A 72,089-nucleotide genomic window follows, 5' to 3' on the forward strand; every position below is an offset into this window, starting at 1 on the left:
TGTTGTCCAAGTATGATCTGTTAAATGTTCCTCTTTACCTCAACTCCCCCATCTAAAATGCCAGCTTTCTTTTTATTCTTGGGTCTCAGATTTTCAATTTCATTAACCTATCTGGTTCTAGGTCTATGCCACTGTCTTTTAATCACTATAGCTTTGTAATGCTTTTTATTATCTGAAGTTTCTTTTCTGAAAACTCCCTAGCTATTCTTAAGTGTTTGTTTTTTCACATAAACTAAACAATGGAATTTGAAAAACAAACCAAAACAATTTTAAGATCATATCTAATTCATATATTTATTTAGGTAGAAAAAAGGTATGTTTTCACAGATAATATGCATATACACATTTTATATATTTTTATACGTGTCCCTAAGAGTGTTTCCTCTTACAGTTTAATACTTTTTTTTTTCACATCTGCACATGTGGCATCTGGAAGTTCCTGAGACAGAGGTCAAAGTGATGCTACAGCTGCAGCCTTACACCACAGCCATGGGGATGCTAGGTCCCCAATCCACTGGGCTAGAACAGGGATGGAATCCACATCCTCACAGGGATAACGCTGGGTCCTCTCCTGGGAACTTACATACGCTGTGGGTGCAGCTGTAAAAAGAAAAAAATACTGATTTATTTTCAAGTAAGTAGGAAGTCAACCTAGTACAAGTCTAGAAAGCATAAATTTTATTTTTTTTTTTTGCAAATGCACTTCGAAATAATTACATCCCCCAGCCTGAGTGCTAAAGTGAGAGATGAGTTCTCTCCTGTAACACCTGCCCTACTGCACAGTAGGCAAGTCAAGAAGCTATTACAAACCCTTTTACCTGCGAGTCAGCCTGGCCGGGGTCCCCAGAGCTGTGCAGAGGCAGCCCCTTCTGGCCAGAAGACGAGGGGAAGGGTTTTCCAGAGAGCGCTTCTGTAGGGGTGGAAAGGTCTCCCCTAGCACAGTCTCCCTCTCATGGGCATGGGCCCCAGACTTCAGATCCAGAGGGACCGAGCACCACCAAGCGTCGGAGATGGACACCTCCTGTGTTCTCCGAAACTTCGTGAACCACCTGAGTATGCTGCACGGGGTGGAGGTCAAGGGACCTCGCTCCCTGCCCGCCCGGGCCCCACTCAGCCCAGCTTGCCCGCCTCCGGCACTAGCGACGGCAGGGCTGGGGTCTGATTTTTTCCGTGGAGTAAAGAGAAAGGGAAGGGGCAGGGCGTAGACCGGGAGAAGGATGAGGATTTTTAAATTGAAACCAAAATAGAGCCGCGAGGTGTCAGGGGGCGTGGTCCCGCGGTCGGGGACCCTCACCGGGCACCGCCTCCCGGCCCCGCCCACTGCCTCCCGGCCCCGCCCGCATGCTGCGGGCTCGCCGCCGCCGTTTGTCCGCGGTCCTGGCAGGCGCACGCCATCGCTGGAGCAGCTTCCAAATGACAAACCTAGGGGACTGGAAATGAAGAAAAACAAGTTGTTAGTGCTTTCTTATGAGGTAAAGAGAAAGATAAGAGCAAGTTGGCCGTTGCCTCTAATCAGAGAGGCACTTTCTAGAGCCTCTGTGGCAGGCTGCGGATGGGAGAGATTAAGGAGCAGGGAAAGGAGCAGACACCACTCTTTAGAATCCTGTTAATTTGCACCTGTCCCACCTCTGCACCTGCTGCTCCTCAGACCCTTGGCTTGAATTGGCTCTGGTGTTGCCAAGCTGGCTGGAAACACTAGGGCTTAGGGCCCAGGCATTTGTTTTCCCTTTACACAGGATTGGAGGAGGCCAATTTGATGTTTGCAGTGAGGGAGGGAGTTAAGGGAGGGATGCCAGGAAGAGGGCTGGGGAAGCAGGGTTGCCCATGTTTTTGACATTGGGAGAAAATTCCACTTGTTAATTATTGTTGTTAGGCACAAGTATTGTTTTCAACCCTGTGGGGTTCAGGTCTGTAGTCCGTGGGGAAAAACACAATTCATCTGTTATCAAACCAAACTTGGGTCAGGTTGCCTACCAGCAGTAAAGCCAAAGTACTAACAAGGGGTTGTGTTAAAGGAGAGGGCAGCATTTCTTGGAGGGCATCAAGGAAGGAGTCTAGGCAGCTCAGGCTTAACAGACGTGACCTCCCCAATGGCTTTTAGGCAAAGCGTTTTAAAGACAGGGTCAGGGAGATAGGTTGTAGGGTGTGTGATCAGCTCCTTGACATTCTTCTGATTGGTTGGTTGTGAAGTATAACAGGAAGTCAACATCACTCTTCTGGTTCCAACTGGCCTGGGGTCTGCACTTGTGGGCAGCCTTTAGTTAACTTCTTCCATCTGGGGGGGGTTTCAGTAGCTGCAAAACAGTTCAGAGACTATGGCTCAGGATATTCTATGGCTGTTGAGAAGGAACTAAATGTACTTGGCTTTATTCAATTGACCGAACTATTATTATTTTGTCTTGCTTGATTGTTTTCCTTTCTGTATTTTCTCACTTGTGTAATAGAATTTATTCTTCGGAACTCGGTGAACACCTAGGAGGCCAAAATTTTTCTGTAGACAAGAGACAGGCGGAGGACAATGGCGGGGGTGAGAGTGGGGAGGTGGTGTCTGTCCTGGAAGGGCCCCATAGGGTTCTGCTTACTTGCATAGTGACAGGAACTGGGAGAATCTAGAGGTCCTTAACTTTATAGAGAATCAGAACTTTACAGAAATAAATCCGATTAATCTCTGAAGAGTGCCCCTGTGAGAGAAGTTTGAATAGAGGAAGATGGATAAGAATGGAGTTTTGGAGTTTTCCATTTTCCTTTGTATGCATGCTATTTGTCAGTATATACATAAAAATAAATTTTAAAAATCACATTGTATTTTTCCTTAGAAATTGCACAGGATATTTTTTAAATGTAGAAATAGTGTGTTAAAGAATAAAACAGGAAATAGGCACCAAAGCAATGCCGATCCAAACTTGCCGACTCGTCTTTCTTAAAGTCAGGGTCTGATGCTGTTCCAACTTGAATAGGTCAGGTGATATAGAGATTTTACCTTCCACCCTCACATACACACAGCCACCTTTGTGGGTTTGATCCCTGGCCTCACTCAGTGGGTTAAGGATCTGATGTTGCCGTGAGCTGTGGTATCTTGGGATTGGCATATACACACTGTGGTATATGGAATGACTAGCCAACCGGAACCTGTTGTATAGCACATGAAACTACCCAATGTTTTGTGATGGTCTATGTGAGAAAGAATCTGAAAAACAATGGATGTCTGTACCTGTATAACTCAGTCACTTTGTTGTACAGCAGAAATTATCACAACATTATAAATCAACTAACTTCAATAAAACAAAAAATGAAAAAAAATAAGTCAGGTTATAACAACCGCATCTTTTTTTAAGTATTTTTTACCTGCATCTTTTTATGTTTGTTATGCTTAACAGGTTGCTCTTATATTGTCACAGTGCCCTTAGAGTTAATACTATATCACTGAGTACAAAATTAAGACATTTGCAACAATGGGTTTCAGTTCCTAAGTTCTTTATGTCATTGATGTCACATATTTTATGTGGATATAAGGTATAAACTCCATATTCATTGTTATGATTTCAGCTTAGAATAGTTCTCTTTTATAGGTATTGAGGAAAAAAAGGTAGCTCTTATATTTACCCACTTATACACATTTCCATGTGCACTTACTTCTTGGACATTTGAGTTTTATAGTCACCTCTCCTTGGGCTGAAGAATTTCTCTTTGGAGATCTTCAAGTGCAGATCTGCTGGCAATGAGTTCTCTCGGCTTTTATTAATGTGAAAATATATTTATTTTGCTTTCATTTTTGAGAATCATCTTTTCTAAATATAAAATTGTGGATTGGCAATGCTCTATTTTATTTCCCCCAATTTTAAGACATCCCGAGACTTCCATTTTCATCTGATAGCAAGTAGGCTATCACTGATTTTAAGATATTGTTAGATCTTTGGCTTTCTTGCAGTTAGTCTGTAATATATGCTTTTCTCTCTCTCTCTCTCTCTCTCTTTTTTTTTTTTTTTTGTATTTGAGGTTCTCTGAGCTTCGTGGATATGCCACTTAACATTTTTCTCCAAATTTAATTACATTTCAGCCATTTTTCTTTTAAACTTCTGTTTCATTCTTTCTCTTATTTCTAGGAATCCAACTGAATATGTGAGAGAACTCTAGTTATTGTCCTACAGATCAATGAAACTTTGATGGTATTTTCATTCTTTCACTCTTTTCTTAGAACTGCATATTTTCTGAGTCTCTTTTCAAGTTATTAATCTTTATTTTGATCTGCTGTTAAGCCTCTCTAGTAAATTTTCCATTTCAGATATTACACTGTCCATTTCTATTATTTCTGTCTCATTCTTTATTACATCTTCCATGTCTTTGTTGACATTCTCCATATTTCTCTATTATAACCATCTTTTTAAGTTCTTGAACATATTTATGAAAACTTTTACAATCCTTATGTATTTATTTCATATTATATCTTGGGCCTGAAACTCAGACTCCTACTAAATGAATTCATTTATGTAGATTTTGCATATTCATATAAGTCTATATAGGTCTACAGGTCTTTCCTTTTTTTTTTTTTTTCTTAGGGCCGCACCTGTGGCATTTGGAAGTTCCCAGGCTAGGGGGTCAAACTGGAACTTCAGCTGCCAACCTATGCCACAATCATAGCAAAGCCAGATCCAAGCTGTATCCTTGACCTAAGCCGCAGCTTGTGGCAATGCTGGATCCTTAACCCACTGAGCAAGGGCCAGGGATGGAATCTGCATTCTCCTGGATACTAGTTGGGTTTTTAACCCATCACGGGAACTCCTTCCCTTGTTTTTTTAAAAAAATCCTCATCAAAAGAATCACACTATAGATATAGGACAAATATATTTTTGAACTAACTTATTAAAAATGTGACAGTGCATTAGAATGTTATATATTTTCTCTCTCTCTCTGCAGGACCATGATGTGTTCTAAAATTTTGGCAGAGAAATTATTATTAGATAAGAGTAATTTACTGGGCAGATACTAGGGTATCTTCTAAGCTCCACATAGGAGATGAACTGGAGCCTTGGCATCTGTCTAGAACCATGACTCACAATCCCATCTGCACCTGAGTCGGGAGAAATTTTTCTAAAATCCAGGCCCTACCTACAGAGACTCTGACTTAATTGTTCTGATAAGGGCTCAGAAATTAATTACTGCTTCTAGCAATAGTATATTGGAACCAATAAATGTATTTTCTCTATATCTTTTCCTCTTCATCTCTGTGTGTTACATTTGTTTTCTAATTATAGCCTAGCTTTTTCTGCTTCTGAGTTCACATGGTAGAGAATGGTCCTTGAACCAAGCAGCTATGGAGAGAGGTGGGTGATCATCTTATATAAAAGCTGGTTCCCTTTAAATGAAATGTAAATGGATGGTAGGTGTCCAATTCCCAAAAAAAAGGGGGCCCAGAGCAGGTAATAATGTCTAGTGATAGAGTGGTTACCAAGGATTTTTACCACTCTTTCCCATGCTGACATTTGAAATAGGACATTTCAACAAAATGCCTCTAACTACATCTTCTTAGAATATTTTTGATTGAATTGCTTTCACTTTGATAGGTAATGTGAAATTTTAAAAATTAAATTATATTTATTTTAAAGTGACTTGATTCAATGTTTACTAGTTTTCATGAACAGGCTTTTTTCCTCTACTGTGCAGATGTATTTGACACTCAGTGGCAGGAACCATGCTCTTGAACCTCTGTTTGTCAGTTGGAGAGGCTGGTAAGAGGTGGAGGAATAGGAAAGAAGAGATATGAGAGTGTCAGGTGGTGGTGAAGAGGCATGGTTTTCTTTTCTGACTACCTGGTAAGTGCTCTATAAGAGCAACAAAGCTTCTCTAAGTGTGGACCTGCTAATTTTTAAGGAAGAGCTTCATCACTTTTGTTATTGTTAATGACCCTCAGACTTCATGCATAGTCTCCTCCTACCTTCTCTTCTTGAAACGGGTCTTTTCATATCTTTTTCCACTCATCACAACATATATTCATGGTTGGCTTTCAAAGCTTCTGAACCTAAAAATTGTGCAGTTTAGGAAACAAATCTAATCTGAATTTATTTATTTGTATATTTTGCTACCATGGGTGCTTTGTCCTTGGTATCGCTTCATTTATCACTTGGGTAATGGGCTTTGTCAAAGGAAAGGATGCTTTTGTGTCACTTCCAAAAACATTGGAAAAGAGCTGGTCATTTTGACCTCAATTTGGTCTGTGCCAGCTCATAATAGAAATCATGATGTCACAGAAGTTTAGCACTCTCTACCAAGTCCCAGCTTCTCAAAACCACTGGGTTTTGCTGTGATAAACAATGCATGCTGGATAAAAAAACTGAAGCCCTTTAAAGACAATTTCAGTGCTTGGAAAACTTTTTGGAGTCTGGCATACTTCGATCTATAGGTCTAATTATCATAATTGGGATCAACTATTAAACTGAGAGAATTACCACCACCACTACCACCCCACTGACATTCATATTTCCTTATTTAAGAAGGATTAACTGTATTTGAAGCATTTCTGTTTAAAATATCAGGCATACATTTACCCCCCACAGTCTTCCTCTGTTAACTGAGAAAGTGACACAAGAATAACAGTGTCCAACCTATGAAATTCAGAGTGATGTTAATGCTGTGCCTGTGCAGTATCGTGTAGTTGATACCATACTACATAGGATGTACGACATACTTAGTATGTTATGGTGAGATGGTGCTGGGTTCAGATTTCAGCTCCATCACTCTGCAGCAATGGAAAAGTTACATAACATTTCTGAATCTCAGTTCTTACATCTATAAATGATATAAGCTGAGTTAACTGAATATGATCAGGAGGCAGCACTGGCCTTGAGGAGTTTTTTTATACAGAATTTCTCTGGAGGCAATCCTTATCTGATCTTAGAGCTACTGAGAGTAGTCTCTGCAAGAAATATTTACATGAATTATTTTAATTGAATTTTATTGAGATAATTTTGGAGTAGTCTCTGGAAAAAATATTTACATGAATCATTTTTAATTGAATTTTATTGAGATAATTGTGGATTCACATACAGTTGTTTAAATATAATACAGAGAAATCCCTTAAACACTTTACCTAGTTCTCCCTGCTAGTCACATTTTGTAAAACTAGTAGAGTATCACATTCAAGATATTGACATTGATATGATTGGGTTTATTTAGATCTCTCCAGCTTTATTTACACTGTGTGTATATACTTATGTGTATGGGAGGATTTAGTTGTGTGTAATTTTATCACAATTGCAGGTTTGTGTATCCAGCTCCACAGCATGATACTGAATAGTCCATATTACAAGGACCCATTAAGTTGCCCTTGGATAACCATGCCCACCTTTCTCCAGTTGCTCCACATGCCTTTTTCTCCTGTGCCATCTCTGGAAACCAGGAGTAGAACCTCCATTTCTAAAATTTTGTCATTTGAAAAATGTTGGATAAATAGAATCATACAGTATGTGACCTTCAGGGACTGGCTTTTTTCACTCAGTATAATTGTTTGGAGATCCACACAAGATGCATGTATCAATGGTTTGTTCTTTTTACTGCTGAGTAGTATTATATATTATGAATGTACCGTACTTAGTTTAACTACTTATCAATTGAAGGATATTGAGGATGTTTTCAGTTTTGGGCTGTAATGAATAAGCTGCTATGACTTTTGTGTGAAGATATATTTCTGTTTCTTGGAGATAAATGCCGAATTGGCAGTTTCTGGGTTCTATGATAGGTGCAGGTTTTGTTTTAGAAGAAACTGCCAAATATTTCCAAAGTGTCTAGTATATCATTTTATATTTCCACCAGTAGTGTATGAGTAATGTGTTTTCTCGGGATTCTTGCCCACATTTTGTGTGATAATCATTGTTATTTTAGCCATCTGTTAGCCAGATAGTGATATCTCTTGGTGATTTCACTTTATATTTCCCTAATGGCTAATTACATTGAACATCTTTTCACAAGCTTATTTGCTGTCTGCATATCTTCTTCAGTGAAATACCTGTTCATGTATTTTACCATGTTCTAATTGTATTTTTATTTTTTTACTGTTAAGTTTTGAGGATTTGTTATCTATTCTGTGGTTCTTTGTTGGTTATCTGGGTTTTGAATATTTTCTCCCTGTCAGTAGCTTTCTTTTTATCCCTTTTTTCCTTCTCCTTGCGTTGGGCTCTCTTGCTTCTTTTTATCTAATTTCCTGAGGTAGAAATTTAGTTTGTTGACTTGAGACCTTTCTTCTCTTGTAATGTAAAAATTTAATGCTATAGAATTTCCTCTCAGCCCTGTTTTTGCCACATCCCACATATTTTGATACATTGCATTTTCATCTCCATTCAGTTCTATGTGCCCTTTTTATGTCTTCTTACTGTATCTCTCAGCTAATTCCAAAAAGAATCTCAGAAATACAGAAAGTCCCTGGGATACAGGCATCTTTGGCTGGCCTGCACACCAACCTGAGCTTCTGTTCCCTTTCTTCAAGATGAACTGGTTGTGTGACCCAGGGACAAGCACAGTTGTGCAGCTTTCCCACCACTGGGAAAGGGTCCCTGAACCAACCTGTCATTTCAAATATAGCTTGAAAGTTAGAACATGGACCCTAGACCCAGGTCACATGGATTTGAACCCTAGTTTTGCCACTTACTAGTAGTAAGATGACTGAGGAAATCACCAAATTTCTTTTTTGCTCATTTTCCTCCATTGTAAAGAGAGGTAATAGTAGTACTTGTCCTGAAGGTTTGTTAGAAGATTGAATATGTCAGTAAATGTAAAGTGTTTGTGAGAGGATTTGGTATAGACTAATATGATAATTGTTTTAATTGGGAGCCTACATCACTGATGCTTTGTCTTGGAAATAGGAAGGTCAAATACCACATTGATTCTGATCAGTAGATTTTCACTTCATTCTTCTGACTTCATATTTCTCACCTGTAAGATGAATAGTCCCTGACCTTGTTGTCTTAGAATGACTTAAATAAGAGCTATCTTGCAAAGGCTCAGGTCACGCAGCAGCGAGTATCACAAAATGTAGGTGCAAATTCTCAGATGGAGTGTCAATAGCAACTTAAGTCCCTGTTTTTACAATTTCCTGGAAAGATGTGCTTGGATAATGGGGCTGGGTGGTGGTAGAGGCGTTCTCTGCTTTCACTTTTTAATGAAGAGAGCATTACAGTGATCTTACTCAGAAGTCAGGTAATTGAAGCTAACCTGAAGGTAAATTGAAGGTTCCAGTTTAATGATGTGCTAAAAAAGCCAGCTCTCTAAAACCTACCTAGAGACAGTAGAGACAGTTGCCTGGCCACCAAGAGAGAGAGAGGTCCACAGTTAAGAACCAGCAGTCCTGTTCTCTACACAATAATGAATGACAAAATATAAGTAAATAATTCATTTTAAAGTTTTTTTAGCTTTTTTTAAAAACTGAGGTATGTATAGTTGACATATAATATTATGTAAGTTTCAAATACCATTTTGATATTAGTATATACTGCAAAATTATCACCACAATAAGTCTAGTGAACATAATTCACTATACATAGTTACAATTTTTTTTTCTTGTGGTGAGAGCTTTTAAGATCTACTCTCTTAGCAATTTTTAAATATGCAATATAGTATTTACTATAGTCACTGTGCTATAATTATATCCCTGGGACTTATTTAATTACTGAAAGTTTATACCTCTTGACCCCCTTTACCCATTTCTCCCACCATCAGATCTCTTCTCTGTATCTATAAGTTTAGTTTATTTAGTTTTTTTCTTTTAGGTTCCGTATATAAATGAAATCATATGGTATTTGTCTTTCTCAGTCTGACTTATTTCATGTAGCATAATACCTCAGGGTTCATCCATGTTGTCACAAGTTGCAAAATTTCATTCTTTTTAATGACTGAGTGGTAGTCTGTTACTTACGTATACCACATCTTTTTATCCATTCATCCATCGATGGACGCTTAGGTTGTTTCCATATCTTGGCTATGGTAAATAATGTTGCAGTGAAGAGAGAGGTGCCTATATCTTTTTAAATTAGCGTTTTCCTGTTTTTTGGATAAATGCCCAGAAGTGGAATTGCTGGATGATATGGTAGTTATACTTTTAATTTTTTTGAAGAATCTCCATACTGTTTTCCATAGTGGCTGCATCAATTTGCATTCCCACCAACAGTGCACAAGAGTTCCCTTCTTCCACATCCTTTACAACACTTGCTATATCTTGTATTTCTTATAACACCCATTCTAACAGGTTTTAGGTGATATCTCATTGTGATCTTGATCATATTTTCCTGATGATTATTAGTGATGTTGAGCATTTTTTTTTCATTTGCTTATTAGCCATCTGTATGTTTTCTTTGGAAAAATGTCCATTCAGATCCTCTGACAATTTTTAAAATGGATTGCTTATTTTTTTAACTTTTACTATTGAGTAAAAATATTTTTTTTTTGGATATTAACCCTGTATTGGATGTATGGTTTGTGATTATTTTCTCCCATTCAATAGGTCACTTTTTCATTTTGTTGATGATTTTCTTTGCTGTACAGAAGCTTTTTAGTTTGGTATAGTCCCACTTGTTGATTTTTGGTTTTGTTGCCCTTGCTTTTTGATGTCAAATCCAAAAAATCCTCACCAGGATTGGTGACAAAGGGTTTACCTATGTTTTTTAAAGGAGTTTTACAGTGTCAGGTCTTACATTCAAGTCTTTAGTCCATCTTGTGTTAATTTTTGTGTGTGGTTCCAGATAGTGGTCTAGTTTCGTTCTTTTGCATGTAGCTGCTCAGTTTTCTCAGTTGCACTTGTTGAAGAAACTGTTCTTTCTCCATTGTATAGTCTTGTCTCCTTTGTAAATTATTGGTCATATATGCGTGGGTTTATTTTTGGGCTCCCTATTGTGTGCTGTTGATCTATGTGTCTGTTTTATGCTAATATGCTAACTGTTTTGGTAAAAAAAAATTTCAAATTGTTAAACACAGTGTAAATTAAACAGCTTTATCTATGAGTACCTCAAAGTAGTGATGAAATATTACAATGAAGAATACAAATATATATATAACTCATACAACTCAACAACAACAACAACAAATAAACAACCCAATCAAAAAATGGGCAGACCTAAGCACATTTCTCCAAAGAAGACATATGGATGGCCAGTAGGCACACAAAAAAATGCTCAGCATCACCAATCATTAGAGAAATGTGAATCAAAATTACAGTGAGGTACCACCTCATACCAGTCAGAAAGTCTATCACTAGGAAGACTACAAATAACAAATGCTAGAGAGGGTGTGTAGAAAAGGGTACTCTCATTCCCTGTTGGTGGGAATGTAAATTGGTATAACCACTATGGAAAACATTATGGAGGTAACTCAGAAAGCTAAATATGGAACTACCATATGATCTAGCATTCCCATTCCTGGGCATAGATATGGACAATATATTCAGTCAAAAGATACATTCACCTCAGTGTTCATCACAGTACTATTCATAATAGCTAAGACATGGAAACAACCTAAATGTCCATCAATGATGAATGGATTAGAGGATGTGGTACATATATACACCATGGAATACTACTCAGCCATAAAAAAGAAAAATAATGCCATTTGCAGCAACATGGATGGAATTAGAGATTCTCAAACTAAGTGAAGTAAGAAAGAGAAAGACAAATACAATATGATATCACTTATATGTAGAATCTAAAATATGGCACAAATGGTCCTCTCTTCAAAACAGAAACAGATCACGGCCATGGAGAGCAGATCTGTAGTTGCCAGGGGGAGGAGGGAGGGAGTGGGATGGATGGGGAGTTTTGGGTTAGTTGATGTAAACTGTTACATTTGGAATGGATAAGTAGTGGGGTCCTACTTTACAGTAGAGGGAACTGTGTCCAATCTCTTGGGTTGGAACATGATGGGAGATAGTACAAAAAAAAGGACATGTATATGTGACTGTGTCAACTTGCTGTATGACAGAAGTTGAAAGAAGCATTATAAATCAACTATACTTTAATAAAAATTTTAAAAAGAAAGTACAAACCAATAAACCCCAATATAATGAATCAAAAAATATGTAGAATATATAATGCACATGATATTATGTCCTAAAAGTGAAATATATAGCTTATTTAAATATTTAAAAAGCAGACCTTAAAATAATTTTTATGGTGAATTTATGTGATTGGTAGCTCAAAACTGAGATGGGGGATTTCATCAATGGAGAAGGTAATTTTTTAAGCAAATAATTAAATGATTGTTTCGATTTAGCATAATTACGTTTGTAAGACTAACAGTAATGTTGTAAAGCCACTACTTTGAAAAATTTTTTTGGTCTTTTTGTCTTTTTAGGGCCACACCCATGGCATATGGAGGTTTCCAGGCCTGGGGGTATAATCAGAGCTGTGGCTACTGGTCTATGCCAGAGCCTCATCAACACAAGATCTGAGCCACATCTGCAACCTACACCATAGCTCATGGCAACTCTGGATCCTTAACCCACTGAGCGAGGCCAGGGATTGAACCTGCATCCTTATGGATGCTAGTGGGGTTTGCTAACTACTGAGCCACAAGGGGAACTCCTACTTTGCACATTTTTAATAATTGTAAATTCACCAGATGAAAATTCACATGAGTATTCATATATGTTATTGGAATTTGCAATGGAAATTTTAATTCTTTATGGCCACATTTAAGTGAGGAAAATGGAAAATTTCATAACTTGTTCAACATTCAATAGGTAATATGTGATGGAGGTAGGATTCAGACTTGTATTTTCTTTCAAAGTTTATGACTTTCCATTGTAGAGCAAATGTAAAATATTTAGCTTGCTTCAGTCTGTAAAGTGACACTGCTCTCTGGTCGGGACTGGCTTCATGGGCCTGGGAGCTATGCAGTCATACAAGGCCCCATGCTTAGTTTAATGTGCTGTTACTGCTATCTTGAAACTTTTTTAGTATTTGAATGACTGGCATTGAATTTTTATGCAAGTTATGCAGCTGGTCCTGCTCTTCGAAAATATCTCAAAGGCTCTTTTAATAGTCTTCATGTTTAAAGATGTGACAAAAGCTAATTAACGAGCAAGGTGATTCCTGGATAGTTTTGTGATTGATTCATTTCTTTTCATCATTAGTAAAACTGCTTAACATCTCAGATATCAGATTTCCCTTTAATATGAGAATAGTACTTATTAACCCTAAATGTGCTCACTTTTGCTGAATGGCCCTCCACCCATGGTGATATTTTTGGGAGTGAATTCCTCTTCCTTTGGGTTGAGCAGATCTTTTAGCAAACCACAGGACTTAGAACAAAAGTGACTTCCTCTGATTTACTAAAGGGATATTTTGAGACTTTTTCAAATTTATCTTCAAAATACTAAATCTATGGGAGTGGGAAGGACAAGAGGAAGAGTAGAGTAAGAGAGAGACTGTAAGATTACCAATAGACTTTGCATCCCACCTAGAAGAAAATGTATTCTCTCATTGTTTCTATAGTAATTTATATAAATCTCTTTAATTGCCCTTATCACCTGGTAGAGTTATATTGGTTTAAATGTATTTGTACCCTACTAGTCTCTGTAAGTAGTGGAATACAGCTTTGTTCACCTTTTTATATTTAGACCCCTAAACTTTAGTCAAAATTTTGATGGAATGTTTGATGAAATAAATTGCCAAATTCCTCTTTTCTCAGATGTTGACAATTATATATCTCAAGTACTATTATGCATTTCTTATGTGAATTATGTAAAAACTACCCAAAACTAAAACTTAATGAGTCCCAAAAATGGACGTGTAAGTGTTCATTACCTAAAAGCACTGTTTCCAATTAGTTTCTGCCTTTGGGTTTTATTTTCCCAACGTGATTTAGCTAATGTTAGAGCTAATGAGAAGGACAGCCACTGATTAAACCAATGTCTTAGCATAAGACAAAGTGAACCATTATTAGCATAAATCTTTCTCCAGTAGCATTTGACAAAAATAACTGCTAATTAGTTAGCCAACTAAATTGTCAGGTAGCAGGATCCCAAGGTTCTTTTTGCTTCACTTACTTTTCTTCTCTTGAAAACTGTCCTTTTAGGGAGTTCCTGTAATGGCTCAGTAGAAACACATCTGACTAGCATCCATAAGGATGCAGGTTCAATTCCTGGCCTTGCTCAGTGGGTTAAGGATCCAGCATTGTTGTCAGCTGTGGTGTAAGTCACAGACGGAGCTCAAACCTGGCATTGCTTGGCTATGGTGTAGGCTGGTGGCTATAGCTCCAATTTGACCCCTAGACTGGGAAGCTCCATATGCTACAGGTACGACCCTTAAAAAAAAAAAAAAGAAGGAAAGAAAGTCACAGGGCAATTAAGGTCTTGCTCTTTGTAGAGGAAGGAAGTGTCTCGCATTAAGAAAAAAAAAAAGTTTATCTGTTTCAGGAATGATAAGCTCAATATTCAGCCTCACTAAAATCCTTCAAGTGCTCACAAAAATTTAAAGAGGAAGATGAAATACAAATATTACACCAATTCTTTCAGAGTGTAAAGTATGATACAACAAATTCCAAGCTTTTTTTTTTGGTCGTAATAGTTTTTTTTTTTTTTTTTAGGTCATAATAGTTGTATGCTGTAGGCAGCTTTCACAGGCCCACAAGAGTCAGCCGTGAGCCTCTCTTTCCACCTCTGTATTCAGTGACATCACATTGATGATTGAAATAGATATGATGGGAATATGTTGACCAAGGTAAGCATCAATCACTATAAATCAAAGGCTTTTATTCCCCAATGGAGAGCCAATGACTTAACATTTAGCAGCATAGTGCTGCATCAGATTAACCCTGATTCCATTAACTCAACAAGAATATTACGAGAGGGGAAAATCACAGACCAAAATCACTCATGAATGTAGATGTAAATATCTTTAATAGACTATCAACTAATGCACCCTAGCAAAAAACAAACAAAACATTATGACCAAGTGGATAATGATTGATATTATCTGGAAATATGATTGATATTTTAGGATTCCAAGATTAGCTAAATAATTCAAAATCAGTGTAGTTCACTTATCAGAATAAAGAGAAAAAACATGTGACCTAATCACCAGATGCATAAATATTATTTAATTAAACATAAGTTGGTAATGACCTCAGCAGTTTAGGAATAGAATTAAATTTCCTCAATCTGATTAATTGTATCTACTCAAAACCTAGAGCTAACAACTTATAAGGGTGAAATAGCAAAAGGTTTCCCCTTAAAGAAAGTTGGGAACAAAACAAAGATGTCTACTGCCAATATTTTTATTCATAATTATACTGGAGGTCCTGTCAAGTTCAAAAAAAAAAAAAAACAAGAAAAAGAAAGAAAATCCATTAAGAATGGAAACTGTAAAATATAATTATTTTTATTTGCAAATGATAATTGTGTGCACAAAAATTCTAAAAGACTCTACAAAGAAACTATGAGAACTGATAAGTGAATTTAGCAAGGTCATAGTATACAAATCAATATGCACAAAATAAATTGTAATTCCATATACTAATTAGAAAATATAATTTAAAAGATGCCATATACATCAGCATAAAAACATCAAATTTCTAGTTTTTAAAAAAGGTCATGAAAAATGTTTAAGACTTCTACTCTGCTAACTATAAAACTTAGAAGGTAGAAATTAAAGAACTACATAGAGATATATACCATATTCTCAGAGTGGATGTCTCAATATTGTTAAAATGTCAGTTCTCACAAATTGATCTATGAACTCAATGAAATTTCTGAACCAAAACCCAACAAGTTTTTTGTTTGTTTTTGTGGAAAAATGGGTGGAGTGGAAAAGCCAGAGCTTCTAAGTCTTTTAGAAGTGTTTGGCATTTTAGACTATACACATGCTCTTCATTAATAAGTAAAAGTTAATTTAAAAAATTCTCCATGTAACCACAACTTCCATGCTAAGTTAAATAGTTCAAAAGACAGCTTGAGATACAAACTTGAGGAACATTGACATTGAAGGGAAGGATGTTGGAGAAAATCTAATAGAGACTGGGAAGAGGTGGGGACTCAGTCCCAGAGAATGGGTTGTCTGGACATCAGTGAAAAAAAAAAGTTCAAGAAGAAATTGTCAACAATATCTAAGTGCACTGGAGAAGTCAGTTTATATAAGGTTGAAAAGAATCCCTTAGTGAAATAAGAGAATGGTGATAATACAAGAGAAATCACAGTGAACTGGGAAGTAAAGTAGGAAGTGGAGAAAGAAAGTAGAGAAAATTCAAGCTTATATATGAAAGAAAACAATAATAAAAATGTTAAAAGAGGATATCCCATCGTGGCTCAGTGGGTTAAGAACCCAACCAGTATCCATGGGGATGTGGGTTCAATCCCTGGCCTTGCTCAGTGGTTAAGGATTTGGCATTGCTGCAAGTTGCAGTGTAGGTTGCAGATGCAGCTCAGATCTGGCATTGCTGTGGCTATGGTATAGGCTGGCAGCTGCAGCTTCAATTTGACCCCTAGCCTGGGAACCTCCATATGCCACAGATGCAGCCCTGAAAAGAAAAAAAAAATGTTAAAAGGTAGATGGAGTTTTGTGATTAAGGGAAATTGAGGAAAAATAATAGAATCCTGAGCATGTTTCTATACTAATGAGAAAAGTATTCTTGGAAGTGGTTCCCAAGTGTGGCCACACATGAGGATCATCTGAAGAGTTTTTTTTTTTTAAGATTTTTATTTTTTCTATTACATTTGATTTACAATGTTCTGTCAATTTCAGAGAGCTTTTAAAAATTACAGGACCTGTATGTATGTGGAGGCAGAGGGTATATGGGAAACCTCTGTGCTGTTCTATTAAACAACCTAAATGTCCATAGACAGATGAATGGATTAAGAAGATGTAGTATATATATGCAATGGAATACTACTCAGCCATGAAAAGAACACAATAATGACATTTGCAGCAACATGGGTGGAACTAGAGACTCTCATATTATGTGAAGTCAGAAAGAGAAAGGTAAATACCATTTGATATCACACATATGTGGAATCTAAAATCTGGAACAGTTTTATCTACAGAGCAGAAACAGACTCATGGACATAGAGAACAGACTTGTGGCTGCCAAGAGAGTCAGGGAAGAGAATAGGATGGACTGGGAGTTTGGGGTTAGTAGACGCACAGCATTATATTTAGAATAGATAAGCAACGAGGTCCTACAGTATAGCTCAAGAAACTATATCCAATCTCTTGAGACAGAATGTGATGGAAGATAGTATGAGAGAAAGAATGTATATGTGTATGTGTTGATATATGTATGACTGGGTCATTTTGCTGTAGAGCATAAATTGGCACAACATTGTAAATCAACTGTACATTGAAAAAATTAAAACATTTTTTAAAAAGAATTCTATTTTTAAAGTCTGGTTTCCAGGCTGTACCTTAGATTAATGAAGTTAATTTCTGGCAATAGGACTGAAGCATCAACAGTGTTTTAGAGTCCTAGGTGATTGCAATGAGTAGTTAAGTCTCCATCATTCCAGTACTTCTCACACTTTAGTGACCATTAAAATTACCTTGAGCTTGTTAAAACACAGATTGCTTGGCCTTATCCCCAGAGTTTCTGATTAGGTAGGTCTAGTGGGGGAGCCCATGAATTTGCCTTTTAGAAAGCTCCAAGGTTATGGTAATACTACTAACTCAAAAAGTAACACTCTGCTCGAGGTAGAGAGTTTGAAGATAAAGAGAAAGGAGCTGATTGATTGGGCAGGGTACTTTGAGGGGATGAAAGCATCTAGAGACCAGTGGTTTGGTTGGCAATTTGGTGGGAGGAAAGGCAGGTGTCTCTTCCTTTGTGACAAGGAAGAAGAAAGAAAGTATGACAGTGAATTCAAATGTTTGTTGGTAGATTGGCAGGAAGTTGAGGAAGATCTGCTTTGATGACCTAAAGCATTTTAAGATAGTATTAGTAGAGTGGAATGGTCACATGTGTCTGACACATACATAGTCATGAAGAAATAATCAACAACAATTACTCCTGTGGTGGCAAAATTAAATTCCAGACAGCTGTATATCCATGGCATATCTACATCACAAGAAGTATGTGCGGTTGTAACCATATTGATTCTAGCGTGTGTTTCTCACATAAAAGCCAACAAACCAATGCTGTACTACCAGTATTCCTAATATTTCACAATAGCAAAGGTGATTCTTTTGCTTAGAAGTAGGAATTACCTTGAAAAGTCATTCAATAGACATTTGGCTTATAAACTTACGGAATCCAAACTAAACCAAAACCTTCTCTAGGCATCCAGTAGTTTGAATACTGAGAATTGTCCAAAGTTGTTTGAATTTTCTGTAGATTTTCCATGTGGAACAGATGGTAGTTGGCCCAACTCCATTGCTAATTGTACTGGGAATGATGATTCCTGTAAGATGCTTTGGTATATAGTTCTAAGAACACAGAGCTCCAAGGGCAGAAAGAGCCAGCAAAGCTGTCTTCCAACATGCAAATTCAAAGGCAATAAGTACCAAAGTTCTTGGAGGAGATGGGGAAGTTCCTGGTAGCAATTCCTGTGAGCTTGCATAATTCTTTAAATTAATGGTATGGTATATTCTGTAGTAGATTCCTGAAGATCTCCAACCATGATATTTGAAGATGGGATCATTTGGATAATGCTAGTGGTCCTCTAAAATGTTTAATAAGCCTTCATGATTTTTTCAACTTGGTCCTTTCTGCAGCTCATGAAATTCTGGCTAAAGTCTGATAATTTAGTCAACTGCCAAGGTTCTTATACTGTGGTACCCATCAAGCAGGAGCAGTAAGTAGCTTCACTTGGGAACTTGCTAGAAATAAAAATTATCAGGACCCTCCTGAGACCTGCTGATTTAGATACACTGGAGATGGGGTGCAACAATCTGTGTTTTAATAATCTCTCCAGATGATTTTGATAAATGGTAGAGTTTGAGGATCATTGTCTCAATGGATGATCAGAAATTAATAACCAGGAGCACTGGAGTTTCCACCAAATGCCAGCAGTCCATCTGTTTAGTGAATTATTTTGGTGAATGACTTGGAAAATATTTTCTAGCATAATATACTTTTCTCAGAGAGTGATAGAGTATCATATTCACACACATAACTGATGAGACGAACAGACTATTTCCGTGCATAATAACATCTTATTTTGAAGTACATTTAAACATTACAGTTAGCTTGTTATAGAATTCCCATAAATCACCTCAGAGGATACTCGAGGAAGATGGAGAACAGCTTTATTACGCCAGTGGGTCCATGGGGAATCGCTTCCCAACAGAAGGATACATTTATGTGCTTGCTTACGTGTCTAACATGCTACATTAATCTTTAGTTACATGCAGGGTACAGAAAGGTGTACAGCTATACAGAATGCCTTATATTGTTACTTAGTTGATTAACCTCAAGCACAATTTAGCTATTATTGAATTTCTTTAGAACAGTCAGGGCTCGGAGTTTTCCAAGTCCTAATGACTTTGTTTTTCTCAGAGCCCTCACATGAGTCACCTCAAGTTCACCAAGGTGGATGATGACAGCAAGATGGCTTCACGCTTGCCAAGCTCCCTGTTCCCTTTTCCACACCCCTATAGCTTGCTCTAAAATTCTATTGGATTGGTTCTGTGTAAGGTAATTGGGAATCTCATTTGCACCCTATCAAAGTATTCACTGGCGTTAACTTGGGGAGCATGCATGAATCCCACATATTCACATACTCAGTAACAAAAAAATGAGGCACCCAAGGTCAATGCTACTTCTTGAAAGTTACACATTCAGAAAATAAAACAACAACAATAACCCCCTCAGTTCATGTAGCTAAATTATCTTCAATAACTGATTGAAATCAAATACTCTTGACTATTAATAACAATTTAACCCAAGTACTCTTTGGCTCAGTAGTTCCCTTCAGTGTATTTACAGGACCTCAATACTCTCCTACCTATTCCTCATAACATCACCATGTCATACCAGAGAGGCTACCCTAGAAGTACTTCATGTATTTTTAGAAATCAGTCTATTCTTGTTAGTTTTCCACTGCCTGCTGCTCCCTGTTTCTTGGGTTCTTACTCCCGTTTATCCATCTCAAATGCCATCTAAAGAAACCTCACCTGTTCTGTGACCTGTTTTGGAAAGGTCACTGTTCATACCACAGACACTGGCTATAGGTGCTGTCAAAGATTCCAGAGCTTAGGGTGCTAGAAGAGCCTCAAGTAATCCATAAAGGTAGGGCTCTACTTTATCCCTGAAACAATTTCACCTGTGTCAAAATGCCTACATGGTTTCTTCTTGATCAGTTTTACCACCTTCTGACCCCCAATGCCCAAATCACAAAGGATGAGTCTGGAAAGAGACATATAGCTCACACTTCGTCTTCCTCTTCCTTTCATAATTGTGTTATTCATGAAATGTCTTTGGTAAGTTGTGAGCTGGAGACATGTTTCTTTTTTCCAATGTATCCTATATAAATAGTTTAGAACTTTCTTCTGGATTGTGAGCACTGAGCTTAGCCTTTGGAAGTCTGACCAAATAAAAGCAGAAAATATTCAATTTTAACATCCTGTTAACAACTTTAAACAAAACTTTTTCCTCTAAAAAATGTTCATATCTATATGAATCAAGGCAAGCAAACAAGATACCAGTATCCGTGTAAGGTCCAACTTTCTTCATATACTAATATTCCATTGTGGGTGAGTGAATATCTGAACTGTCAATATTCAATTAAATATGGCTGTAATAACACTAATGTACACTAATCATTCAGTGTGTACAAGACAGTGTGCTAAAAATGATCCACTTTTATACTCCAAACAATGCTTTAAGAGGACAATAACAGAACCCCCTCAGTTCGGTAGACAAAGTTTAAACGGACTGAGTGACTTGCCCCAGTGGTGCCAAACCCTGATCAGTCAGACCTGGATAGAGAGAGTAAGGTGGATGCCTTACAGGAGTTGTAGGCAGATAAATTTCATAGTAGAAACTGTGAATGAGACAGATAATTTGAAAATTAAATTGCTTCATAAAACTTTGGAGCAGAAAAATTATGTTATTTTCTTTTTTAAATTAATTTGGTTCCAAGTCTCTTCTCATCAGTGCGATAGAGATTCAGTCTTATGTCTTTTTGTTTTTTTTTTTGTCTTTTTTGTCTTTTCTAGGGCCATACCCATGGCATGTGGAGGTTCCCAGGCTAGGGGTCCAATCAGAGCTGTAGCCACTGGCCTATGCCAGAGCTGCAACAATGCAGGATCTGAACTGCATCTGTGACCTACACCACAGCTCACGGCAACACCGGATCCTTAACCCACTGAGCAAGACCAGGGGTCAAACCTGCAACCTCGTGGTTCCTAGTCAGATTCGTTAACCATTGAGCCATGACAGGAACTCCTTATGTCTTTTTTGAGAGCCTGTGTCTGTTGTCTTCTAACTAAAATGTCATAAAAGACTGCTAAGGAATGCTATAAAGCACAGAACATCAGGGGGAAGTTCATAAAGCAGTACCTTGTAGTTCTCTGGAAGGCAGAAGCCCCTACTCCCTTCTGACTAGGTAAAAGTATGGGGTTCCATGGGGTTCTTTATATGAATCTCCCAGGCCAAACACCCAATGAACATCATTAGTCATACATATAGGTCCATTTACCTCTGGATCACTAAAAGGAAGTAGGCCCCGATCCGAACCTCCCGGCAATAGCTGCCTTAGTCTACCTTTCTCTCTTTAGATGAGCCATTTTCTCACTCATTCAATTTTTTTCCATCTTTCTTGAATGATCCAAGTTATACTCATCTAAGTGTGAGCTTTCGCAGACAAAAACCTGCTATGTTCTTCTGCAGGCAGAAATCCCTACCATAGGACAGAATTTATCCAGGACATGAAATGGCAATCTTTGTATGACAAGGGTTACTCTATCCAGACACTTTGGTAAGAAGGAAGAGTATTCTTTGTGTGGAAATAGGGCTCATTTTATTATATTTCACTGAGTCTTTTGTCTCTTTTGTTCCCCTTAAGACAATGTTGGCATAGTTCTGATGTAGAATGACCTTTCATTTGGACCTTATCTTTCATTGAAACCAGCTGTATCTAAGAATCATCATAAATATCAGTCAGTTGCACAATAAGATAGAATTGAAAAATAACATCATATATTACTAATTATTTCATAGGTAATGGTGTCTTATTTTGGGCTGCCATAACAGAATACCATAGACTGAGTGGCTTACAAACAACAGAAATTTATTCTTAACAGTTCTGAAGTCTGAAAAGTCTAAGATAAAGATTCTGGCAGATTAAGTGTCTGATGAGGGCTCCCTTCCTGGTTCAGAGTCAACTGTCTTCTTAGTATAATTTCACATGGTGAAAGGGCAAGAGACCTCTCTGGGGCCTCTTTAATAAGGGCATGAATCCCATTCATGCAGGCTCTACTCTCATGAGCCAATCACCTCTTAAATGCACTCCCTCCACTTACTATCACCTTGGAGAGTAGGTTTCAAAATATCAAATTGGGAGGACAAATACTCAATTTATAGCAAACCCAAATCAATACAAATCACCTGTTAAAATAACGTGGTGGATTGTGAAAAAAATCTCCTCTGTATTTTAAAGTGCCGTCCATCAAGAAGTAGTATCTCCTTAAATATCCCTTGAATGTGAACTTGATTTAAGTGGAAGTTAAGAAGTGCTTGTGGATAAGGATGTGTTCTCTTGTTGCTTATAGAACCCTGCTATCATATAAAGAAGCTAGACTAGCTATGAGTAAGTTCATGGATAGAAGACTGTCCTGAAAGGAAGACATAATGTGGCTTTTCTAATAGAGTGGGCTAAATCCGATACATGGGAAGTCACTTTTTTGTGTGTGTGTCTTTTATGTCCTTTGCCTGTTTTTTTCTGTTAGAATGGTTGATTTGTAAGAGCCCTTTACATATTAATAAAATTATCCCTTTGAATTGTTACAATTTTTCTCTCACTTTATGGTTTTGACTTTGCTTATGGTGTTTATTTCTTTGCAGAACTATTTAATTAATATGTAGTAAAATGTATCAATCTGTTTTATTATGATTAATGGGTTTTAAGGTTTGCTTAGAAATGTACTGGCCACCTGAGGAGGGTCACTCCTTGAGATTATGATTTAAAAGATCTGGGGGCATGCTTCCAGGAATCTTTAACAAGGCGCTAAAGTGATAATTCGGGCCATCAGCCAGGTCTAGGAACATGATGCTATGAGATCAAGTATGTAGGGCAACTGGTCAGTGAACAGACACTCCATAACTGTTTGTTCCAAATATCACCTTATTACCATAATAGATAACTTTGAAATTTACCATTGGAATAGAAAAGTTTAAGTTCAGCATATGTTTTGCTTGTCTGCAAAGCTATTTACCACAATTGTTATCTTTTTTTCTTTTAAAATTTTTATTATAGTTGATTTACAATGTTCTGTCAATTTCTGCTGTACAGCAGTGACCCAATTGTACATATAGGTACATTCTTTTTCTCGTATTATCTTCTATCATGTTCTATCACAAGTGATTGGATATGGTTCCCTGTGCTATACAGAGGACCTCGTTGCTTATCCATTCCAAATGTAATAGTTTGCATCTACTAACCCCAAACTCCCCATCTGTCCTACTCCCTCCCCCTCTTTTGTGGCAACCACAAGTTTGTTCTCTGTGTACCTGCAAAATAAGATTTACCGATGGCCAACAGGCATAGGAAAAAAAGCTCATCATTAATAATTAGAGAAATGCAAATCAAAACTACAATGAGGTACGACCTCACACAGGTCCAAATGGCTGTTATTAATAAGTTTACAGAAAACAAATGCTGGAGAAAAGGGAACTGTCTTACACTGTTAATGGGAATGTAAGTTGGTACAACTACTATGGAAACAGTATGGAGATTCCTCAGAAAACTAAATATAGAACTGCCATATGATCTGACAATTCATTCCTGGGTATATATCTGGACAAAACTTTCATTCAATAAAATACATACATCCCTATGTTCATTGCAGCACCATTCACAATAACCAATACATGGAAAAAACCTAAATGTCCATCAACAGATGAATGGATTAAGATGTGATATATATATACACAATGGAATAATACTACTCAGCCATAAAAAAGAAAAAATGCCACTTGCAGCAACATTAATGGAACTAGAGATTCTCATACTGATTGAAGTAAGTCAGAGAAAGACAAATACCACATGATATCATTTATATGTTAAATCTAAAATATGGCCCAAATGAACCTATCTATGGAATAGAAATAGACTCATGGACATAGAGAATGCCACATGTTTTTTAAGAGAGTTATGCTAGCATAGACTAAAAGAGAGTGAGACAGTTTAAAATGAAGAGACTTCAGTCTTCAACTTCTGTGGGTAGAAAGGAGGCTGCAAAAGCTATTCAGTTAAAAACATGGCCATTTCACTTAGAAAAGGAAAAATATCTCAGAGACAAAGCCAAAATCCCAGAGGGCACAGCCACAGAGAACTATGGACTATAGAGCCACTGACAGAAGGCAGAATATTCTCTGTTCCCAGAGTAAGGAGAGCTGGCAATGTGTGCCCATCTCAATTCTAAAATTCTACTGATCAGTCACTGTTATGGGGATTCCACTTGTTTATTGTGATTATTTTGACCTTGGCTCACTGCTGTTGGGCTTGTCTTTTTAGTTTTGAAGTCTCAAAATCAAGAAGAGCTGCATCCAAGTACCCTCAGTTATATTCACAAAATATGCAGATCATGCTATTCTGGACTGGAACCTGATGCCATAATTGAAAGAGAGTTTTGGAAGTTCTGAGAGGACTGAAGATAATTTGCATGTGGGGAAAATGAAATAATTGTAACCAGAGGGTGGGCAATTGTAGAACAGAGGTAGGGATTAAAAAAAAAACATGACATTTTACAGCAATTCCCATAAAGAAATTGAGTCTATTTTTCCACTCCTTGAATCTGGACTTGGTTGTTTGACTTGCATTGGTCAATAGGATATAAGTAGATACAATAGAAACATGCTTGAAATGAACATGAAAATCTGAGCTTGTTTTCTTGCTGCTTTTCTAATATAGTCATCATGAGTAAAAGCTTTGGCTAGTCTTCTAGATGCTGAAAGCTATGTGGCCTGTTGCCCCTATTGCCTCAGACAACAGCCAGACCTGCGCGTGAAGCCATCTGGGATGAGACAGTCCCCAGACAATCTGTTAACTGACTGCACATGCATGAGTGAGCCAGGTCTTGACCAGGAGAACTATGCAGCAGAATCCTGAGGTGAATACAATAATCATTTTTAAAAATTTAAGTATAGTCGATTTACAATGTTGTCTTTGTTTCTGATGTACACCAAATTATTCAGTTATATAATATATACATACGTATTCTTTTCCATTATGGTTTATTACAGGCTATTGAATATAGTCCCCTGTGATGTACAGTTGGACCTTGTTGTGTATTTATTTTATATATAATAGTTAGCATTTCCTAACCCCATACTCCTAATTTATCCTTCTCTCTAACATTTACCCTTTGGTAACCATAAGTTTGTTTTCAAAATATACTTATCTGTTTTTGTTTTGTATCATATTTTAGGTTCCACATATAAATGACATCATATGGTATTGTTTTTCTCTGTCTGACTTCACTTAGTATGATAATCTTTTGGTCCACCCATGTTGCTGCAAATGGCATTATTTCAGTCTGTTTCATGGCTGAATAGTATACCATCATATACATACCTCATCTTCTTTATCCATTCTTTTTTTTTTAAGAGCTGCACCTGCAGCATATGGAATCAGAGCTGCAGCTGCCAGCCTACACCACAGCCACGACAACACCAGAACACCAGATCCAAGCCATGTCTGTGACCTACACTACAGCCCACAGCAATACCAGATCCTTAACCCACTGAGTGAGGCCAGAGTTGGAACCTGCATCCTCACAGATATTAGTTAGGTTTGTAACCCACTGAGCCACAATGGGAACTCCCTATCCATTCATCTTTTGATGGACATTTAGATTCCTTCCCTGTCTCAACTATTGTGAATAGTGCTGCAGTGAACATAGGGGTACCTGTATCTTTTCGAATTATAGGTTTCTCTAGACAGATGCCCTGGAATGGGACTGCTGGATCATATGATAGTTCTATTTTTCAGTTTTTGAGGAACCTCCATACTGTTTTCCATAGTGGTTGTACCAATTTACCTTCCCACCAACAATGTAAGAGGATTTTCTTTTCTACACACCCTCTCTAGCCTTTTTCATTTGTAGACTTTAATGTGATTGTTCTGACCAGTATGAGGTGATACTTCATTGTAGTTTTGCTTGAATTTCTCTAAAAATTAGTGATGTTGAGCATCTTTTAATATGCATATTGGCCATTTGTATGTCTTCTTTGGAGAAATGTTTGTTTTAGTCTTCTGCCCATTTTTTGATTGGCTTGTTTTTTTGTTATTGAGTTGTATGAATTGTTTTTATATTTTAGAAATTATGCCCTTGCTGCTCTCATCATTTGCAAATATTTTCTTCCATTCTGTGAGCTGTCTTATCATTTAGTCGATGGTTTCTTTTGCTATGCAAAAACTTTAGTGTGATTAGATTCCATATGTTTTTTTTTTTTTTTGCTTTCAATGATCATTTTTAAGTTCCTAAATTTTTGTGTGGTTTATTATGCAGAAAAAAATTATACAAATAATTTTAATGAAACAGAATTTTATTTAGATATTTTAAGTGAAAGTTGTTTAATTTTGCTGAGGGCTGGCAAAACTTAATGCCAGTAATCTCTGGCATGATATTTCAGGCTGACATCTCATGACCAGAGTTTAAAATACATGTAGTCCTAGGATGAAAATGAAAAATAAATGTAATTAAGCTGGTTTAATAGTAGAAACAGGTGCAGACCTTAGACCTGAAAGTGCATATTGGATCCTATGTTATAATATGATTATAAAACATTAATGTAGAATTTTGAGTATCAGACTTATGAGGAACCAACTTCTAAGGGCTTAAGAATGATTGTTTGCAAATGCCATTATTTTGTTCTTTTTTATGGCTGAGTAGTAGTCCATTGTGTATATGTACCACATCTTCCTAATCCAATCATCTGTCGATGGACATTTGAGTTGTTTCCATGTCTTGGCTATTGTGAATAGTGCTTCAGTGAACATGTGGGTGCATGTGTCTTTTTAAAGGAATGTTTTTTCTGCATATATGCCCAAGAGTGGGATTGCTGGGTCCTATGGTAGTTCTGTGTATAGTTTTCTAAGGTACGTCCATACTGTTCTCCATAGTGGTTGTACCAGCTTACATTCCCACCAACAGTGCAGGAGGGTTCCCTTTTCTCCACACCCCCTCCAGCATTTGTTATTTGTGGACTTATTAATGATGGCCATTCTGACTGGTGTGAAGTGGAATCTTGTGATTGTTTTGATTTGCATTTCTCTAATAATCAGTGATGTTGAGCAAAATAATTCCATTTGCAGCAACATGGATGGAACTAGGGACTCTCATACTGAGTGAAGTAAGTCAGAAAGAGAAAGACAAATACCATATGATATTGCTTATATCTGGAATCTAATATATGGCACAAATGAACCTTTCCACAGAAAAGGAAATCATGGACTTGGAGAATAGACTTGTGGTTGCCAATAGGGAGGGGGAGGGAGTGGGATGGATTGGGAGCTTGGGGTTAATAGATGCGGACTATTGCCTTTGGAATGGATTAGCGATGAGATCCTGCTGTGTAGCGCTTAGAACTATGTCTACTCACTTATGGTGGAGCATGATAATGGAAGAAAAAAGAATGTATACATGCATGTGTAAGTGGGTCACCATGCTGTATAGTAGAAAATTGACAGAACACTGTAAACCAGCTATAATGGAAAAAAATAAAAACCATTATATAAAAATAAAAGTAAAAGTCATACCATAAAAAAAGAATGATTGACTACTCATAAATATAGCAAATAATAAATTTTAATGTCATATAAATTGGTTTCCATTAGAGAACAGCAGCTAATTCCAATTTATTTTTTAAAATATTTTTTCATTCATATATACTCAATGTAGAAAAATATAGAAATAGAACAGGGGAAAATTTATAATATCAATCTTCCCAAGATCTACCATTACTATTTTGGTAAAAATTCCTTCCAAATACACAATTAGTATTATAATATGCTTATATCCTGCTTTTTTTTCACTGCATAATGCATCCTAGGTATTCATGCTATTAAAGTTCATTTATTGAGTTTTTATCCTGAGTATTTAACATTCTATTTTAGTAGATCATAATGTGCTTAATAAATCTCATTCCGTAAATTGTGGGTTGTTTTTAAAAATTGATTTGAGTGAAGTTTGCAACATGGAGTATACATTGCTATTTGCTAGAGTACATGTAATTATTTGTTTACGTCTCTTAATTTTTGGGAAGAAACTAATGCATATGAAAATTGTCATCATTAAAATTATTCATGGATATTTTTAGTTTGTTCCCCCAAAGTTGTATCTATAGCTCATAAATATCTGATTCCTTAAACCTTCATCAGGATTCAGAGTTCATCATTAGGAAAAAAATGAAAAGGTGTATTTCATTGTTTTTTTTTCTTCATGTTTTTGAATATATTTTCATATGGTCACTGGTTATTTGTATTCTCTAATAGTTGTGTAAATTACCTTTTCATATTCTTTGTCCATTTCCATTTAGAATTTTTTTATCAGTAAGTGAAATTTTTAATGTAAGTATATTATTTCTTGGTCATATTTGAAGCATATATTTTACTTTATTGTTTGCTTTTGAAGCATATATTTTTACTTTATTGTTTGCTTTAATAATACAATTTGTTTTGAGGTACAGAAGTTTAATACATTTTAATTTAGTAGTCTGTTACTTGGTGACTTACTTGCTTTGAAAGTTCTTATCCATCTAGAGACCAGGTTTGGATGCTAAACATTTGTCTTTGGTCAGTAATTCAGTATTTCTTCCCTTGTGCTTCCTTAGGGTTTGTTCTATTCTTTTATTAACTTTTTAGAGATAGATACTAGTTTATTAATTTTTTACTTTTTCCTTTTTTTCAATAAGTGTTTATGCTCTACATTTCTCCTTAACATTTTTATTTGCATTCCAAAAGTTTTAACATGTAATATATTGTCATTCTATTTAATGTGTTTTAAAAATTTATTATGATTTACTTTTTAATCACTGACATTTAAATGTGTCCATGTGTCCAAAATATTTTAAAATATGTATTGTTATCAACTTCTAATTTAGACAGGAAGGTCCCAGTTATACCAGTTCTCTGAAATTTGTTGAGTATTGCTTCTTGGGCCACTATGAGAAAAATTTGTGTAAGAAATGTTCGTTGAAAATAATGTATGTTATCTGCTTGCTTGAGACAAAGTTCTGCATGCATCAATTAAATCAAGCTTGTTAATGCTCAAATTTAAGTAACTTTACTCACATTCTGTCTCCTATTCAAGTAAAAATTGAAAAGTGTGAGTAAATTTCCCACCATGATGATAAGTTTATCACTAACCTACATTTTTCTCTATATTTTAAGGTTTATATTAGGTTCACACAAACCTAGAATTATTGTATCTCTTTTTGAATAGAACTTTTAGCATTATGTAGTTACCCTCTCTCTGTTCCTAGTAGTGCTTTTTGCCCTAAAGTCTTTTTTTTCTTCTGGTGTTAACCTGGCTTTATTTTCTTACTTATGGTTAGTATTTTTCTGTTACTTTACCCCTTATTTTATTTCTTTCAATTTTTTTGGTCATTATTTTAGATTTGTCTCCTATACAGAGCCTATTAATACTTTAAAAGTCAAATTAAATAATATCTATCCTTTTACTTGCAAGATTTGGTCATTTAAGTTACTCATGGTTATTATAAAATGTTGTATAAATATATTTTAGTTGACATTATGATATACCTGAATAAGTAGATATTTTCTAACATTTTAATTTCTTACTTCTATTTGCCCCACTTTCTCTATGCTTTTTTTCTCCTTTTTTTCCCTCAAAATAGATTCATTTGTTTGTGTGCATGCTTGTATTTCATTCCCATTTTTCTTCTTTACTAGTTTGAAATTTATCCAGTTCATTCTTTCATTTATTCAGTGGCTGTCCATGAAATTAACATGCATATTTAACTTAAAATTTTTCTTCCTGAAAAATACAAAAAGCTTATGACATTTTAATTAATTCTAATTATTTTCTTACAATTTATATACTATTATTTTAGTTTTGCTTCTTTTAGACTTCACAAATTAGACATTTGCTATCATTTTTATGAGATATAATTCACATTTAACATTGTATTAGTTTTGGATATACAACATAATGATTTGATATTGCTATATGGTACAAAATGATCACTGTGATAAGTCTGCCACGATGTAAAGTTACAATATTTTTTTTGTAGGAACTTTTGAGATTTACTCTCTTAGCATTTTTCAAATATGCAATACAATATTATTGACTAGAGTTGCCATGCTGTGCATTTTATCCCCATGGTATATGATCTTCTTAATATATTGTTAAATTTTGTTTAATCATATTTTGTTAAGGGTTTTTGCACCTGTATTCATCAGGGATGTGCCTGTAATTTTATTTTTTTTGTGTGTGATGTCCTTGTCTGGTTTTGGTATCAGGGTCATGTTGGCCTTGTAAAATGAGTTTGAAAATATTCCTACCTCTTCAAATTTTTGAAAGAGTGTGAAAAGGATAGGCATTAGACCTTCTTGAAATGTTTGGTAGAGTTCACCAGTGAAGCCATCTGATTCTGGACTTTTGTTTATTGAATGGTTTTTCATTACTAATTCAATAGCTTTACTAGTAATTGATCTATTCAGTTTTATATTTCTTCATGATTCAGTCTTTGAAGATTGTATGTTTCTAGGAATATAGTCATGTCCTCTAGGTTTGTAGTAGTACCTCATAATCCTTTGTATTTTTTGATTTCTGTTGTAACTTCTCTTTCAGTTATGATTTCATTTATTTGAGCTCTCTTTTTTCTTGATAAGTCTAGATAAATGTTGTCAAATTTATCTTTTTGAAGAATCATCTCTAGTGTCACTAATCTGTTGTCTTTTTAGTGTCTATTTCTTTTATTACTGCTCTGAGCTTATTATTTCCTTCCTTCTACAATTTTTGGGCTTTGTTTATTCTTTTTTTTTCTATTTCTATTAGGTGTAAATGTGGATTGATTATTTGAGGTTTTTTCCCTTATTTTTTGAAGCAGGACTGTTTTGCTGTGAACTTCCATCTTAGAATCAATTTTGCTACATACCATAGATTTTGGTATGTTATATTTCCATCTTGATTTGTCTCAAGATACTTTCAGTTTTATTTTGGTTCCCTGGTTAACCCATTGGTTGTTCAATAACATGTTGTTTAAACTCAGCATATCTGTTATTTTTCCAGTTTGCTTCTTTAACTGGTTTCCAGTTTCTTATCATTGTGGTCAGAAAGATGCTTGATATAATTTTAGTCTTCTTATTTATTGAGACGATTATTTGATTGTTGGGTTTTTTTTTCCCCTCTCTTTATGGCCACACCTTTGGCATATGGAAGTTCCTGGGTTAGGGGTCAATTTGGAGCTGCAGGTGCAGGCCTAGGCCACAGCCACAGCAATGCCAGATTCCTAACCCATTGAATGAGGCCAGGGATCAAACCCACATCCTCATGCATACTATTGTAGGTTCTTAACCCACTGAGCCACAACAGCAACTATGAGACTTGTTTTTTGACCTAATATTTGATCTAGCTTGGAGAATGTTCCATGTCGACTTGAGAAGACTGAATATTCTGCTGCTTTTGAATGGAATGGTCTGTATATATCTATTAAATCCATCAGGTTTAAGATCTTTTCTTAATATTTCCTAATAATTTTGCTTTCCTAATAATTTTGATCTCTTTATTTTTTTTAAGTTGGGTATCACAATCCAATACTATTATTACATTGCTGTCAATTTCTCCCTTTAAGTCTATTAATATCTACTTTATATATTTAGGTTCTCCTTGTTGGGTCCATTACTATTTACAAATGTTATATCTTCTTGTTGGACTGACCCTTTATCATTATGTAATGCCAATCTTTGTCTTACATTACAGTATTTATTTTAAAGCTGATTTTGTCTGGCACAGCTTTTCCAGCTTTCTTTTAGTTTCTGTTTGCATGAAACATATTTTCCATCCCTTCACTTTTAAGTCTGTGTGTTCTCACTTCTATAATGAGTCTCTTAGAGGCAGCATAGAGATGCTCTCATTTTGTATTCATTCAGGCACTCTGTGTCTTTTGATTGGAGAATTTAGTCTTTTTGCACTTAAATGGCCTGTTCTTACTGTCATTTTGATAATTTTTTTTCTGCTGTCTTGTAGTTCTTCTCTGTTCCTTTCTTCTCTTGTTCTCTTCCCTTGTGTTTTCATCATTTTCTTTAAATTCCTTTTAAAATTATATTCTGGGTGTTTACTATAGGATTCGCTTATCTGGAAAACTGTATCCTTCAGTTGCGAATGATAATCTTACCAGGTAGAATCTTCTTGGTTGGAAGTTTGTTTTCTTTCAGCAATTTGAATATATCATACCTCTCATTTCTGGCCTCCAGAATGTCTACTAAAACATTTGCTGATAGCCTCATGGGTGTTCCTTTGTATATAACAAGTTGTTTTTCTCTTGATGCTTTTACAATTCTCTCTTTAACATTTGACATTTTAGTTATTACATGTTTTGGCATGGATCTCTATGGGTTCCTTTTATTTGAAACTTTCTGCAATTCCTGGATTTGGATTCTATTTCCTTCTCTAGGTTAGAGAATTTTTTTAACCATTGTCTTCAGATAGGTTTTCTGCCTCCTTTTCTGTCTCCTCTTTTGTGGGACCCCTCTAATGAGAATATCGTTCAACTTGTCCTTTAAGCTATATTTTTAATTTTTAATTTTTTTTTTTACTTTGATTGAACTCCACTGTTTCTGTCTTCCAGATCATTATTATTTTCTTATGGTACAAACAGTCTGTTCTTGAACCCCTCTAATGTATTTTTCAGTTCAGTTATTGTATTCTTCAGCTCTATTACTGCTATTTAGGACTTATATTTTCCATCTCTTTATTGAGATATCAGTATGTTCATCCATTCTTCTTCTGGGTTTATTAAGCCATCTCTATAACCATTAATTTGAACTCTTTATTATGTAAACTACTTATTTACACTTTTATTAAGTTTTATCTAGTTCTTTTATTTGATGTGTATTTCTCTGTTTCTTCATTTTGCTTGACTCTCTGTGTTTGCTTCTATGTTAGGAAAAGAAGCTATCTTTCCCAGTCATCAAGGAATGGCCTTGTATGAGAGATGAGCTTTATTGTTTAACCTTGCCCTCTTGGTTATCTCTCAAACCATTGTGATTGTCCAAGAACCCAGATTTATTCTTAATAGGTCATGGTTATTGAATCTGTTTCAAGATTTGTCAGTGTCCACAGGGAGGGATCTCAGCCAGAAAACCTAGTTTCAGGCTTTTTAGAAGCCAGATCCTTAAGCAGAAGTTTTTTTTGTTTTGTTTTGTTTTTAAATGATTTTTATTTTTTTCTATTATACTTGGCTTACAGTATCTGTCAATTTTCTGCTGTATAGCAAAGTGACCCAGTCAAGTAGGATTCATCCCAGATTCACAAAGATGGTTCAACATATGCAAATCAATCAACATTATACACCACACTAACAAAAGAAAAGTTAAAAACCACATGATCATCTCAGAGAAGCAGAAAAAGCATTTGACAAATCCCAACATCCATTCATGATAAAAACTCTTAAAATGGGTATAGAGGGAACATACCTTAACATAATAAAAGCCATTTAGCACAAACCCACAGCAAATATAATACTCAATGGAGAAAAGCTGAAAGCCTCCTGCTAAAATCTGGAATAAGGCAAGTATGCCCACTCTCACCACTTTTATTCATCATAGTATTGGAAGTCCTAGCCACAGCAATCAGACAATCAAAAGAAATAAAAGGTATCGAAATTGTCACTGTATATAGATTACATGATACTATATGTTGAAAACCCTAAGGACTCCACACAAAAACAACTCGAACTGATCAACGAATTCAGCAAAGTAAGAGGATACATGATTAACATTCAGAAATCATTTGCATTTCTGTATACTAACAATGAAATATTAGAAGCTTTTAAGGTATGCAAATATGTGTAATCCTATGGGATTTAAGTCACAAACCTTGCTGGACTCCAGGCCAAGCAATTTGGAGGCATCCCCTTGGTGACATTTTCAGAAATTGGGGCTCTAGATGAGTGTATAATCTGCTTCCTGATAGGTACTGGTGAGATGAAGCAAGGCCAAGAGTGAGTTCAAAATGACATCTCGGAGTTCCCGTTGTGGTGCAGTGGTTAACGAATCCGACTAGGAACCATGAGGTTGTAGGTTGGATCTCTGGCCTTGCTCAGTGGGTTAAAGATCCGGCGTTGCCGTGAGCTGTGGTGTAGGTTGCAGATGCAGCTAGGATCCTGAGTTGCTGTGGCTCTGGTGTAGGCCAGCAGCTACAGCTCCAGCTGGACCCCTAGCCTGGGAACCTCCATATGCAGTGGGAGGGCTCTAGAAAAGACAAAAACAAACAAACAAACAAACAAAAAAACATCTCCCAGTCTTTGTTCACTGAGGACACCTTTCATAACATCTAGATGTGTGGTAAACCTGAAGTTTACCCCTCAAGCTGATGTTCCAGCAGAAGTCAATAGGCCTTTTTCATAGGAAGTCTAGGAGTGTGTTTCAGTCTGCTGTCTGGAGTATAGGGGATGGTAACCTGCTAAGAACACTCTCTCTGGTTGTTTCAGTCACATGGGGCTCAGGAACCCAAGTGCCCCAGGCCACCAGAGCTAGATAATCAAGGGGTATTCCCTGTGTGGATTAACTGTTGGCCTACAAAAGCCTGCATGTTGGCTTTAGTAGGATATAGGCAGAGTCTGACCACTAGCACTAGCAAGGTAGTAGGAGTACAAAAATGGTACCTGTCAGTGCTGATTCTTATAAGGTAGAATGAGAGCATAAAAATAATATATACCAGCATCTTTGTCCCCAGAGTTCCAACAGGCCCCCGCTCCTCTGGCAGATGTTTCAATATTGGCCAGCTAGCTAATATCATCCAGATGTTTTTCAAACTACTGGGATCTTTCTGGGACTATTTTGTATGACTCCTTTAAGAGTGGAATCTTTGTTCCCTATAAGACTTTGGGTCTCCTGAACCTAAGTCTTGTAGTCTTCCAAAGCAAGATGTTTGGGGGGCTCATGTCTCCAGTGCATGTCCTAAGGAATTGGGTGCTTAAAATGGGGCATGCACCCCTTGCTTTTCAGGGAGAATCTCCACAATCCCTCGCATTTGTGGGTCACTGCACTGGATGTGGTTTTTTTTTTTTTTTTCTTTTGGTGAGAACACATCTTTACCTCTCAATCCTGTCTTGATGTGATCCTTTTATCCTTTATTGTCAAAGAGCTGTTTATCCTTTTTCAAGTCCCCCCCTGCCCCAGTGGGAATTATTCCATAGGTAGCAGTAGATTTGTTGTGTCCATGGGAGAAGGTGAGTTCATCAGGCTTCTCTTACACCACCATCTTGAAACACTTCTGCTGTTGTTTTATTTTTAAAAATATGCTTGCATTGGAGTTCCCGTCATGGCTCAGTGGTTAACGAATCCAACTAGGAACCATGAGACTGTGAGTTCGATCCCTGGACTTACTCAGTGGGTTAAGGATCCGGTGTTGCCGTGAGTTGTGCTGTAGATTGCAGATGTGGCTTGGGTCCCGAGTTGCCATGGCTCTGGTGTAGGCCAGCGGCTACATCTCCGATTATACCCCTAGCCTGGGAACCTCCATATGCCAGGAGAGCAGCCCCAGAAAAGGCAAAAAAAAAAAAAAAAAAAAAAAAAAAAGGCAAAAAAATGCTTGCATTCAAAAATATAGTTAGCATTATATTTGCTCATGAATATTATTGAACATTAGATGATCCTCAGATTATATTTCTTCTTCCTGAATTATCTCCTTTAGAAATGACCTGTGTGTGCAAAAGTATCTTTTAAAAACAAATTTATTTATTTTATTCTCATATTTACGATGCATATTCTGAAGAAAACAGAATTTCAGAGTTTTTTTGTTTGTTTGTTTGTTTGTTTTTTCCTTCAGGGCCACATGCATAGCCTATGGAAGTTTCCAGGCTAGGGGTCAAATCACAGCTACAGCTGCCAGCCTACACTACAGCCACAGCAAAGCCAGATCCCAGCCACATCTGCAACCTACACCACAGCTATGGCGACACCAGATCTTTAACCTACTGAGTGGGGACAGGGATTGAACCTTCATCCTTATGAATACTGGACAGGTTTGTTACCACTGAGCTACATGGGAACTCCAAAAGTTAAGATTTTTGAAATCTACACTTTGAAGATATTCTTCTCTCTATGGCTTCCATTCCTTCTGTTGAGAAGGCAGTTTCAGTGTTATTGCTTGTGGAAGATTTATCTTTTATTTCTGGATATTTATTTTTCTTTTCTCTTCTGACACTTTACTCTGACTTATATAGATATTAGTTTTTAATTACATTACATAGGATATGTACTGAATCACTGGATTCATATTTCTTCTGGAAATTTTTTAGCAGTTATTTATTCTCTATCCTATCTTACTTATTCGGCACTCTTGAGTTTCAGATTTCTTTGTCTTTGCAATGCATTATGAATAATTTCTCAACTATATATCTGAGCTCATTGATTTTTTCCCTTGGCTACATTTGATCTGCTATCTAATCTGTTTGTTATTCTCTTTCTCCAAATTTCTATTTTATTTTATTTAAATTTTTAAAAATTTTAAAAAATTATATGATCTACAGTGTTGCGTCAATTTCTGCTGTACAGCAAAGTGACCCAGTCATATATATATGTCATATATATATATGTATGTATGTGTGTATATATATGTGTATGTATATATGTATGTATATATATATATTCCCTTTCTTATATGATCTTCCTTCTTGATATATCCCAAGATACTGGATCTAGTTTCCTGTGCGATACAGTAGGACCTCATTGCCTATTCATTCTAAATGTAATAGTTTGCATCTACTAACCCCAAATTCACAGTCCATCCCACTCCTTCTCCTTCCTTCCTTGGCAGCCACAAGTCTGTTCTCTATATCTGTGAGTCTGTTTCTGTTTTACAGATAGGTTAATTTGTGCCATATTTAAATTTCATGTATAAGTGATATCATGTGGTATTTGTCTTTCTCTTTCTGACTTACTTCACTTCGTATGAGAATCTCTAGTTGTATCCATGTTTCTGCAAATAGCATTATTTCATTCCTTTTTTATGTTTGAGTAGTATTGCATTGTATATGTGTCATCTGTCAATGGATATTTAGGTTTTTTTCCTTGTGTTGGCTATTGTGAATAGTGCTGCTATGAGCATAGGGGTGCATGTATATTTTTGAATTAAATAGTTTTGTCTGGATACATGCCCAAGAGTGGGATTGCTAGATCGTATGGCAGTTCTATATTTAGTTTTCTAAGGAAACTCCATACTGTTTTTCAATTCCCATTCCCACCAATGGTGTAGGATGGTTCCCTTTTCTCTACACACTCTCTAATATTTTTTGTTCACTTTTTTTTTTCCATATGCACCATGGCGTATGGAAGTTCCCAGGCCAGGAGTCAAAAGGGAGCTGTAGCTGCTGGCCTATGCCACAGCCAAAGCAACGCCAGATCCCAACCACAGCTGCAGCCTATGCCACAGTTCATGGCAACACCAGATCCTTATCCCGCTAAGAGGGTCCAGGGATTGAACCCACATCCTCATGGATACTAGTTGGGTTTATTACCACTGAGCCACAATGGGAACTCCTAGCATTTGTAATTTGTAGAATTATTAGTGGTGGCCATTCTAACTGGTAACTGGTATGAGGTGGTACCTCGCTGTAGTTTTGATTTGCATTTCTCTAATAATTAGTGATGTTGAGCATTTTTTCATGTGCCTACTGGCCATCCATATTTCTTCTTTGGAGAAATGTCTGTATAGGTCTTCCACCCATTTTTCAATTGTATTGTTTTTTTTTGTTGTTGTCAAGCTGTATAAGTTATTTGTATATTTTGGAGATTATGCTCTTGTCAGGTGCATCATTTGCAACTGTTTTCTCCCATTCCAAATACATTGTCTTTTCATTTTTTGTGTGTGAGGTTTCCTTTGCTGTGCAAAATTTGTAAGTTTGACTAGGTTCCATTGGTTTATTTTTGTTTTTATTTCTGTTGCCTTGGGAGACTGACTTAAGAAAATATTTGTGGGATTTATATCAGATAATTTCATTCTCTTCTAGGATTCTGATAGTGTCATGGCTTGTGTTTAAAGTCTTTATGCCATTTTGAGTTTATTTTTGTGCATGGTGTGAGGGTGTGTTCTTGTTTCATTGATTTACATGTACCTGCCATTTAAAATCATACCAATAATAATTTAAATACCTAGGAATAAACCTGAACAAGGAGGTGAAAGACATATGCTTAGAACTATATATATAAACATTAATAAGAAAGTTAAAGCAGATTCAAGGAAATGGAAAGATATCCCATGCTTCTGGAGTGGGAGAATTAATATCATTAATATGGTCATACTACCCAAAGGAATCTACAGATTTAATGTGATTCCTATCAAATTACCCATGACATTTTTCACAGAACTAGAAAAAAAATATCCAAAATTTATATGGAACCATAAAAGACCAAGAATTGCCAAAGCATCCTGAGGGGGAGAAAAAAAGCAGGAGGTATAACTCTCCCAGACTTCAAACAATATTACACAGCTACAGTAATCAAGATAGTGTGGTACTGGTACAAAAACAGACATAAGGTTCAGACACTTACAGTCAGTTAACCTTCAGCAAAGGAGGCAAGAATATAAAATGGGAAGAAGACAATCTTTCTCCAAATTTCTTAATATTATGTGATATAGCCCTGTATACCACCCCTGCCATTTTCTGTCATTTCATAATATTTGAAGAATGCTGTTTATGTTCATTTTCCCCCTAAATTCCAATTATAATCAAGTGATTTTTTTTTTTTTTGGCTTTTTCTCTTTTCAGGGCCACACCCATGGCACATGGAGGTTCCCAGGCTAGGGGTCTAATCAGAGCTGTAGCCGCTGGCCTACACCACAGCCACAGCAATGTGGGATCTGAGCCGCGTCCGCAACCTAAACCACAGCTCATGGCAACGCCGCATCCTTAACCTATTGAGTGAGGCCAGGGATTGAACCTGCAACCTCATGGTTCCTAGTCGGATTCGTTTCTACTGTGCCACGATGGGAACTCCGAATGAGGTTTTCTTTTTTAATATTTCTGCATACCTCTAGCTTCTGAATTAACAATGCATTATTTTTTAAATATGTTTTAAACGGTACTTTAAAATTTTTTAATTGTTGGAAATAGCAGTAAATGACACTAAATGAGACATTGTGTTCCTTTTCAATGAGTTAGTCTTGTTTTTCATTAAGGCAAAGGAATTCAATATTAATGATCATGTTTCCAGCACACTCTAGTTTTTATTCCTTTGCACTGTGAACACGGAAACCATGTTGTAATTTAGGGACCTAGGACTAGAACAAAAGCATAGATTGCAATTGATCTAGATGATTTGAGGGGGAATATTACTAAAGACATAGTGATAATCTCAGAAAATTACTCTTTAGTGAAATAGAATAAAAATAGACTCACAATGAGGAAACTTGCTCTGAGCAACAATGCTTTTATTTTAACATCAGGATCAAATGGAAACTGGACTTCAAATTTATTGGCATTGGTAAATAGTTCCCTTGTAAATGTAGCCCACTGATTTAAAATCTTACCAATAACCAATTCTTCATCCAGGGATAATAACTAAAATAAAAAATATACATAATCTTAAAGATCTCTGAAATAAAAAGAATAGCTATTCCTGCATCAATTTTAGTAATTAAATGACCCATATTATTTATAATTATATGTGAGTTATAATATAATCATGATGTACCTGCATTAAAAAGAACATGTAATATGGACGCATAATAGCCTGTAAAATCATCTACAGACAACTTTTACCTAAAAGCTTTTCAAATTGATTATATACATCAGATTATATGTACACACACATACATATATAATATACAATGTTTTCAATATAATGCATATTATATGTAAAATTATATTTAAATATATAATTTACTTAAATCTGATTGAGGAATCAATTTAACTGCAAAAATGAAAAACAGTAGCTTTTCTTCTCTTTTACATAGTTAACTCTTTCCTAATCCTGATTTTCTGAATCCCTCTACCTTTTTCTTATCCCCCTTTCTTCTTTACACATCTAGACTCCCTAGAGCACACTTTTCATACCAAATAATATTTATTTCTCAACATAAGAGATATTCATATAAATTAAATTCAATCATATCATACCAGTTTCAGAATTTTATAAAAATTAGCATTAGTATATTATCTATAATTAATGCAAGATTGTCATTTTCATTACAATAAAGTTGAATTTTATTTCAATATTCATTGAAATATTAACTATAAGATTTGTTGTTTGATCACTATATACTTAAAATATAGATTTAAGAGTTCCCGTCGTGGCTCAGTGGTTAACAAATCGAACTAGGAACCATGAGATTGCGGGTTCAATTCCTGGCCTCACTCAGTGGGTTAAGGATCCAGCATTGCCATGAGCTGTGGTGTAGGTCGCAGATGTGGCTCGGATCCTGCGTTGCTGTGGCTCTGGCATAGTCCGGCGACTACAGCTCCAATTGGACCCCTAGCCTGGGAACTTCCATATGCCATGGGTGTGGCCCTAGAAAAGGCAAAAAGACAAATAAATAAAGAAATAAATAAAAATAAAATCAAATATAGATTTAAAAGCTACCTTATAAGCTACACAAGCTGTAGAGATTAAGCAAGAAACTATGAATTAGAAAATCAGTTAAAAATTAGGCACATAGTTATAGTAATATCATGACACCATGTTTTTGTTTTCTTTTAATCACATTTATTAATTACCTATGTTAGAAAATTATCAAACTATTAACTAATATGAACATGGTAATAAAAACATAGTGAATTACTCACATTAAAATTTAGATCTCTGAGACAGCTAGAAACCACACATGGCCCTTTGAATTTCATTACATCTTTCTTATTCTCATTTTTTATTTTAAACATTGGTAAATATGGGTGATAGTATTGATAAACATATCCAATTATTTCTCCAGGAGGAGCCTCAACTTTTAGCTACAAAATATTGAAAAATATAATACTGAGCAAATCATATATGTTTGATTTGTAAGTAACATTGTATTTACTTATGTAATACCTTTTAACATATGCGAACAGAACTTTCTGAGCTTAAGGCATGTCCTACCTCTGGGAATGGACATAAAAGTGAAAAAAAAAACAGTATTTAGATGTTGAAAACCAGCAGTTGAGAACTGAGATTGCTGCTCACTAACTGCATGAAATGAGGGAGTTCCCTTGTGCCTCAACAGATTAAGGACCCAGCACTGTCACTGCTGTGGCTCTGGTTGCTTCTGTGGCAGGTCTGATCCTGGCCCTGGAACTTTTGCATGTCATGGGAACAGCCGAAAAAAAAAAAAAAAGAAACGTGGACTAGTCACTCACCTCTTGGAAATTAGTTTTCCATGTTCAGAAGAAGGATAATGATAATCTTATTTAGGTGCTTAGGAAGACCACTTTTAAAATTCCCATGCCCATGAGATATCCTTAAACTCCAATCACACCACAAACTGTTTATTATCCAGTATGTCAAGGACTTTCATATCTCTATGACAATGCAAATATGAATCCATTGAAAGGTTTTTTAATGTTTATTGTGATTTTAAAGCCCAGTTCATGAGAATCAATAGAGACTGGTTGAATAAATTATGGTATACCATCCATACAATGAGTTATTATGCAGCCACTTATAAGAATGAGGAAGCTCTATACAAACTGATTAAATCTTAACAAGTTATATTGTTATGTGTTAAAAATTTGAAGAATATCTGCCAGTTGTGTTCAGCACACACATATACATAAATATGCATCTATTACACAAATACTTGTAGAAAAATTCTAAAAGAATACCTAAACGCATAATAGCAGTTTTCTCTGAATAAAAATACAGCAGAATTAGGAAACGAGTTTGAGACATTGTTTTTCCTGAATACACTTCTGTTAATTTCTTTCCTTCCTCTCTCCCTCCCTCCCTTCCTTTCTCCTTTATATATATATATATATATATATATATAGGTATTACTCTTTCAAAAAACAAATGACGACTCCTTAGTCATGATGGTGACAATAATGACATAGTTTTTTAATTTTCCTAAAACCCTCATAAAAAGGACACAACAAGCTACACAAAGGACACAACAAGCTACACAAAACCAAACAACTCTCAAATTCTTTATCAAAGTAGGTATAGTAGTGTCATACTACTATATATAAAATATATAAGTAACAAGGACCTATTGTATAGCATAGGGAAATCTACTCAATACTGTATAATAACCTACATGGGAAAAGAATCTGAAAAGGAATGTGTATATAAATATATATATAGGAATGGATATCTATATATATGTACACATATATAAAGTGTGTCAGATACATATATCTGTATATATATTGTACATCTGAAACTAACACAACATGTAAGTCAACTATACTTCAATAAAATTAACAACAGCAAAAGAGCTACTGAACCTGAAAAAAAAGTAGATATAAAATTACAGCCTCACATCTCAAAATACAAGTAGATGTAGTGAAACAAGTGAGAGCAGCAAGATATTCCTGAGGTCCAAGGAATCCAAACATCACTAACAAGTATTCATCACAAAAAAGAATGGGATCTCACCTCAAAAAAAGCTCAAGGGGTCAGTCTGAGAAATACAGTAAAATAAATGGGATGGAACTTCAGAGCGTCTAATTTGTTGGCAGTACAAGAACCCTCTGAGAAGACTGAATGGAGCTGAAGTTGTTCAGGCATAAGAACTCTTTAGAAAATCATCTACCAAGATTCCCTTCCATAACAAAGCTTTATACCATACAAAAAATTTCTGAGAGTAGAGTAAAAACTGGCAAGTCAGGAAGTCCTAGGATTAAAGAAAGAGAAGTTCAGAGAAAGGTAGGGAAGTTGTCCAGAGAAGGTAAATCTCAAAAACAAAAACAAAAACAAAACAAAACAAAAAAAACTTATTGCTAACATTTTACATTATATCAGAAGGAAAACTCTTAAGAACTCTACTATCCTATGAGGATTCTCAAGATACAAACTGGATGTGAGTCTGCATTTGGAGAAATGGAATGGCAGTGGTTGAGTTCCTTGATTTTTGTGGCTTTTTATTTGAGGGCTGGTCCCATTCAGTAATCGATGGGGTTGTGAAAACTTTTTAGCAAAACTTATCATTTTAAGGAGTTAGGAAAAGTCGTAGATGAAAAGAAATAAAAATTAGGGGGAAAAAATCAGTAAAACAGGGAATGGATCAAAAAAATAGAGAAAACAAATGAGACCAAAAGCTGATTCTTTAAAAAGATCAATAAAATTTCTTAAACCAAGTGTAAAAAAAAGAATAGAAAACTTCTAAAAAATCTAAAGGTCTCATGGCCTTGATTGCCTAAAAGAATCTTTACAGTGTTAACACATGATTCTCACCCTGCAGATATGAAGTACAAATATATAATTCTCTCTCTGGCCTATTTCATTCTGGACAGTAGCCAAACCCAGTGTTTTAATTTTAACATACTACACAGTGTTAAGCTTTTTTGAAGGAACTCAAATACATTCTAAATCACACAGTAGAAATAATATTTACTGACCTTTTGTAGGCAGCAGTTACTCCAGCAGTAGTTCCATCTTAGAGCTTTACACATAGCAATCACATCACAGCCTACACTATCATAAATTGTCATGGTAAGAGGCCTCCAAGGTCACAGAAGTTTCTGAACAATTACTTTTCTCTTCTGCAAAATAAATTCTCTGTCCTTGATTGTTCATGACATCATATGTTTTGTTTGTTTCAAAACCACTGTTGACTAAAGAATGAAACAGTATGGTGATTTTATTATTAATCATACTGATGTGATTTGTATAAATTGCATAGCAAATTACATTCAAATATGAGTATGTTGGGTAAGAAAGCTCTTGGCTTTCAATAACTTTCCTCTGTAGTATCTTTTTTTTCTCCATACAGAAAAATAAAAGTGGTGCAGTAGCTATTCAGGTTCCTTTTACCACTAAAATTCTGTGCATAACTTTTTTTGTATCATATGTGAATTTCAGAGAAATTAACTGTTACTATTTTGAGTTATTTTAAATTTTACTGTTCTTCATCTTTGCCTTACTATAGGACATGAAAATGATTTTATTAGGTCTGCAGTTTAGCTAATAGACACCAAGAAAGAAAAATTTCACTTATGCTAAATTAAGGTAGTCAGTGAGCACTCTCATATATTATCCATGTAAGAAAATAAATGCACCTCTTTGCAAGCAAATGGAAATATTTTCTTTTATCCTAATAATTTTACTTCTTTGATGATGCAAACAAAACAATCCTAAAATTAAAAAAATACTTTCTGTACCAAAGGTTCACTACTGCTCTACTTAGGAAAAATGAAGTAGAAACAAAGTAAATACTCAACAACAGAAGGCAACATGTAGTATCCCTTCTTAAAGATTATTGTGTAGCTATTTAAAAATTTTGTGTTTCAAGATATAAAATAATAAAAAGGTGAAGTGGATAAAGATAAAAAATTGCATGGATAATGATTAAAAGTGATGTAAAAACCTCATCAAAGGAATATGCATATATGTATTTTATAGCTGCACCTGCGGCACATGGAAGTTCTGAGGCCAGGGATTAAATACTAGCTGCTTCACCTGTGACGTATGCCACAGCTGTGGCGATGCTGGATCCTTTAATTCACTGTGCTAGGCTGGAGATGGAGCTTACACCTCTGCAGAGGCCCAAACCACTGCAGTTGGATTCTTAATGAACAGTGCCACAGCAGAAACTCCAAAGGGAATATTTTTTAAAAAGTTTTAGAAAAAAATTCATCGGTAGTTGTGTATGGATGATTTTTTTCTCTTAATTTTCTTAATTTCAAATGTTCTTTAATGAATATATGTTTAATGAGTATATTTTGCTCTAATATACACTTAGCGTTTTGTTTTGATTAACACTTTTGAAACAGATAGTTACATTTCCTCACTTTTTAATGGTCAGTGGGCACATGACATAATTGTGCTTTCATATTATATCAACATATTTGAAAGATAATCATTTTAACATTTAAAGATGTCATTATTCAAAATTTACGAAGAAAGGGCTCCCACTGTGCCTCAGCAGTAGCAAACCTGACTAGTATCCATGAAGATGCAGGTTCAATCCCTGGCCTCACTCAGTTGTTTAAGGATCTGGCTTTGCCATGAGCTGTGGTGCATGTTGCAGATGTGGCTTTGATCCCATGCTGCTGTGACTGTGGTGTAGACTGGCAGCTACAGCTCTGATTAGGCCCCTAGCCTGGGAACTTCCGTATGCTGCAGGTGTGGCCCTAAAGTGACAAAAAAAAAAAAAAAAAAAAAGAAAAACATCTTCTGACTGCTTTTTGAGTTTATTTTTATGATTAGGAATTACATATGCATGACACAAATTTAAAAATGTGCAAAAGAGAATATAAAATTAAAAATAATTCTTCCTTCCAGGCCTATTTTATTTCTTTTTCTTCAATTCCGTATGCATCCTTCTAGAGATATCTCAAACATATGTAAAGCCTATATATTTCTTACATACACACACATACACTACCATATGCACTACTTTGTAATTGCTATTTTTGTCTTTACCATTGTTCTTTTATTTTTTTAATTTTTATTATAGTTGATTTATATATATATATTTTATTATAGTTGAGTTATAATATTCTATCAGTTTCTGCTGTACAGCCAAATGTTCCAGCCATACATATACATACATTCTTTTTCTCACGTTATTCTCCATCATGCTCCATCACAAGTGATTAGATATAGGTCCCTGTGCTATACAGCAGGCTCTCATTGCTTAGCCACTCCAGATGCAATAATTGGCATCTACTAACCCCAAACTCCAGTCCATCTCAGTCCCTCCCCCTCCTCTCTTGGTAACCACAAGTCTGTTCTCTATGCCCACGAGTTTGTTTCTGTTCTGTAGATAGGTTCATTTATGCCATATTTTAGATTCCACATGTAAGTGATGTCATATGGTATTTGTCTTTATCTCCTGACTTACTTCCCTCTGTATGAGAATCTCTAGTTCTATCCATGTTGCTGCAAATGGCATTGTAATTGCTTTTTATACCTAGCAGTATATCTTGGAAATATTCCTGAATTCTATAGGGCTGTCTCATCCTTTAAAATAATTGCACAGTTTTAGATTACTTGAAAGTATCATTTAGAGCAATAGTTCTCAAATTTTACCTTGCATCTGAGCCATCTGGATGGCTTGATAAAGCACAGACCTCATCTCTGTTTTGTGAGTCAGTGAGTCTATGGTGAAGCCTGGAAGTTTGACAGTTCCAACATCTTCCCAGATGATGCTGATGCTGCTGGTCCAATGAACAGACTCAGAATCAATAGTTTGGAGAACTATTTCCCTATCACATAGATGGCTTTTCTCAATATTTTTGCTATTTTTGTCACCACTAAAATTATAAGTGACCATGGCTATTTCATCCTAGAAGTTCCCACAATTAATTTCTACCTATTCATGATTTTTTTTTTAACTTCATGCTGTGTTAAGTATATCCACTCTCACATTTTAGACCAAGGCCTTTGGGGCAAATCATGGTGTGACTCTTCTTTGATTCTTTCAAAATGACTAGCACATGGCTTATTCATTATTGGTACTCAATGGGGATTCTAGAATAAATTGTCTTTTATAAAGTAAAGCATTTAGTGTAAGGTAGCAAGAAAAATCCCCCGAAAGCTCTCATTTATAATATGCCTAAATCGAATTGCTTTTGTGAATGAAATAAACCCTAAATTCCTATATTGGTCATAGATCCTCTGATATCAATGAGAAAGGTCATCAGTGGTGATAGTATTATTTTTTAACCAAACATTCAATTTCATTTTATGTACATGTACGACTAAGTTGAGGTAAAGGTGAACAGATGAATTTTAAAAGATATTTTAATTTCTCAGACTAAGGAGTGAATTCCCATAACTTTACCTGCATTCTGCTTCTACTCGCAGAACTAGAGAATTTGGAATCATTGCTTCTCTGATATACCTGTATTTGAGGAATTCAGGATGGGCAGATGCTTTCAAGAAATAGACCTACTGCTTAGTAAGACTATCGTAGACTAAAGTTTTTAGGTGTAATCTGGAGCTAATAACTTTCTCCTTTCTCACAACGCTATGCTCACATTCACCTTTTCAGCATCCAAAGACCTGTATCTTCTCTTCATATTTTAAGATTTAGTTTTCTTCAGATGTAAGAAGCACTTTAATTTATAGGGATTGGTCAGACTACAGCAAAAGAAGTTAGATATTCAAGAATTAATATATCAGTGTACATACCTTTCAGATGATCAAAACATCGACACACTAGTAAGTGATTTATCTATTACAGTAGAAAATAAACATAGGTGGTATTAAGCAAACTAAATTTAGAGCACATAACAATACATACATACATTAATGCTTATATTGAGGATATTAAAAGTAATTGATTCATTATCAGAACCTGACATTTTTTTCTGTCGTGTCATCTATACTAATCTAAGTGTGAAGTTTTAACATTTTTTTAACATAGAAAAAAGAAATGAAAAAATATTATCAGATAGTCTATAGAGTGTATTCTCTTTGCTCTATTGTTAATGTACTCAATATATTTGTTCATAAAATATATTTATTAAAAATATTTATGAAATTCAGAGAGAAATATCTATAATTTGAAGTAAACATTTTAATTATAGTTTTTACCCATATTCAGAGTTGACATTAGATTTATATTAATATTTGTGACAAGTTTATTGTCGAGCATTGAAAATGTAATCAACATTTTAAAGAAAGAACATGTATATTACTTCATTTTTAAAGCATTAAAAAATAAGATGTGGACAGTGATTAGTCATATGAAATGTCAGAGTTAATTAATTATTCAGAGGTAGCACTACAGGAAATTAAATCAGAATTGATAGCATAAACAAAGTCCTAATTTGGTGTCATTAAGTTTGGTAAAGAACAGAGACATTTTCCTGATATCAGTGTTAATGTTTAATGTTTGCATATAATATCTAAGCAGTTAAATGAATGGAAGTGTACTGAAGTAAGTTTTACTTACACTCCTAAAATCCAACTTCCTATTTTAAAAAGTAAGTATTTATTTCTACATGGGTTTCCCAAGAAGTAAGTTTATAAATAACAATGTTATATTGCATGTGGCCCTTGAACAATATGCTTTGAACTGCTCAGATCCACTTATATGTGGGTTTTTTTAAAATAAATATATAGTCAGCACCTCAAATCCCTGGTTTTGTATCCACAGGTTCAGCCAAGCTCTGGTCATGTACTAAGTTTATGATCTGCAGTTGGTTGAACTGGCAGATGCCCAAGCACAGATCCAAAGGGCCAGCTCTGGAACTTGAGCACCCTCTGGCTTTGGCATCCAGCGGATACTGAGGAATGACTGTGTAACTTACTACTGCAATCAAAAATTAAAATTAAATATAAAATTCTTAATGTTTCAGGTTTGATCTATAGTCAAAATATTTTCTAGTAACACAAGTTGTATTTTGAAATTATCTAAATTCATATTATTCATCAACTAAATTAAATATATTATCATACCTGAGTCAAATATTCCAATCCAGGTAGACAGTTAGTTGTTGACCCTGGTGTTTGCATCCATTGTATTGTGGATCGTAAATCACAAAAAGCCATAATCTAGATTATATAGGTTGGGATTTGAGACTGTGACAAATTGAGGAGATTTCTGCTTTTATCTTCAAAATCTAATATTACAGAAATGTTCACCTCATTAAAGACAGGAATCAACTTCAGCTTCAGGTTTAGTTTTTCTTCATTTAATAGTAAACATTAAACAGTAAACATCACCCTTACTTTATTTTTTAAATTTTTTTCAACTGAGATATTTATGATTTTATATACAGAGCCTCTCTCTAAACAAAAACCAAAAAGGAACCTCTTCCTTATTTTAATTGGGTCATGTGGTAATGTATTTTTAAATTTGGGGGAAACTACAAAATATTTTCCAGAGTGGGTAGTCCATTTTACATTCTACTAGCAAAGTATGAGATTTCTAACTTTTCTGTGTCTGTGCCAATACTAGTTATTGTCTTTTTGAATATAGACATCCTAGTGGGTGTGAAGTCATATCTCCTTGCGATTTTGGTTATTTTCCTAATGACTAATGCTTATGAGCATGAGCAACTTTTCTTATGTAATTGGCTACTTGTATATCTTTAGAGAAACCTCTCTTCAAATTCTTGTGCATTTTTTTCATAAGCTTTTTATATATATATTTTTTGCCACACCAATTGCATATGGAAGTTCCCTGGTCAGGGACTAAATTTGATCCAGAGCTATGACCTACAACACAGCTGGGGCAACACCAGATCCTTAACCCACTGTGCCACAGCAGGAACTCCATTTGTGGCCTTTTTTGTATTTTTTTTGTTGAATTGTGACTTTTATACATTTTAGAATAAATCTGATTTAAAAAACTTTATTATGGTTGATTTACAATGGTCTGTCAATTTCTGCTGTAGAGCAAAGTAACCCAGTTAACCCAGGTACACACACACACACACACACACACACACACAAACATTCTTTCTCTCATATTACCTTCTACCATGTTCTATCACAAGTGATAGGATATAGTTCCCTGTGCTATACAGTAGAACTTCATTGCTTATGCACTCCAAATATAATAGTTGCATCTATTTACCCCAAACTCCCAGTCCATCCCACTCTTTCACCCTCCCTTTGGGCAATCCATGAGTTTGTTTATGTTCTGTAGATAGGTTCGTTTGTGCCATATTTCAGATTCCACATATAAGTGATATCATATGGTATTTGTCTTTCTCTTTTTGACTTGCTTCACTTAGTGTACGACTCTCTAGTTCCATCCATATTGTTGTAAATGGCACTAAGTTGTTATTTTTCATGGCTGAGTAGTAGTCCATTGTGTATATCTACCACACCTTAATCCATTCGTCTATTGATGGACATTTAGGTTGTTTCCATGTCTTAGCTATTGTAAATAGTGCTGCAATGAACACAGGGGTGCATGTATCTTTTTGAATTAATTTTTTTTCTGGAAATATGCCTAGGAGTGGGACTGCTGGATCATATGGTAGTTCTATATTTAGTTTTCTGAGGTACCACCATACTGCTTTCAATAGTAGCTGTACCAATTTACATTCCCATCAGTAATTGTGTAGGAAGGTTCCCTTCACTCCACACCCTCTCCAAGATTTATTGTTTGTAGACTTATTAATGACTGCCATTCTGACCAGTGTGAGGTGATAGCTAATTGTAGTTTTGACTTGCCTTTCTCTAATTAATGATGTTGAGCATTTATTTATGGGTCTGTTGGATGTCAATATGTCCTCCTTGAAGAGGACATATTGGGGTGTTTGGTTTTTTTTGCCGTTGAGTTGTATAAATTGTTTGTAAGTCCTTGTTAGCTGCATCATTTGCAACCATTTACTCCCATTCCATAGGTTGTCTTTTCATTTTTTTTGTGTGGTTTCCTTTGCTATACAAAAGCTTTTAAGTTTGATTAGGAGCCACTTGTTTATTTTTGCTTTTGTTTCTGTTTCCTTGGGAGACTAACCTAAGGAAATGTTTGTACCATTGATGTCAGAGGATGTTTTGCTTGTGTTCTCTTCTAGGAGTTTGATGGTGTGTTATCTTCTGTTTAACTCCTTAAGCCATTTCGAGTTTATTTTTGTTCATGGCATGAGGGTGTGTTTTAGTTTCATTGATTTACATGCAGCTGTCCAATTTTCCCAGCACCACTTTCTGAAAAGATTGTCTTTTTCCGCATCTTATATTCTTGCCTGCTCTGTTGAAGGTTAATTGACCATAGGTGTCTGGGTTTATTTCTGGGTTCTCTATTCTGTTCCATTAGTCTGTCTGTCTGTTTTTGTACCAGTACCACATTGTCTTGATTACTGTAGCTTTGTAATACTGTCTAAAGCCTAGGAAAGTTATGCCTCTTGCTTTCCCCCACCCCCAGGATTTCTTCGACTATTCTGGATCTTTTATGGTTCCATATAAATTTTTAGATTATTTGTTCTAGTTCTGTGAAAAATGCCATAGCTAATTTGATAGGGATTGCAGATTGCATTGGGTAGTATGGCCATTTTAACGATATTGCATCTCCAATCCAAGAGCATGGGATATCTTTCAATTTCTTTGAATCCACTTTAACTTCCTTTATTAATGTTGTATAGTTCTCTGCATATAATTTGTTCATCTTGGTTAGGTTTATTCCTAGGTATTTGATTTTTCAGGGCTATTTTAAAAGGTATTGCATTTTTATTTCCCTTTTCAAATATTTCCTTGTTAGTATACAGAAATGCAACCAATTTCTGAATGTTCTTTTATCCTGCTATTTTGCTGAATTCATTGATCAGTTTGAGTAGTTTTTGTGTGGAGTTCTTAGGGTTTTCTATGTGTAATATCATGTCATCTGCAACAGTGACAATTTTACCTCTTCCAGTTTGGATACATTTCATTTCTTTTGTTTGTCTGACTGCTGCGGCTAGGACTTTCAATACTATGTTGAATAAAAGTGGTGGGAGTGGGCATCCTTGTCTTGTTCCAGATTTGAGTGAGAAGGCTTTCAGCTTTTCTCCATAGAGTATTATATTGACTGTGGGTTTTTCATAAATGGCTTTTATTATGTTATGGTATGTTCCTTCTATATCCACTTTGGCGAGAGTTTTTATCATTATGGATGTTGGATTATGTCAAATGCTTATTATGCATCTATTGAGATTATCATGTGGGTTTTGACTTTACTTTTGTTAATGTGGTGTATGACATTGATTGATTTGCATATGTTAGACCATCCTTGTGAACCTGGAATGAATCTCACTTGGTTGTGGTATATGATTTTTTTTTTATATGTGGTTAGTTTCAATCAGCTAAAATTTTGTTGAGAATTTTTATGTCTGTATTCATCAAAGATATTGGCCTCTAATTTTCTTTTTTGGTTGTATCTTTGTCTGGTTTTGGTATTAGAGTGATGGTGGTGTCATAGAATGTCTTTGAGAGTGTTTCTTCTTCAACTTTTTGAAAAAGTTTAAGAAGGATAGGTATAAGTTATGCTTTGTATGTTTGGTAAGATTTTCCTGTGAAGCCATCTGTTCCTGGACTTTTGTTTGTAGAGAGTGTTTTTATAACATAGTCCATTTCATTTCCAGTGGTTGGTCTGTTCAGTAGATCTATTTCTTCTTGATTCATATTTGGCAGGCTGTATGTCTCTAGAAAGTTGTTTATTTCTTCTAGGTTGTCAAATTTGTTGGCTCTAATTGTGCATAGTATTCTCTTACGTTTTTTCTTTTTCTTTTTTGTATTTCTGCAGTGTCTGTTGAGATTTCTCCCTTTCATTTCTTATTTTGTTTGAGTTCTTTATCTATTCTTCTTGGTGAACTTGGCCAGAGGTTTGCCAATTTCATTTATTCTTTCAAAGAACCAGCTCTTGGTTTTATCATTTTTTTTCTATTGCTTTTTGAATCTGTTTTATTGATTTTTCTCTCTGATGTTTATGATTTCTTCTTTCTCCTGACTTAAGGTTTTGTTTGTTCTTCTTTATCTAATTCTTTTAGGTGGCAGCTTTTTCTTTTTTGAGGAAGGCCTGTAATCCTATGAACTTCCCTCTGAGAACTGCTTTTCTTTCATCCCATAAATTTTGAATGGTTGTGTTTTCATTATCATTTACTTTGAGGGTATTTTATTTTATTTTATTTTATTTATTTTTTAGGGCCACATCTGTAGCATGTCGAGGTTCCCAGGCTAGGGGTCAAATTGGAGCTGTAGCCTCTGGCCTATGCCACAGCCATAGCAATGCCAGATCCAAGCTGTGTCTGTGACCTACACCACAGTTCATGGCAGTTCTGGATCCTTATCCCCGTGATCAAGCCCAGGGATTAAACCTGCATTCTTATAGATGCCAGTCGGATGGAAACTACCTGCCTTGAGGTTTTTTTAAATGACCTTTTTTTTTTTTTTTTTTTCCCAGTGGCATGTTGTTTAGTCTCCATGTAGTCAGTTTTTTCCCAGTACTTTTCCTGTGGTTAATTTCTAGTTTCATGTCATTGTGGTCAGAAAAGATACTTGAAATAATTTTTATACTCTTACATTTGTTGAGGTATGTGGTCAGTCCTTGAGAATGTTCCATGTGCACTTGAAAAGAATGTATATTCTTTTCTTTTCTTTTTTTCTTTTTTTTGGATGTAATGTCCTGCAAATGTCTACTAAGTCTAACTTTTCTATTGTTTCCTTTAGGATCTCTGTTGCCTTAATGATTTTCTGTCTAGAGGATCTGTCCATTGATGTGAGTGTAGTGTTAAAGTCTCCTACTTATGCTGTATTCTCATACATTTTCCCCTTTATGTCTGTTAGTATTATATGCATTTGGGGGCTCCTGTATTAGGGACATATATATTGATGAGTGTAATATCCCCTTTTGAATTGGTCCATTTATCATTAAATAGTGTCCTTCTTAGACTTAAAAAGCCATAAAGAAAGACAAATTGTCTGATATGAGTATTGTGACTCTTGCTTTCCTCTCATTTCCATTCACATAAAGTATCTTTTTCCATCCCCTCACTTTCAATATATATGTGTTCTTTGCCCTAAGGTGAGTTTCTTGTAGGCAGCACATTGTAGGCTCTTTTTTTTTATTCTGTCTGCCACTATATGTCTTTCAATTAGAGCATTAAGTCCATTGACATTTGAAGTAATTATTGATAAATACATATTTATTGTCATTTTAACCTGTATTTTCCCATTGATTCTATGTTTCTCCTTTGTTCCTTCCCTTTTTTGGTTGAAAAATTTCCTTCCATTTTATGCTTATACCCTCTTCTTTTTAGTTTTTTGAATGTATTTTTTTGGTTTTGATTTGTGGTTGTCCTGTTTTTCAAGTATGTTAATCCCTTCCTATATTTGCTTGCTTTAGTCTGATAGTCATATAGGCTTAAACATATTTAAAAAAAAAAGAATCTAGACTTTCTTTCTTTCCTTCCCCACATTTTAGAATTTAATGTCCTTTTTTACATCTTCATGTTCTTCCTTTTGCTGTTGCTTGTGTTTATCATCGCTTTTACTGATTGTTTTTTCTTTTAGATCTGTATATTAGCTTATTTAAGTGACTACTTACCATTTGCGATTTACTCAATCCCATATATTCTTACTTCTTTCCTATTTAGAGGAGACCTTGCAGTATTTATTTATTTTTTTTATTTTTTATTTATTTTATTTTATTTTTTATCTTTTTGTCTTTTTGCCATTTCTTAGGCCACTCCCTCGGCATGTGGAGGTTCCCAGGCTAGGGGTCGAATCGGAGCTGTAGCTGCCAGCCTATGCCAGAGCCATGGCAATGCAGGATCTGAGCCGCGTCTGCAACCTACACCACAGCTCACGGCAATGCCGGATCGTTAACCCAATGAGCAAGGGCAGGGATAGAACCCGCAACCTCATGGTTCCTAGTCGGATTCATTAACCACTGCTCCACAACAGGAACTCCAGTATTTTTTTAGAATGGATTAAGTATTGCTATAGTCTTTTAATTTTTGTTTGTTGGACAAATTCTGCATTTCTCCTTCTGTTTTAAATGATGTTCTTGCTGGGAAGAGTATTCTTGGCTGCAACCTTTCCCTTTTAGAACTTTGAATATATCTTGTCACTTTCTTCTGGCCTGTTGTGTTTCTGTAGAGAAATCAGCTGATAGCCTTATGGGAGTTCTGTATAATTAAGTTGTTGTTTTTCTCTTCCTGCCTTTAGAGTCCTCTCCTTATATTTAACTTTTGCCATTTTCATTATTATATGTCTTGGTGTGGGCCTGTTTGGCTTTAGCATATTTGGGGCTTTCTCTGCTTCCTGTATCTTGATATCTATTTCCTTTACATTTGGAAACAGCCATAATTTCTTCAGATATATTTTAAATCCCCTTTTCCTTTTCCTTCTGGAATCCATTATCATGCATAGTTAGGCCCACATTATATTATCCCATAGATATATTGCTTTTATGTTTTTTCATCTGGTTTTCTGTTGGCTGTCCTGATTGGGTGATTTCCATTCTATCTTCTAATTTTTCTTGGCTCCTCCTTATATTTTCTAGTTCCTTTCTAAAGTAATCTGCATTACTGTTTATATCCACTCTTAATTCTTCATATTCACTCTTAATTCCTTCAGAATTTTTGCTATCACCTTTTTGAACTGAATGTCTGTTAGGCTGCAGAGGTCTTTTTCACTGTTTGCTCCTTCAGGGGAATTCTCTTCTTCTTCATACTGGGAATGGTACCTGAGATTTCTTCATTTTGATTATATTTTCCTTATTCTGTGAGTTTATGGGAAAAAACTACTGTAGTCTTGGAGAACTATTTACTTGTGAGACCACCTCTATGTTGTTTGTGTGGGCTTACTATTTTGCTGTTGTTTTCTTTTAGTGTGAGAGCTTCTTTTTGTTTGGATGCTTGCTGTCCCTTTCCTCAGTGCATTCATGGTGTTATCCCCTTGAAAGGAGATTTTTTTTTTTTTTTTACAATCTGCATGTGCTTCCAGGAAGATAGAGGCAATGGGCAGGGCTAGTAGCCAATGCCTGGTTTCTGTGCCCTTGACAGTGGCAAGGTACCATGGAGAGGTGGTGCAGGCTGTTCCTTGTTGCAGAGCCCTAGGAAGTGGCAGTGAACCTTGGGAAGGTGTAGGCAGTACCCAGAGCCTTTGGCAGTGGCAACAACAGGGCATGTGCCTTCCCAGGGGAGTGAGAGCAACAGTGGGTGGTGTTTGGTTGCATTGCCCTCCTCTGCAGTGACCCCTGAGGTGACTGTGGCCACAGTTGATGCCTGTTCATGGCCGCCTAGTGGAGGTGGGCATACCCACCTCTGGGGTATGAGATGTTTCTGGCAGTTTGCCCCCAATGCCTGTAGTCCATGCAAGAGGCACCCTGCCACCCATTACCCATGAAAGAGGTGCCCTGTTGCCCATAGCCCACGGAAGAGCCACCCTGCCTCCCGAGACCCTGAGAATGCACAGAGAAATATTTTCCTATGGCAGTCTCGCCCCTCATTCTCTCCAGCTCCCCAACAACTGTGCCTTATTCTGTGGGGCCAAGACCTCCTCCCATGCTCCCTTGGCTGTGGAACTCCACTTCCCCAGCCCATGGCACACTGCTACCTAGTCCCTCAGCCTGTCTCTACTCAGCCAACCTTAGTCCTGATCCTGTTACTTACTTCTGGAGCCTGAATCTCAGCACCATGCCCTGTCTTTGCATCTTAGGCTGTGGTGACCAGTGGCAGTGGTACAGATGATTTGTGTGGTTCTCTCTCTGTTTTTCCCTCTTCAGTCTGACTGCTGCACTTTTCTGTGAAGCTTTGAGGTCCCCTCTCCTTCTTAGCTGATTTCCCTGTCAGTTAGGTGGTCTCCCAGAGTATGTATTTCTTTCCTCTCTCACAGCTACCTCTCAGGAGTGCTGGTCTCATACTGATTCCTTTCTCCTCTCTCTCTTTCCTTTCCCTTTACCCAGTTATGTGGAGGGATTCTTGCCCCTTTTGGAGATTTAAGGTCTTCTGCCAGTGTTCAGTAGGTGGTCTCACTTTCTAATCCAAAACAGCGATTTATTCTTCTGGTTTTTCTAATAGTGTTGATGTTTTAGCTCTTCTTTTGGGTCTTTTATCCCTTTAGAGTTAGATTTTGTGTATACTCTGAGGTAGAAGTCCAATTTTATTCTTATACATATGAATAACTAGTGGTTCCAGCACTATTTATTGAAGAGACTGTATTTTCCCCATTGAATTATTTTGGCATCCTCTTTGAAGATCAATTGACCATAATCATAAGGGTGTATTTCTGGACTCCCATTCTGTTCTATTGATGTATATGTCTACCTTGTGTTAGTAGTGCAGTATCTTAATTACTTTAGTTTGTAATAAGTATAGAAATGTAGAAGAATGGGGCCTTCAACTTTATCATTATTCAAGATTGCTTTGAGTATTCTGCATCCCTTGAGTTTCCATGTAAATTTTAGGATTAATTTGTCAGTTTCTACAACAAAATTATCTGACTGTGAGATTCATTGAATCTGTGGATTTTATTAGGAAGTATTGCCATTTTAACAATATTAAGACTTCTGATCCATGAACATTAGATCCAGTGTATTTCCATATATTTAGATCTTCTTTAATTTCTTTCAATAACATTTTCTTATTTTCAGAACTTTTCACGTCTTAAAACAATTATTCCTAGGAGTTCCCATTGTAGCTCACTGGGTTAAGAATCTGACATAATCTGCATGAGGATGAGGGTTAGTTATCTGGCTTCACTCAGTGGGTTAGGAATCCAGCATTACTACAAGCTATGGTGTTGGTTGCAGATACACTCAAATCCAGTGTGTGCTGCCTGTGGCATAGGCCTGCATCTACAGCTCCAATTCGACCTCTAGCCTGGGAATTTCCATGTGCCATAGGTGCAGCCATAAAAAGAAAAAATATTCCTAAATATCTTATTTTTTGCTGCTATTATAAGTGAAATTGTTTCCATATTTTTATTTTAGGACAGTTCGCTGCAGTTTTATAGAAATAAAATTGATTTAGTTCAATGATCATTTATTTTTTTAAATAATTTTTACTTTTTCCATTATGGCTGGTTTACAGTGTTCTGTCAATTTTCTATAGTACAGCAAAGAGACCCAGTCATACATAACATATATAAATTCTTTTCCTCACATTATCCTCCATCATGCTCGATCATAATTGACTAGATATAGTTTGTAGTGCTGTACAGCATTGCTTATCCATCCCAAAGGCAGTAGTTTGCATCTATTAACCCAAAATTCCCAGTCCATTCCACTTCCTCCCACTCCTCCTTGGCAACCACAAGTCTGTTCTCCATGTCCATGAGTTTCTTTTCTGTGGAAAGGTTCATTTGTGCCATATATTAGATTCCAGATATAAGTGATGTCATATGGTATTTGTCTTTCTCTTTATGACTTACTTCACTTAGTATGAGAGTCTCTTATAGTTCCATCCATGTTGCTGCAAATGGCATTATTTTGTTCTTTTTATGGATGAGTAGTATTCCATTGTGTATATATACAACATCTTCTTAATCCATTCATCTTTCAATGAATATTTACATTGTTTCCCTATATTGGCTATTGTGAATAGTGCTGTGGTGAACATATGGGTGCATGTGTCTTTTTTAAGGAAAATTTTGTCCAGATATATGCCCAAGAGTGGGTTTGCTGGATCATATGGTAGTTCTATTTTAGTTTTCTGAGGTACCTCCATACTGTTTCCCATAGCAGTCTACCAATTTACATTCCTACCAACAGTGCAGGAGGGTTCCCTTTTCTGCACACCCTCCAGCATTTGTTATTTTAGGTTTTATTCATGATGGCCATTCTGACTGATGTGAGGTGGTACCTCATAGTAGTTTTGATTTGCGTTTATCCAATAATCAGTGATGTTGAGCATTTTTTCAGGTGCTTGTTAGCCATCTGTATATATTCTTTAGAGAAATGTCTATCCAGGTCTTTTGCCCATTTTTCAATTGGGTTGTCTGTTTTTTTTTGTTTTTTGTTATTTGTTTTTTGCTGTTGAGTTGTATAAGTTGTTTGTATATTTTAGAGTTTAAGCCCTTGTCATTTGCATCATTTGAAACTATTTTACTCAATTCCATAGATTGTCTTTTTTTTTTATGGTTTCCTTTGCTGCACAAAAACTTTTCCATCTGATTAGGCCCCATTGGTTTATTTTTGCTTTTATTTCTGTTGCCTTGGGAGACTGACCTAAGAAAATATTTGTAAGGTTGATGTCAGAGAATATTTTGCCTATGTGCTCTTCTAGGAATTTGATGGTGTCTTGTCTTATGTCTAAGTCTTTAAGCCATTTTGAGTTTATTTTTTGTGCATGGTGTGAGGGTATGTTCCAGTTTCATTGATTTACATTCAGCTGTGCAGTTTTCCCAGCACCCCTTGCTGAAAAAACTGTCTTTTTTCCCATTTTATATTCTTGCCCCTTTTGTTAAAGATTAATTGACCATGGGTGTCTGGGTTTATTTCTGGATTCTCTATTCTATTCCATTGGTCTGTCTGTCTGTTTTTGTACCAGTGCCACACTGTCTTGATTACTCTGGCTCTAATATTGCCTGAAGTCTGGCCAAATTGGAAAAGAAGAGGTAAAATTGTTACTGTATGCTGATGACATGATGCTTTATATAGAAAACCCTAAGGACTCAACATAAAAACTACTCAAACTGATCAAGAATTCAGCAAAATAGCAGGATACAAGATTAACATTCAGAAATCAGTCACATTTCTATATACCAACAATGAAATATTGGAAAAAGACTACAAAAATACAGTACCTTTTAAAATTGCACCTCCCAAAAGTCAAATACCTGTGAATAAACCTGACCAAAGAGGTGAGAGACTTATACGCTGAGAACTGTAAAACATTAATCAAGGAAATTAAAGAGGATTCAAAGAAATTGAAAGATATTGCATGCTCCTGGGTTGAAAAAATTCATATTGTAAAAATGCCCATACTACCCAAAGCAATCTACAGATTCAGTGAAATCCCTATCAAATTACCCCTGATATTTTTCATAGAACTAGAACAAATAATCCAAAAATTTATATGGAACCATAAAAGACCAAGAATTGTCAGCATAATCCTGAAGAACAAAAACCTAGCAAGCAGGAGGCATACCTTACTTATTTTTTAATTCTAATTGTTTTAGTGGATCTCTTAGGATTTTCTGTACAAGGTTGTGTCACCTGGAAATATAAAATGTTTTACTTCTTTCTTTCCAATTTAGATGTTTTTATTTCATTTTCTTGCTTAATTAATCAGACTGGAGCCTCTAATATGATGTTGTGTAGAAGTGGAATGAACATCTGTGCTTTGTTACTGAATTTATGGGAAAAATGTTCAGTCTTTAACCATTTAGTATGATGTTAGCTGTGGATTTTTTTTTTGTTTTATTTGGTTTTGTTTTTGGTAGATGCTGTTTACCATACTTATGAATTTCCCCTCTCTTCCTAGTTCTTTTATTATTTTTTTAAAATCACAAATGAGTGTTTGATCTTTTTTATGTCTTTCTTTTTTATTTTTATTATAGTTGATTTTCAGTGTTCTGTCAATTTCTACTGTATAGCAAAGTGACCCAGGCCTACATGTCTATATATTCTTTTTCTCACATTATCCTCCGTCATGTTCCATCACAAGTGATTAGATGGAGTTCCCTGTGTTACACAGTAGCATCTCATTGCTTACCCACTCTAAATGCAATAGTTTGCGCCTATTAACCCCAAACTCCCAGTCCATCCCACTCCCTCCCTCTACTCCTTGGAAACCACAAGTCTGCTCTTCAACTCCATGAGTTTTCTTCTGTGGAAAGATTCATTTTTGCCGTATATTAGATTCCAGATGTGTGTGATATCATATGGTATTTTTCTTTCTCTTTCTGACTTAATTCAGTTAATTCACTTAGTATGAGAGTCTCTTGTTCCATCCATGTTGCTACAGATGGCATTATTTTGTTCTTTTTTATGGGTGAGTAGTATTCCATTGTGTATATATTCCATTGTCTTGTTAATCCATTCATCTATCGATGGATGTTTAGGTTGTTTCCATGTCTTGACTATTATGAATAGTGCTGCAATGAACAGAGGGGTAAATGTATTTTTTTCAGTGAAAGCTTTGTCTGGATGTATGCCCAAGAGTGGGATTGCTAGGTCATATGGTAGTTCTATACATAGTTTTCTAAGGTACCTCCATACTGTTTTCCATAGTGGTTGTACCAATTTACATTCTCACCAATAGTGTAGGAGGGTACCCTTTTTTGCACACCCTCTTCAGCATTTGTTATTTGTTCACTTGTTAATGATGGCCATTCTGACAGGTTTGAGGTGGTAGCTCATAGTAGTTTTGATTTGCATTCCTCTAATAATTAGTAATGTTGAGCAGTTTTTTTCATGTGTTTTTGGCCATCTGTGTATCTTCTTTGGAGAAATGTCGTTCAGGTCTTTTGCCCATTTTTCAATTGGGTTGTTGTTGTTTTTTGTTTGTTTGTTTTTGCTGTTGAGTTGTATAAGTTATTTGTATATTTTAGAGATTAAGCCCTTGTCAGTTGCATCATTTGAAACTATTTTCTTTCATTCCGTAGGTTGTCTTTTTGTTATTTTTATGGTTTCCTTTGCTTTGCAAAAGCTTTGAGTTTATTTTGTCCCATTCGTTTATTTTTGTTTTCTATTTCTGTTTGCCTTGGGAGACTGACCTAAGAAAACATTTGTACAGCTGTTGTCAGAGAATGTTTTGCCTATGTGCTCTTCTAGGAGTCTGGTAGTGTCTTGTCCTATGTCTAAGTCTTTAAGCCATTTTGAGTTTATTTTTGTGCATGGTGGGAGGGTGTGTTCCAGTTTCATTGATTTATGTGAGGCTGTCCAGTTTTCCCAGTGCCACTTACTGAAAAGACTGTCTTTTTCCCATTTTATATTCTTGCCTCCTTTGTTAAAGATTAATTGACCTTATGTGTCTGGGTTTATTTCTGGGTTCTCTAGTCTGTTCCATTGGCCTGTATATCTGGTTCTTTTATGGTTCCATATCAATTTTTAGATTGTTGCAGTTCTATGAAAAATGTCATGGGTAATTTGATAGGGATTGCATTGAATCTGTAGATTGCTTTGGGCAGGATGGCTGTTTTTACAATATTAATTCTTCCAACCCAGGAGCATGAAATATCTTTCTATTTCTTTGAATCTTCTTTCATTCCCTTGCTTGATGTTTTATAGTTTTCACCATATGTCTTTCACCTCCTTGGTCAGGTTTATTCCTAGGTATCTAATTTTGGGGGGTGCAATTTTAAAAGGCATTTTTAAAAATATTAATTTTCTAATATTTGATTAGTATACAGAAAGGCAAACGATTTCTGAATGTTCATCTTGTATCCTGCTACTTTGCTGAATTCATTGCTCAGTTTGAGTAGTTTTTGTGTGGAGTCTTTTTTTTTTTTTAAATAGCATGTAAGCTTTTTTTTTTAAATTTATTTTTTATTGTTATTTCCCCCAACACACATTTTTTTTTTCCCACTGTACAGCATGGGAACCTAGTTACACATACATGTACACATAAATTTTTTCTCCTGTTGTCATGCTGCTTTGTAAGTATCTAGACATAGTTCTCAGTGCTACACAGCAGGATCTCATTGTTAATCCATTCTAAAAACAATAGTTTGCATCCGTTAACCCCAAGCCACCAATCCCTCCTATTTTCTCCCCTCCCCCCGGGCAACTATAAGTCTATTCTCCAAGTCCATGATTTTCTTTTTTGTGGAAAAGTTCATTTGTACTATATATTAGATACCAGATATGAGTGACATCATATGGTATTTGTCTTTCTCTTTCTGACTTACTTCACTTAGTATGAGAGTCTCTAGTTCCAACCATGTTGCTGCAAATGGCATTTTGTTCTTTTTTATGGCTGAGTAGTATTCCATTGCACATATATACCACTTCTTCGTAACCCAATCATCTGTTAATGGATATTTGGGTGGTTTCCATGTTTTGACCATTGTGAATAGTGCTGCAATGAACATGCGGGTGCATGTGTCTTTTGTAAGGAAAGTTTTGTCTGGATATATGCCCAAGAGTGGGATTGCTGGATCATATGGTAGTTCTATGTATATTTTCTAAGGTACCTCCATACTGGTCTCCATAGTGGTTGTACCAGCTTACCTGCCCACCAACCATTCAGAATGGTTCTCTTTTCTCCACATCCCCTCTAGCACTTTCTATTTGTGGATTTATTAATGATGGCCATTCTGACTGGTGTGAGGTAATATCTCATGGTAGTTTTGATTTGCATTTCTCTAATAATCAGTGATGTTGAGCATTTTTTCATGTGCTTGTTGGCCATCTGTATATCTTCCTGGGAAAAGTGTCTGTTCAGGTCTTTTGCCCATTTTTCAATTGGGTTGTTGGCTTTTTTGCTGTTGAATTGTATAAGTTGCTTGTATATTCTAGCTGTTGTCAGTTGCATCATTTGAAAGTATTTTCTCCCATTCTGTAAGTTTTCTTTTTTTTTTTTTTTTTTGGTTTCCTTTGCTGTGCAAAAACTTGTCAGTTTGATTAGGTCCCATTGGTTTATTTTTGCTTTTATTTCTGTTGCTTTGGGAGACTGATCTGAGAAAATATTCATAATCTTTTCAAGTGATTTTCATGTGTATATTGAGATAATTATCTAGCTTTTATATTTTATTCTACTAATACGGTATATTACATTAACTGATTATCAGATTTCAAACCAACTTTACACTCCTGGAATAAATCTTTCTTGTTGCTGTTATATAATTCTTTTCATATCTTGCTGGGTTTGGCTTGATCATACTTTCTTAAGAATTTTTGTGTCTGTATTAATAAGAAACTTTGTTCTATAGGCTTGTGTGTGTGTGTATGTGTGTGATGTTTTTGTCTAGTTTTATTATCAAAGTAATACTAGTCTCAATAAAAATTTGGAGGAGTTCCCATTGTGGCTCGGTGGAAATTAATACTACTAGTATCCATGAGGATGTGGATTGGATCCCTTGCCCTTCTCACTGGGTTAGGAATATAGCATTGCTGCAAGTTGTGGTGTAGGTCACAGATGCAGCTCAGATCTGGTGTTGCTGTGGCATAGGCTGGCGGCTATAGCTCTGATTCTACATCTAGCCTAGGAACTTCCATATGCCACACCTGCAGCCATAAAATTAAGATGATGATGATAATAATAATAATAATATAATAATAATAATAATAATAATAATATGGAAAGCATATCCTGCATCTTTTTTGTAGATTTTGAGTAGAATTTGTATTAATTCCGCTTGAAATGTTTGGTAGAATTCATAAAGTAAGTCATCGGGGTATGGACTTTCTTTGTGCACACTCTAAACATTCTGCTTGGAGATCTCCTCAGCTATATATCCAGTTTCATTGCTTAAAAATTCTTCTTTTCAAATAGCTCCAGGACATAGTTCAGCTAAGCATTCTCTCACTTTACAACAGGGATGCCCTTTCCTCTGGTTTCCGATAACATTGTTGTCATTTCCTTCAGTACCTTCACAAGCAGTGGTTTTAATGTACATATTTCTACCGATAGTCTGTTTATTGTTGTTTAGATGTCCTCTAAAGTAAGTTTTCACAATCATGCTCTTCACTTCCTTCTTAGCCCTCACCATTGGTGCCTTAATGACGATATTTCTACTAACAGTCCGCTGAAGTAATCCAGGCATTTTCTATTATGCCTTTCAAAAGTCTTCTAGTCCCCATACAGTGTCCAATTACAAAACCTTTTCCACATTTTGGGGTATTATTAGTAATAGCAATCAACTTCCAGGTACCAAAATCCATGTTAATTTCCTATTGCCACTGTAACAAATTACCACAAACTTAGTGGCTTAAATAACTGCATTTATTATATTACATTTATGAAATTCAAAAATCTAAAATGGAACAGTAGGTCTATGTTTTTTTTTTTTTTTTTCTGAGACTCTATGGAAGATTGTGTCTCTTTGCCTGTTCTAGCTTCTAGAGACTTCCTGCATTCCTTGGCTTGTGCCACTGCCCCCACCCCATCTTCCAGGTCGGCAGTATAACAGCTCCTTTCCTCTTTTATTTCCTGCTTCCCTTGTAAAAACCCAGATGATTGCATCAGACTCATACAGATAATACAGGATAATCTTCTCAGCTGCAGATCCTTAATTTCATTTTATCTAAAAAGAAGCGTTTACAATGTGAGGTAACATCGTCACAAGTTTTCAGGATTATGATATGCACATGTGTATGTGTCATTATTTATGAAGCACATCATGGGTACCATGATTATAAGGCAGTTGATGTTTGAGACTTCTGTGGAGCTGGGAAGATAGAAGTAGATCAAAATGAAACACCACAAAGCTGTCTGTTATTACTGAGATTTTTCCACATTTTTTTGAAATTGAATACATTGTTCCCAGATTGTTTCAAGTTTTGAGGTAATTTTTAGAATTCTGCAAAATTTTTTACTTTTTTTTTAACCAGTGTTTTAATTGCTTTTATTGAGGCACAGATATTCAGAAGAACTTACTGTGAATTTTTTATATGTATATTTGAAAAAATCAACATATATAGAGAGACAATTATTTGGAATGTAAGCAAAAAAGAATATACTTAATGTGTACATTAATAATTTTTAAAAATTTTTACATATTTAAATGAAGAATACAATTGTTATTATGATATATTTACTATCTTAATTGTTTTATATATTTTATACAGATTTTAATGTTTCTTATTAAATATAATAATTTTATATTTAATGTTTCTTAATAAATATAATTCTATTGATCTTTACATATATATATGTCACCAGAGGAAAATTTTTAAAAAACTGGACAAATTGGTGGCTTTTCAATTGGTTTCTCAAGGAATTTCAAGTATTCAAACATATAGGTTTGCCTATTTGTGGTTATTTCTAGTTTGATAAAATAATGTATAGCTGCCAGTGGACCTATAATACAAACACTATTTTTAAACATTGTCACAATATGATAAATTCGGACGTTCAATATCAGTAATAACTATACAGTTATATAAAATGGAAGTTCTGAATTTTTACAGAGAATATAAATATTGTATTTTGCTTCAAGTAAATATTATGGCTTTTAATTCTGGAGATAATTTTGGACATTATTCCATGACATCAAACATTTTTTTTTCAAGGAGAATTGTAGTTTGTTCATTGTGGCAACTTACATATTATTCCTAGTTCAACGTTCATACTAGTTTTTTTTTTCTTTTTCCAATATTATCGAGATATAATTCATATATAACGTTGTGTAAGTTTAAGTTATACATATGATGTGTTGGTACACATATGTAATGCAAAATGATTATCACAATAAAATTGGTTAATACATATACAACCTCACATAATTACCTTTTTTGTGTGTTGATAATGTTTAATATTTACTCTATTAGCAGATTTCAAGTATATGATACATTATCGTTAGCTATACTTATTAATCTTAAAACTGCAAGTTTGTACTCTTTTCTCCCAACTTTCTGCCCTTAGCAACCACCATTCTACTCTCTGTTAGTATGGGCTTGGCTGTTTTAGATTCCACATATAGGTGTGATATGTATTATTTATCTTTCTCTGACTTACTTCATTCAGCATAATGCCATCAAGGTTTATTCATGTCGTTGTAAATGGTAGGATTTTCTTTTTTATGGCTGAGTAATATCTTATTATGTATGTATATATATACATCTTATTTTCTTTCTCTTTTCTTGAAGTATACTTGATTTACAATGTTGTTTTAGTTTCTGGTATACAGCAAAGTGATTGAAAAAATATGTATATGAATTCCTTTTCAGATTATTTTCTGTCATAGGTTATTATAAGATACTGAACATATTTTCCTGTGCTATACAGTAGGACATTGTTGTTTATCTATTTTATATATAGTATATAGTAATGTGTATGTGTTAATACCAAATGCCTAATTTATCCCTCCCCCTCCTTTCCCCTTTGACATTTGTCTTTCTCTGTCTAACTTACTTCACTTAGTATGATAAGCTCTAGATCCATTCATGTGGCTGCAAATGGCAATAATTCATATGTTTTAATGGATAAGTAATATTTCATTACATAACCTCTCACATCTTTATCCAATCATCTGTCAGTGGGCACTTAGGTTGCTTCTGTGTATTTATTACTGTAAATGGTTCTGCTATGAACACTGGGGCACTTTTCAGCTTTTCAAATTAAGAGTTTTTATCTTTTCTGGGTATATGTCCAGAAGTGAGATTGCTGGATTATACGGTAACTCTATTTTAGTTTTTTAAGAAACTTCTATACTGTTTTCCATGGTGGCTGCACCAATTTATACTCCCACCAATAGTGCAGGAAGGTTTTCTTTTCTCCACACCCCCTGAAGCATTTTTAGCATTATTTTCTTTATCATTCATCTGCCAATGAACAGTTAGGTTTTTCCATATCTTGAATATCATTATTTTTCTTTTTCTTTTCAGGCCACACCCCCAGGATATGGAAACTCCCAGGCTAGGGGTTGAATCGGAGCTTTAGCTGCAGGCCTACGCCAAAGCCACAGCAATGCTAGATTTGATACACATCTGCCACCTATACCACAGCTCACAGAAACACCATATCCTTAATCCACTGAAGGAGGCCAGGGATTGAACCCGTATCCTCATGGATACTAGTTGGATTTGTTTTCACTGCACCACAACAGGAACTCTCTGGATATCATTATTAATATAGCAGTAAAAGTGGTGTTCAACAACATATTCCCAGATGGGTCACAAAACATGTCTTAGCAAATTTCCGAAGAATATAATCATACCAAGTATTTTTCCAACCACAATGGTATGAAAGTAGAAATTAATATCAGGAGAAGAGCTGGGGAATTCACAAATATATAGAGATTAAACATGCTTTTAAGCAACCAATAGTCAAAGTAGAAAAAAAAAGATAAATAAAAAAATCTTAAGACATATGAAAATGGAAATACTACATATAAAAATCATAGGATGCTACAAAAGTAGTTCAAAGAGGGAAATTTATAGCCATAAATACCTACATTAAGAAACTAGAAAGATTTCAAATAAGGATCCTCACTTTAACACCTCAAAGAACTAGAAAAAGAATTGACTCCAAAGTTCAAAGAAAGAAGGAAATAACCAAGATAAGAGCAAAAATGAAAGATAATGAAAAACAGTTGAAAAATCAGTGAAACTAAGATTTTGCTCTTTGAAAAGATGATTAAAACTGACAAATTTTAGCTAGGTTAACTAAGAAAGGAAGAGGGTGGAATTAAACAAAATAGATGTGAAAGAAGAGACGTTGTCACAGAAATACAAAGGATTTTGAGAGACTACTGTGGGGAAAAAATGACTGACAAGAAATTTGATATCCTAGAAAAAATGGATAAATTCCTAGAAAAATACAACCTGCCGAGACTGAATCATGAAGAAATAGAAAATGTAATCAGACCTGTAAAGTGTAAAGGGATTGAATCAATAATCAGAAAACTCTAACACAGAAAATCCCAGATCCAGATGGGTTCTCTGGTGACTTCTCTCAAACATTCAAGTAGAATTAATGCCAGTCTTTTTCAAAATCTTCAGAAAAACTGAAGAGCAACAGATACTCCTAAACTACTTTTATAAAGCCAGGGTTACTCTGATATTAAAGCCAATGATAAAATTGAAGAGAGAATTACAGGCCATTACCCCTGATTAATACAGATACAAAAATTGTCAACAAAATATTAGCAGACTAATTCAAAAGCACATTAAAGGGTCATTCACCATGATCAAGTGGGTTTTTTCCTCTGGGATACAAGGATGGCTCAACATATGCAAAGCAATACATGGATACACCACATTTATAAAATGAAAGATAAAAATTATATTATCATTTTGATAGATGCAGAAAAAGAATTTGAAAAAATACGTCTTTTAAAATTAAAAACTTAGCAAATTGGGCATAGAAGGAATGTACTTCAACATAAAAAATGCCATGTACAATAGCCTTTTGTTGAAAACTTTTTCTCCAAGATCAGAAAAATTACAAGAGTACCTAGTCTCACCAATTCTATTTAACATAGTACTGGAACTAGTAGTTATAGTAGTTAGGCAAGAAAAGTAATGAAAAGTATCCATGTTGGAAATGATGAAGCAGAATTATCTGTTTATAGATGACATGCTATTAGATACAGAAAATTCTCTAAACTAAAAAATTTTAAAACTAGTAAATAAATTCAGCGAAGTTGCAGAATGCAAAACTGAAATCAGTTACATCACTATACACTGAACAGAATTTCTGAAAGAGACATTGAGAGCAATCTGACTACAGTAATAAAATGTTTAGGAATAAATTTGACCAAAGGCATGAAAGGCTTGTACCCTAAAAATTATAAGTCATGGTTGAAACAAATTGACAAGGACACAAATAAATGGAAATATATTCCATGCTCATGAACTGGAAGAATCGATAGTGTTAAAATATCCATACTAGCCAAGGCCATCTATAGATTCAATGCAATCCTGATAAAAATCCCCATGACATTTCTCACAGAAGTTGAAAAAACAGTCTTAAAATTTGCATGGACCTGAAAAAGACACTGACTAGCCACAGAGTCTTGAAAAAGAACAAAGCTGAAGGCATCCTGCTTCCTGATTTTAAACTATATTCAAAAAGCCATAACTAAAACAGTATAGTGTTGGCATACAAGCAGGCAGGATGCCAACAATACACAATGGGAAAAGGACAGTCTCATCAATAAGTGGTGTTGGGAACATTATATATCCACATGCAAAAGAATAAAACTGAATGCGTATCTTATAACACTCACAAAATTAACTCAAAATGAATCAAAGATTTCAAGTTAAGACCACAAATTATAAAACTGCTAGAAGAAAAAAAATAGGGGAAGTATTCTTAATATTGGTTTAGGCAGTGTTTTCTTGGATGAGTCATGAAAGCATAAGGCAACAAAAACTAAAATAAGTGGGAATACATTAAACTAGAGTTCTGTATAGCAAAAGAAATAAACTACATATCTAATAAGAGACTAATATCCAAAATATATAAAGAACTCATGCAATCCAATTTAAAAATGACCAGCAGGTATATGAAAAAATGCTCAGTATCATCAGGGAAATGCAAATTAAAATGGCAATAAGTATCACTTCACATCTGTTAGGATGGCTTTTATTAAAAAAACAAGAGGGAGTTCCCGTCGTGGCGCAGTGGTTAACGAATCCGACTAGGAACCATGAGGTTACGGGTTTGATCCCTGCCCTCACTCAGTGGGTTAATGATCCGGCGTTGCTGTGAGCTGTGGTGTAGGTTGCAATCGCGGCGGCTCGGATCCCGCGTTGCTGTGGCTCTGACGTAGGCTGGCAGCTACAGCTCCGATTGGACCCCTACCCTGGGAACCTCCCATATGCCGGGGGAGTGGCCCAAGAAATGGCAAAAAGACAAAAAAAAAACAAAAACAAGAAATGACATATTTTGGCAAGGATATTGAGAAGAGAGACTTATGCACTATTCGTGGAAATGTAAATTAGTAAAGCCTTAGGGAAAACAGTATGGGTATATACCTGAAGGAAATGAAATCAGTATCTCAAAGACATCTGCACACCCATATTCATTGCAGCGTTATTCACAATAGCCAAGATATGAAAACAGCCTAAGTGTTCATCAATGAATAAATTGATAAAAAAATATGTGAGATATCTATATAGATATCTGTATAGGTAGATATCTATATCTAGGATAAAAATATCCTATGCAGTAGAATATTATTCAGCCATGAGAAAGAAGGAAATCCTGCCATTTGTAATAACATGGATGTATCTTGAGGACGTATATGTGGAACCTTAAAAAAATTGTAAAAAAACAGAAAGTAGAATGGTAGTTACTAGGGCCTAGAGGGCTGAGGAATTGGGGAGATGTCGTTTATGGGTACAAACTTGCAACACACAAAAAGAAATAATAATTACATAATAAAAGTATTGACTAATATTACTGTAGTAATCATATTGCAATATATAAACATATCAATTAATACATTGTATACTTCAAATGCACACAGTTATATTCAGTTATATTTCCATAAATTATTTTTTAAAAACAAAGTGCAATGTAGATATACCTTCAATGTTGTGGTTCACTAAACTTCCTTAAAACTACTCTTTCAAATCTTTATTGGGAAAATTGCAGACCTCCACTTTTGGGGATTCGGTTACTGGAAAATTGCTGTGTTCCTTTGCTGATGTCATGTTTCCTTGATTTTCAGGTTTTCGTGTTTAAGTTTTTACCTTGCTGTCTTTTCATGTGAAGCAGCAGTCAACTCCTTCATTCTTTACTGATTGGTTTCTGGAGAGAAATACCTTTTGACAGCCCTTTTAGGGATTCTGAGGTTCTCTCAGACCTTTCTATGAATATACCTGCTCCATACTTCTTATTCCCTATTGGGGGTAATTCTTAAGATTTTATGCCTCTCTTTATCCTGTATAGCCAGGCCAGATGCTGACAGCCACTTGTTTGCTTTCCCTAGGATTGTATGGAAGACTCAAGTTTGAGTGATTTTTTCCTAAGTCTTGCATTGTCAGGCTCACTTTCTGCATGTGCTCACTAGCCATCTGAAAATATTCAGTCTTATCAGCTTTGAAGCATACACAGGGAACTGGCCAGAAGGTAGGCGTATAAGTGAGTGAGGCACATGAAGTATTGGCAGTGCCTGTGGGCCAGCTGGAGTGGATCTGCAGGTGAGGCATCCCCTAGGGTTGGTGGGTGAGCTACCTGAGGGAGTCTGTGATGCAGTTAGTAGGATTCATGTCTTTTTGATGTCCTGCAAGAGTCCTAGCTACAGTTCTCTCAACCGCCCTCTCACTGTTCTACAACCTCATTATTCTGGATAGACATTATTCTGATGTCTTTGGCAGCATCCTGCACATATAGGGAAGTTGGGGACTCACTCACATGCCCAACCTTGCTCAGTGGGAAAAAAGCATAGCTGAGAAGGTCTCCAGTGGTACTGAGCTTTGCCACCTTGGGGAACAGGTGATGTGGGCAATGTGAAAGCCTTCCTCTTACTCTCTTCAATGTGTTCAATATCTGATATATTTTTGCTCCAACTGTGTGCTGGAATATCTCTGTGGAACTGTTGGACTTTCACAAAGGCATTGTCATTTATGGATGACTGTAAAAATCAGTCTTCTTTGGGTGAAATATGGTAGAAAACTGTGATTTGGCCACTTTAATAATGTCAT

At 35.5% G+C, this 72,089-nt stretch overlaps 1 protein-coding gene across 1 annotated transcript; it reads right to left on the reverse strand.

Annotated features, from left to right (window-relative positions):
- Positions 1-397: 397 nt before the first annotated feature.
- Positions 398-48,949, reverse strand: LOC110256334 (uncharacterized). Its single transcript, XM_084989964.1, is given in 9 exon segments — positions 398-600; positions 819-1,430; positions 7,340-7,410; positions 39,712-39,873; positions 41,098-41,259; positions 43,846-43,972; positions 43,974-44,061; positions 47,585-47,627; positions 48,857-48,949. Coding segments are annotated over 9 exon segments (1,413 nt in total). The 3' UTR covers positions 398-545.
- Between the last annotated feature and the right edge of the window lie 23,140 nt (positions 48,950-72,089).

This window comes from Sus scrofa, chromosome 13 (genome assembly GCF_054392235.1).
Source record: "Sus scrofa isolate SSC_HxYL_T2T_F1_AM1 chromosome 13, Sscrofa_HxYL_maternal_Yorkshire_Landrace_v2.0, whole genome shotgun sequence".
NCBI lineage: Eukaryota > Metazoa > Chordata > Mammalia > Artiodactyla > Suidae > Sus > Sus scrofa.